The sequence below is a fragment of the Nipponia nippon genome, unplaced genomic scaffold (assembly GCF_047370975.1).
Source record: "Nipponia nippon isolate SJK-2023a ecotype South Korea unplaced genomic scaffold, ASM4737097v1 scaffold_14, whole genome shotgun sequence".
In the NCBI taxonomy this organism is placed as follows: domain Eukaryota; kingdom Metazoa; phylum Chordata; class Aves; order Pelecaniformes; family Threskiornithidae; genus Nipponia; species Nipponia nippon.
The window spans coordinates 1182000-1247001 of NW_028262330.1; the positions used below are offsets into that span (position 1 = coordinate 1182000).

At 56.4% G+C, this 65002-nt stretch overlaps 2 protein-coding genes, 2 long non-coding RNA genes and 1 other non-coding gene across 17 annotated transcripts; 3 read left to right on the top strand and 2 right to left on the bottom strand.

Moving 5' to 3' along the window:
- The first annotated feature begins 3381 nt into the window (after positions 1–3381).
- On the top strand, positions 3382–18726 carry ST6GALNAC1 (ST6 N-acetylgalactosaminide alpha-2,6-sialyltransferase 1). 9 transcript variants are annotated; one of them, XM_087750913.1, is made up of 10 exons: positions 3382–3483; positions 4360–5582; positions 8685–9321; positions 13426–13594; positions 13789–13960; positions 14358–14496; positions 14881–14984; positions 15566–15655; positions 16985–17084; positions 17511–18726. In XM_087750913.1, exons 2-10 carry the CDS (start codon positions 5452–5454, stop codon positions 17679–17681), a joined length of 1713 nt encoding a protein of 570 aa, XP_087607039.1. In that variant the 5' UTR covers positions 3382–3483; positions 4360–5451; the 3' UTR covers positions 17682–18726. The 9 variants fall into 9 exon arrangements, 8 of the variants coding, with proteins under 8 accessions (XP_087607039.1, XP_009474908.2, XP_087607042.1 ...); XM_009476633.2 differs by having other exon boundaries at positions 5547–5582; XM_087750916.1 differs by having other exon boundaries at positions 17491–17603.
- Positions 18727–21216: 2490 nt separating this feature from the next.
- Positions 21217–23964, top strand: LOC148056383 (uncharacterized). Its single transcript, XR_015703247.1, has 3 exons — positions 21217–21342; positions 21930–22079; positions 22869–23964. It is a non-coding gene; the product is annotated as an uncharacterized LOC148056383 (long non-coding RNA).
- A 2495-nt stretch (positions 23965–26459) lies between these two features.
- Positions 26460–37192, top strand: ST6GALNAC2 (ST6 N-acetylgalactosaminide alpha-2,6-sialyltransferase 2). 4 transcript variants are annotated; one of them, XM_009476594.2, is made up of 10 exons: positions 26460–26841; positions 32180–32272; positions 32395–32452; positions 33088–33262; positions 34041–34206; positions 34291–34429; positions 34594–34697; positions 34856–34939; positions 35546–35645; positions 35858–37192. In XM_009476594.2, exons 1-10 carry the CDS (start codon positions 26717–26719, stop codon positions 36023–36025), a joined length of 1212 nt encoding a protein of 403 aa, XP_009474869.1. In that variant the 5' UTR covers positions 26460–26716; the 3' UTR covers positions 36026–37192. The 4 variants fall into 4 exon arrangements, 2 of the variants coding, with proteins under 2 accessions (XP_009474869.1, XP_087606995.1); XR_015703239.1 differs by lacking the exon at positions 26460–26841 and adding an exon at positions 29320–30012 and having other exon boundaries at positions 35305–35645; positions 35858–35906; XM_087750869.1 differs by lacking the exon at positions 26460–26841 and adding an exon at positions 29326–30012.
- A 636-nt stretch (positions 37193–37828) lies between these two features.
- LOC148056384 (uncharacterized) lies at positions 37829–41489 on the bottom strand. 2 transcript variants are annotated; one of them, XR_015703241.1, is made up of 7 exons: positions 41405–41489; positions 40662–40750; positions 39535–39624; positions 38730–38800; positions 38307–38451; positions 38053–38144; positions 37829–37847 (listed from the first exon to the last, which is right to left on the bottom strand). It is a non-coding gene; the product is annotated as an uncharacterized LOC148056384 (long non-coding RNA). The 2 variants fall into 2 exon arrangements; XR_015703242.1 differs by lacking the exon at positions 37829–37847 and having other exon boundaries at positions 40600–40750.
- On the bottom strand, positions 40816–40890 carry LOC148056385 (small nucleolar RNA R38). The gene has a single exon (XR_015703371.1). It is a non-coding gene; the product is annotated as a small nucleolar RNA R38 (small nucleolar RNA).
- Positions 41490–65002: the final 23513 nt, after the last annotated feature.

A 65002-nucleotide genomic window follows, 5' to 3' on the forward strand; every position in this document is an offset into this window, starting at 1 on the left:
GCTAGCCATCAGTTTAAGAAATGACCTCCTCACCTGTCTGCAGTACTGCCCTGCTCCTCGGGGGAGCTGCTCTCGGAGGGATTCTTAGTCAAGGAATGGAATATTTTCTTCCTTTCCATCAAATAGATTTTTAAAGGGGAAAAAAACCCCTCAATCCCTATCCGCCCTGACGTGGTGTCAGTTTGGTCTCTGTCTGTCAGCTCTCGGGGATGTGCTGGGCTTCCTGCTGGGATGGCGCAGGCAAAAGGCTGCTGAGGGAGGCACGGGGATAAAGGAGCCCTGGTTCTTCCCAGCCTGCGTAACTCCAGCTGACGTTTCCAGCTGTTGTTGCTGGGAGTGTATTTTTCTGTTTTTTGTTGTTTTGTTGTTTTTGTTTTTTTTAAATTCTCTCAAATGTAGTGGCTCATCAGTCTTCTCAGCTTTGCATATCTGAGAAAGGAATGTCGGGACCAGAGCCATTTCAGTGTTGCAGCTTAAGCGGGATAGGGTGAATGGTGAAGAGCTCAAAGCAGTGTGACGGAAGACTTGGTCTGCTTCACTCAATACGGAGAGGTTAACACCTACGGCTGCGGCCACAGGGAGCAGGCTCCATAGCTGAGCAGTCATTGTGCTTGCAGCAAGAACTAAAACAAGTTGCAGAGGCTGTAATGTGGCCCAATTCAGAGCATTTATACCCCATCTCCCAGTGATTGCCCCAGGCGAGGACTTTCCCTGGTGCGTGGGAGCTGGCTGGAGAAGCCAGCTATGTTCCCATTCCCGTGTGGGGTGTGGGAGAGGGGGAAATACTCCAGCTTGGACCCGTATCATCTGCTGTTACAACATAGATTCAAGGCAGTTTCTGTACTGGGGCATTAGCTGGGGGGGGCTGGATACCAAGCAGACAAAACAGCACTAATAAAAACCGAACCAGTTTTCCATTCTCTGCAGCTCTGCCGTGTGGACGCTGAGGAGGCGCTCGCTAGCGTTCCACCGTGGAAGCCGCCATCTCTTCCTCTCCCAGGGCATTTCAGCCCGTGGAGAACGCGGACCAGGTGGCTCACTAAGCTGTTCCCACCTCCTGGCACAGTTTGCTGAGGCTTTGCTCTGTGACAAAACGGTGGGTATTCTTGCAAGTGCAGCAGTAGAGGAGTTGGAACAGCAACAGCATTGCTTGCTGTTGTCTCTGGGTGTTTGTCTGGTGTTTTTGAGAGAAGGTTTGACGCAGAGGAGAAGGGACTTGCTGGAAAATGGTCACCGAGTGTGGAATTAAGGCAGGCTTGGGAGTTGTTGGGCTATCAGTTTTGTTTGGTGAAAGCAAGACAAATAGCTGTGCAGAGTTTGCTCTTGTAATTTCTTTCCGTCCTGGATTCCCAGCCTGAAAGCACGTGCTTCTGGAGATGACTGCTGAGCTGGGAGGGAGAACAAGAACCGACCTTTTCCAAGCCCAGCCTTTGCTAGCTTAGCCCTTGCTGGCCCACAGGCAGGACCACGGAGCAGTCACATGCTGCAGGCAATGTCATTCTTTTTCTCTCCAAGTTATAGCACTCGGTCCTTATATCGTCAGGTAATACTGTGAACAGGTCCAAACGTTCCCGCCTTCATTAGCAGGTCCTTATTCCACAGACTTCCAGTCAAGTACTGGTTTTGGTATGTTGTGGATGTCACTAAAAGACAAGTTTGTCCTGCAGTGAAGCTCGATGAGTTTGTCGAACAGCTCTGTCCTTACAGCACGTCTGGTGATGCCCTGTTCCCTAGCCCAGAGCCATGGGAAAGTGGAAAGCACACAGGGCACAGGCAAGTAAGCAAGACTTGCTACACGACCATCTGGAGAACGTGCATGCAGATAAATGGTTGGCATAGCTCAGACTCCAGCTGATGCCCACAACACACACAGCTTAAGATCTAATGGAGATAAAGTTTGTTTATAAAAGAAAACGGAAAGGCAATCTGCCTTTTATCTGTCCAGGATGTACGGATGTAGTTAAGTGGATGTGGAATTAAATGGACTGTTAGAGATGGAAAAGGGCTGACAGATCACCGGCTTCACTTGATGGTCCCAGGTGGAGTTTGTTTAAAAAAAATAAAGGTCTTGTTTTCACAGCACTAAAGAATAGAAGAACTTCTGGTGTGGGCATTGATGTTGGTAGCTGTACACACCGAACACGGAGCAGCGGTGCTGGGCTTGGAGTCTGCACCATGAGAGAAGCAGCATCGCCTGGGATTGCCGGTAGGACTGCCAGAAATGTGCAAAACCTCGGAAAAGGAGGCTGGCGCCTGGCCTGTGGCCCTTGAGAGGCTGCCAGCCCCTGCGTTAGGTGCAGTCTTTGCTTGTTACCTCCCTGTCTGCGGGCTGGGAACCCTGTGTATCCCAGGAATTGTGCTTCTTGCAGAGCTTTACAAGGGAGCCGCTCTGCTCTTGGCCTCCGTTTTCAGCAGGCCATCCCTGAGGAGTTACAGTGCATCCCCGTTTCCCAGTCTGACCTCGTGTTCGCGCTAGCCAGCCTGGCTGCTGAGCTCCCACGGGCTGGTTTCAGCAGTGGGGGTGGAGGATGGTGAAATAATACTCCAAGGAAGTGAAAGGCGGTACTCTGATAGGTTTTTTAGGTTTTCTTTTCTTACACCAAGGTGCAAAGCTGTGTGTTTTGCATAGCAAGCCTGCTTTTGGCCAATGTGCTTGCCAGAGATCTGGATATTCCCCCAAGCGCAGTCTTTCCTGAACACAGAGTACTACAGACATGTTCTCCGCAATTGCCAGCACAGTTCCTTAAAAGCAAAGCAAGCTGTCTTTTTCTGGTTGTAGGAATCTTGCTGTCCCTTGTGGCTCTTGGTTTTGCAGTCATGTTACATGGGGGAGGTTGAAGGAAAATATTTGCTGCCTCCAGAATTTCCCTTTGGGACCCTATTACCAAAAAACCGTAGTCGCACACAAGCAGCTTCTTCCAAGCAGTATGCCTGAAGGTGCGTAGGGCTTGAAAGAGGAAGGCTGAACTGCAGGCATTGCGATGCGTGCTGCGTGTCAGTGCTTCAGGACTGGCAGCTGTTCCCGTAGGAGTGTCCTGTTGGAGATCTCCTGGGCAGGGAGTTGCTGCTTGCCTGCTGCACAGCCGGGCCTGTAGCCCACCTCCCCAGAACTGCCCGGAGCTAATGAGGACTGCCCAGGAACATGGCAGTACCTTGGCTGATCCCTTTCCCAGTGCCTGTAATTGTTCAACAGATCTCCTTTGATCCGAGGCTCGGTTTCTGCGGTAGTGAAATGTTTTGCCGTAGGTGGAGGCAGAGTTGTACCCTGGACTAGCCACCTCCCTCAGGTTTCTTCAAGGGCTTTTCAAAGCTGTGTTATTTTTTCATTTTTCTCTCCTAGGTCCTCTGATAACCAATGTCTTGCACTTAAATCCAGAGAGAGCAACTTGTTGGGAAGTACGGACAATAAAGAAATGCAGCTGCTGCTGAGCCTGGGCCCGGGAATCCTTGCAGCGTTCCGCTGGGATGCGTGGAGGGTACGAGGTAGGTGTCAAACCTGTTGACTGGCTTTCCGGTAACTTAGAGCAAACATCTTCAGTTCCCTGTGTGTTCAGTAACAGTGTGAGTACTAGCTTCTGAGATTTGTGGTATTGTCAACAAAAGCTTTTTTATATCTGACCTTAATTTTTGATAAGAGCTGTGCAAAAGTAGCCTATGTCGTAAGAAGCAATGTGGCCATTTCCCCTTGAACTGTCTGCGTTAATATTTAACAGCTCCCCGTGAGATAAAATAGCTCTTTGCTGCAGCTTGTAAAACTACATCTCTGGTATGGGTAAGTGTTTCTTTGGCTGCGGTGTTCATCTCTGCTCATCTTTCCCTCTGCTGGTGGGGAGATGTGTTCTGGACTGCCGAAGATTGATCTCCAGGCGGACCGCTGATTTTCACGAAGCGGAGAGGACGAGATACGTATTGTGGAACTCGGGATGGGGAGAGAGGTTCTCAGGTGCCACCTGTCCATGGGAAGCAACATATCCCGGGTCTGAATATGCTCGTGGCTCAAATCAGGTGTAGCGCAAACGCCTAGGGTTGCAGCAGGAGCTGCCGTGCCCTTGGAGCGTCTCATGTGCACGTGGCATTAGTGAGGCTTTGTTTTAACTGACGCCGTTGATGAGCAAAGCCTGGTTGTACGGTACAAACCCGAATGACCAGGGTCCCACTAAGGGCAGCAGTGTAGAAGGCAGTTGTCTGTCTGTCCATGATGGCGTGATTCACAGATACGGGAAACTTGAAATATGTTTTGGTGTTATGTGGAATAAAAATTCAGATATATTAGATGCTCCCTTGAAAACAACTGAATTTCAAGGTGCTGTACTGTGGGGGTCACCAGGGTGATCTAGTTCTTTTAAATTCTGCAACCAGCCACAGGCTCAAGTCCCTCCATGTCCTCTTTCGTGGTGAAGTGGCATGGCTATCCTCCCCTGGCCACTCGGCGATCCCTGTGAAGTGACGGGCAGGAGTTCAGAAGCCAAAAGTGAAAGAGCAGTCCTAGAGCTGGTGCTGGAGGAGCCTGACTGAGAGCAAAGAGCAGCTGAAGGGTGGGTATCGCTGCGAGCTGTACCGGCAGCCCGGAGCTGGAGCGGCACACGCGTGAGCCAGCCTGGGAACCCGAGCTGCGGGCAGGCCTGTGTAACAAGTTCGTCAGCAGCAGCAGGGTTAGATTGTGATGGAGTTGGCACCTTTCAGACAAGCGAAATGCAGGATTCAAGTTTTTCCAGTTGCCCTGAAGGCAGGTCAGCTTTCTTAGAGAGGGAGGGCACTGTCTGCTTCTTAGCCCTGTCCTCTAATGATTTACCCAAGCACTAATCTGCCTCTAAACACAAACTCCTTTGTTCTGTAGTGGATTTGCAAGGAATCTTACTTTGACTTGTTTCAAAGCAATCACAAGGTAAAATGGATGTGTGTCTAGTCATCAGCTTTTGGGGGCAGGGATTGCTTCTGGACTGGAGCTACAAGCAAGTGCTGCATGAAGAAGGAAATAAAGATTGGGTTATGGTCATGCCTAGAATCTTGCCTGAGCCCTTGAGCAAGTGGTGGTCTGAAAGCTAATTTCTTTGCCTGTAACTTTGGCTGCTTCCATAACTCACACAAATGTTCCCAGTGATGCTTCCACCAGATTAGAGGTGAAGGGTTTCCTTCTTGCACCGCACCAGCCTCATTAAGGAGAATATAGGGAACTTCCCTTGTTTGCAGTAAAAGGCGTTTCTTTCCCCGCTCTGTTGCGGTAAGCTTAGGGTGATAGGCGGGAACAGTGCAAAGCTGCTGTCTTCTCTGAGGAAATTGCATCTGCGTGCAGAGTGTCTGGGAATACTGGGAGAGAGGGTGTACACCTTCCTGCGGGGAAACCCCGAGAGAGGACCAGCCCGCTCCTTCAGCACACCGTGGGAGTGCGCTGCCTGGCCAGCGCCTCTGGGCAGCGGCAGCAGAGCCTCCCTTGCTCCCGGGCATCTCACCATGTGGATTTTCAGGAGAAGGTTTCCTAAAATTCCCAGAGCCCTCGTTTGGCTCATTGTTCTAACAAACTTTTGCATCTTTGTTGCTCATTTCAGCTCCTTGTTTGACTTGTCAAAGGCAAGGATTTTCAGGTAAGAGACCTGCTTCCTTGTGATATGCACTGTCTGGATAGAGTGCTTGTGCTCGCTTTCTGTCTCTGTGCCTTTTTACCCTGAAACTTGCTCTTCTGGTCGGAGTTAGGTGACCACTTTGCTTTAGCAGACCACATTGTGTAGAATCAGAGCACGGTGCTGGAACATCCACAGTCAAAAACTTTCTTCTGCTGGATCGCTAGTTTCCAGAGTTTCCTTGTGTGGCTGTTTAAGAAAGCAGCTTTTGCTTTACTAATGCTACCTGTTTTCATACTTTGGCACTACATAGTGTTTGCTTTTCCTGGTGGCTCCGTTCATTCAGCCCTAGTCCAGACTGCATTGCTGGACATTGAATTTGGTGGGATACCTTCGAATTTGTAGCGAGTTCAACATCCAATTCCTAATACAGATATGCTGCATACTGGGAGACCAATGTCATGCAGACATGATCAATATATATATTATTTTTTATAAAACTGGTCAAGTAAATCCTACCAGAATGGGTGTGGAGAGAATTGCAGTGCAGACTGCAGCGAAGTGTCCCCCGCAGGTTGGCGGGGAGCACTGTTCCTTGCCTGAGCACAGCAGATACCCGAGCCCTTATAGCTACGCGCGCGGCTCGCTCGCGTGTTGGCGCCCGTGCCGTCTATAGGAAGCGCCGCTCCCCGGCCTCCCACCAGCCCTCCCGTGGTCCCAGCTCTCCCGGTGAGCCGTCTGGCGTGCCTCGGTGGGGCCAGCGTTCGGCGGGACCTCGCGGGGCCGATGCCGGCGGGGCAGGCGGGACGGGTGAGGCTGGGAATGCCTCCATCTCTTCTGGAGGTTGCATGAGTTCAGCTCGGCCCCAGGGACTTGGGACTACGGCTCGAGGACAGCTGTCGGTTCGTAGAGGACAGAATCCACGCAAGGGAGGTGGGGAGAAGGAAAAGGTGTGCAGAAGTGAAGTGAGTTGTCCTTGACCGCGGAGCTGGGACAAGAACTGGCCCTCCATGCCCAGTTGCCTGAAGCCGTTTCATTCTGCCATAGTTTCAGATAATGGAAATGTCCATATTTTTGCAACTTAAGTAAAACACAACTAGGCACGAGCAGTAGGTGGTTATCTGTCTGTCAGTTCTATTTCCGTACCTTTACATGCAACGTAAAACAGACAAAGCAGCGTTTTCGTGGCTTTACCCTCTGTTTGTCCTAGGGTTTTGTAAATGGAGAGGAAAATGACAGTAAATATCATTGAGATTCTGTAGTTGTTTGCCAGCTGGCCTCTAGAGCCTGAAATCCGATGAGCTGCTTTGACCAGTTGTCTGGATTTAAAATGCTGGTGAGGAGAGCAGGGTCCGGTGTAGGCACGAGCGCCTGGCCATGAGGGTCTGGCTGCCGGGAGCGAGGTTTGGCTGTGAAGGGCCCTCGCTGTTACATTTTGGTCTCTGTGTATTTGGCACAGTATTTGAAATTAAAGTGTGAGAGAGCTGGGGTGGAATCTGTGCCCTGCAAGACAGCAAGTATGGGAAGTCTGGGTTGGGGGGTGGTTTGTCATACTGTCCTGTTTCATCTGTTCTCTGCCCTTTAATTTCAAAATTCTAAACAGTATCTTAAAAATCCAACGGAAAATCATCCAGGGTTTTAAGATCTGTCTGAGCTACCTTACCAAATTTCTTTTTTACTTAGAGCGTATATATAAAATCTTTCCTCTTACTAGGCAGTAAACAGTAACACAAGTTCGTACAGGAAGCGCTATGGTAGGAAGCGACTGCTGCGTACTTGGTTGAACCTGGGTAACGATTATGAGGGGAGGCAGAGCTGATAGGCCATTTACCGCAGCCTCTTTTTCTTAGAAATAGCATTGGAAAGGTTCAAGTATTTATCTGATACAAAATGGTTTTTAAAAGCCTCCTTAGTTGATAATTTCCTATCGCTTTAATGAATGCTATACCACTCCGAAGCTTTGGCAGCAATTGAACTGTTATGTACAGCCTGCTATCTGCAGAGGTGCTTTTTTTCCCATTTATCACCTTGGAAGCAATCCACAGCTCTCCAAAACAAATGCATCGTTCAAAGGGCAAATGTGAGTGTGAAATCAGATGGCCACAACTATGCTGGTTTATCCTGACAAGCTTTGCTGTACATAAAAGCTCAGCTGCAGAAATTTTTCACCTTCCTTGTTTCTGTTCCACCCTCCAGCTGTGTGCAGGTAAGAATGAATGTTTGGGACAAAACCCCACCACTTCTGCCTTGATTTTTTTGCTGGGTTTCAGCCCAGTCTTGTCGCAGGTGGCTCTTGTGCTGCTGGCAGCTGTATCCCCCTGTGATATCCTTGTACCTGCCTGTGCCTCTGCATCAGGCAACGGGGCAGCTGCTATATTAGAGGCGATTGCTGAAAATGCAGAGATATTACATTTTTAAGCTTCAGAGTGTATTTTAATAGCTTCAAAGTGCCTGTCTTAAGACGTGTACCTGGCGAGTGCTGGGTGATGCCATTGCATTAGCTGGCTACGGGGGGGAGGAGAGGAAGAAGTGCCCTGTGGCCCCAAACGCTCAAGAAGTGATGTGTGGTAAAGCGAGTTTCACTTCTTATTAGACTTCCGTTACTGAATTCTGGAAGATCTTCATGCTCTGTCGCTGAAGCACTTGGCTCTGCTGGCAAAGAAGAGAGCCAGATGGCTGCCTTCATGGTGTGTGCCATGTCCTGAACTCAGGATCTCCAAGAGAGTCCTGCAGCACTCTGGGGACGTTGCCAGGGGTCCTGCCCAGCGCAGGGCAAAGCTGTTCTGCGCTGGCTTCCAGTTACTGCCAGTGTGGATGAGCCAGGTGCTGCAGAGGAGTGTGTAGCCTCTGGGATTTGCTTGGTGGGGAGACGAGCGGTATTCAGGCTGCTGTGGGAAGTTGAATAATGCTTTGGTGGCAAAGTTGAAATTGAATTCGCACAGCATCCTGCAGGAACTCGGTGGCAGTTGCCAAGGCAAGTCCTCTGAGTGTGGTGGTCGTATGCAGTGCTTGCTCTGAAGCACAGAGAGGGGCTCAGAGACAAGAGCACTAGAAATGGGCTGGAAGGCGTTCGGTGTTAAGTGGAAAGTGTGGTGATGTGTCTGCTTTTCCTCTGATTGCATTCAGGCAATTGAGCATTTTCCAACCTGCCCCAGATATGGTACAAGTGGACACCCAAGAGCAACAGCGTTTAAACTATTCTGGTAATGGGAATTCAAGGAGCTTTTTAAAGGTGACTTTGGGGAGAGACATCACAAGGCTTGAACAAGATGTGGTTGAGAGGACACCAAGATGGGAAGGAAAGGAAGAGCAGAACAAAATGAGGAAACCAGTTGCTAGGGTGGAGGAAGCCAAGGAGAACATGAATGTGAAACCATCCCCTGGGTTGGAGGGAATCAAGAAGACAACAGTGAAAACAGCCCCTCGGGTGCAGGGAAACAAGGAGAAAACAACAGCAAGACCAGCCCCGGGGGTGGAAGAAGCCAAGGAAAAGACAATAGTGAAACCACTTCCCAGGGTGGGGGGAGCCAAGGAGAAGGCAACAGTGAAACCATCCTCTGGGGTGAAGGAAGCTCATGAGAACAGCATATCCAAAGACCAAGCAAAACCAAAAGAGCCTCCTGCATCAGTGACAACGGTAAGACCTATTCCTCAGGCTGCTGCAGTGACAGAAAAGAAGAAACTGAGGGCTGCTGACTTCAAGTCTGAGCCACAGTGGGATTTTGAGGACCAGTACCTGCTGGACAACTCATCTCCACCATCGGTAGGTGTGATGGCTGTGTGTGTTTGCCAGGAATGATGCCTCCCTGTTGACCTCCTTGTCTGCTGTTCCCTGGCCATGTGTGCCCTTTGCAGTCGAGGATGATCTCTAAGCTGGCAGGTCAACTCACTGGTATATGCAGATGCTGCTGGGACCCAGAGAGGGAGACCTATATGTACAACTCGGTCAGGCTGGCCAGTCTTCCACCATGCTCCGGTATGGGACCATACTGCAATTGCATGCATTTCCATGGGTTCCTTTGAAAGTCAGCTCGAGCAGCCCTTTCTGGAGCTCAGGTGCATCAGAAGCTGGGGAAAATCTCTCTCCTTCTAGATGTGTTACAAGGTGGTCCCATTCTTAGATGCCTTGATGTATTGCATAGGGGACTTAGGCGCACAAGGCAGCGTATATGTTCCCTGTGACGTGGCACCCTAAGGTAAGTTGGGTCACACCTAGTCTTGTGACGCCTGCGGGCAGGCGTTAGGTGTCTGGCACTAAAAGGCAGTTTTCATACAGGCGTCCCAGTTCTCACCCAATCTCTTGAGAAACTGAACATCTGCGTTCCTGTGTAGGCTCAGGTTTACAATCCCTAGATTTACCTTTGTCTTTGTTTTATGCAGCCCAGCTAAAGAAAACAAGCAGTGTCACGGTGAGGGAACAAGAGTAGGAATGCCTCCGTGAGCCTGTTCACCCAAGCACGTGGGTGCCAAAGCAAGTCAAACGCTTTGGCAGCAGCGATGCTTGTGGTGGTGAGGAGGGTCTCAATGCACAGGAACAGAGGCTTTGTTAGATGCTTGTATTAAAGTCAAAGTAAGGTGAAAGAAAAAGGGTTAGATGAAGATTGATAAGCATGTGCCCATCTGCTTTGGAGACAGTAGGGTGGGGACCGTTCCCATATTTAAGGTTTTCTGTCAACATTGATAACAATTCAACTATGTGTATATGTGCCTCATTGGAGAAATGATGGTTAAAAATTACCTATTTTTACTGTTCCTGTGGTTTATTATCAACAAGAGGAGAGTCTTTCCCAGATGTCACCAATTCACCTTTTCCACCCTGTATGCAGACAGCTGTAGAGCAAGCAGATTCTTTACCCATTCAGAGCTCCACGACTCGGATGGTCCCAGCGTGGTGGGCTGCTACGTAGGGTTTTCTTACTATGCATTGAACCATCATCACAGCAGAGCAAATAATTCATAACAAATCTGGCATTCAACAAGTCTTGCTTTGTTCCTCTTTGTTAAATAGGAACAACGATAGGCCTGGTCAGCACAGGGAAAGTATTTCGGTAGAGGTGAAGATGAGAATCTCAAACGATACAGTTGTACCTGTCAGGGCAGTAGCACTTGCACAGCTACAGCATCAAAGTTTTCTTACAGATCCTGTTTGTTGGGAGTGTTGTTCTGTAGGGTAGTTCTCGTGATCGCCTCTGCCTGTGTAGGTCATATTACTGATGTGATCTTCCAAAGCTGTAAGTCTGGTGCCCACCATCAGGTTGTCTTAAAAGCCATGGAATTGAAAGCCTGTCTTTTTCTTTTCTGTTTTGCGCTGAACTCTTGTTCTGACCATATTTTTGACCTTTCCTTTGTAGCTATAAGGGTTTGGAACTAATTTAAAGTGAAATTTGAGCATCTCGTAATTACTTGGGTCCCGGAACAGGGCCTTTAGGAAAAGCATAAACTACAGCAAAGTTCTCAGAAGCAGATGGGGCAGGTTGTGGTGCACAATACTGTCTCTGTCCCCCATCTTGTGCTGGTAGCTTTTTGTAAAGCTTACCCAGAGCAGTTTTCCCTGCCCCCCCTGTTGCTGGAAGGCTCGGACAGGCAGGTAACCCTCTCTAGAGTGAGGAGGGTCCTTACACCCGGGTGTAAGTGGCCTTTACACCCGGCTCTCGTGCTCAGGGAGGAGGGAGGGTGTAGGCAGGTGAGCAGAGGATGGGAGCGCCTGTTCTAGCTTGGTGGTCTTAGATGAGCCATTTGCCTATTTGAAGTCTCAGTGCCGCAGTCTTCCACCATTGCCATGTGTCATTTTGGTGGCATTAGAGGGAATGTAGATGTTGCTCCAGGGCACTGGCAGGGCTGCAGGCACCATGTCGCTCTGCTCAGACCTCTCCTGGTGGAGCAGGGGCTACTCTTGAAAAATTTAATCCCATTCCCCAAGCCCAGGGTGCCCAGGATGCCCTGGGAGACACGCAGAGGGCAGAGGTAGATGAACTGGGACGACAGAAAATCCTAGCATGAGTTTTATTGTTTTGATGTTTTATTTTTGAGTTCTCTCCCTTGTGGTATTTTGATGTTGTTCCCCATTGCCCCTTTTGGCAGTGCGAGCCATTCTTTTGCTGACGGGATGTGCTCTTCAGTGTGGCATTGAGCTGCCTGAGAGGAGCAGCTGGCCCCAGAGATACCTCTGTTATCCCAAGATCTGTGACTATTAAATGTGGACCTTGGCTGTTAAACGCTTGAGCTCCTGCACTGGCCCAGCCTCAGTGAGTCACAGCAGAAGGGCCTGGCACATGATCTGTGGTGCAGGATGTGCATCCTTCTTCCTGGCCTCCATGGTCTCGAGGCACCCAGAATACAAATGGGAGTGGGCCAAATACATGGCTAAGACAACACATGTCACGTGAGACAGTACCTCCCCCCTCAGTGGGGTTAGGTCACCAGGATCCTGCTCGTTGACTGCCAGATGCTCCCGTCTTCTCATCTGATGAGCTGCAGACCACGTGCAGCCATCTCGGAAGTGCAGAGCAGGAGCTGGCAGAGAAATGTGAGACAGCAGTTCACAGCAGGAAGCTGGGAATGTCCTCCACTGTCGGGCTGCAGAGCATCTGGGTGTGCAGAGCAGCTGAGACAGTGGGGAAAACCCTTCCTCAGTACGGAAAAGAGGAGAAAATGCACGCAGAAGGGTCTTTAGTGAAGATGTGGATCCAGACATCACATGTTGGGTCTCGCTCCCAAACCTGATCTCTAATTCTGCAGAGGGGAGTGACTAGAAGCACTCCCACCTCCTTCATTTCCTACAAGATCAGACTTTTCTCTAGTTCCTCGGGTGTTGATCCAGTCTCGCTGTGGAGGCACAAGAAGTACCAAGCCTTGGGCTGTACAAAGTACAGCTTGAGCAGGAAGGGAGTGTCCCTGTCTCTGGACATGAAATGGGCTGCAAGTGAAATGATGCCAACGTGAAACCCTCCGCAATGGTGGTCTTGTTGCACTCCTGTTGTGACAGGCAGAATGAGGGCTGTCTCCTCCGCCTGTGACCGGATTGTCACCCTCACCCGCAGCAGAGAGCCCGGCTCAGCTGTGGAGCCCACAGCTTTGGCAGTGCAGTCTGGTCATTGCTGGGGATTTGAGCTGGGCACGCAGGTCTGCTTGGTCTCCTGTTTTGTCTTGCAGTAGGTATCGCAGTAGGTATTTGGGGAAGGTGTCTAAGAAAGCAGAGCCCAAATTGACTCAGCGGCAAAATCCAGCGCAGCGGAGTTGTTTGCTCTCCATCTGCACACACAGCCTAACTCTTGCCAGCTGCAATGAGACCCCTTTTGTTAGCGAGGATAAGCTGGCTTGGATTCCCTTCCCAGCCACACGCTTCTCTGTTACTCATTTATGACATTGAACAAGTTGTTTGCATGCTTTTTCTTACCTTTAAAGGGAGCAATAATGGTGATCTGATCTCACGTGCTCCTCGCTGTGTTTGCTCATGTGCACTCCGAGGCCAGGACCTTGTGAGGTGCGTTGCCAACAGGGATTTGTAGCCTTGTTTGGCATGTTTAGGTTAGTCCTATTAAAGATATCAATTTGATCAGGTAATGAGGCCTAAAGCCAGTAAAACACATGAGCATCGCAGGCCTGTTGCTCTGAAGAGGAACGTCTGAGACCTGGAGTCGCTCTGGCTTCCTTGTTGGTGACTTTCCACCGGCGAGTTACTGATGTAGTGCTGAAATTATGCCTCATTTTCACCGTGATGGGGACACTGAGGGGAACAGATGATGTACCGCTGGAGTTCCTGTGCTTCTTTCCGATACTCACACACAGGCACACAAGCACTGGCACTCAGTCAGGTTTATCAGCTCCCTGCTAATCAGTCCTTATTGTTTTCTTTTTGTTTTTCAAGACCTGCTCTGAATCAGTGAGGGCCAAAGCTGCCAAGTCTGACTGGCTGCGAGATCTTTTCCTGCCCAACATCATGCTCTTCACAGACAAGAGATACTTCAATGACAGTGAGTGGGACCGCCTGGAGCATTTTGCACCTCCGTTTGGCTTCATGGAGCTGAATTATTCACGTGAGTCCCTCGGGGCATGTCAGGATGGGACCATCAAACTCCCAGCGAGAACCTTATGCCAAGTAGCTGGAGGTTTGCAGCATCTCCCTGTCAAAGGCATCAGGCTAGGTGGATCTCGTGGTGGGAACTGGTGGTTTCACTGTGTCCATCCCAAAGGCTCTTGCTGCTAACTCTCCACCGTGTTTGCTTCACAGTGGTGGCGGAGGTCATGTCCCTGCTGCCCCCAAATCCCCACCAGCAGCTGCTCCTGGCCAACAGCAACAGCAGCATGCCGAAATGCATCAGCTGCGCTGTCGTGGGGAATGGAGGAATATTGAATAACTCTGGGATGGGCCAGGAGATTGACTCCCATGACTACGTCTTCCGGTAAGGCAGGCTTTCTTCTTAGATACACAGCTAGCTTATTCCGGCTAGATAACTACATATAACATACAACTAGATAATTACGGCTGGATAACTTCACCTCTTCTAGTATCGCACTGACTCCCAAGTGCCAAAATGACTGATGGCAGGAGGAGATGAAAAACCAAAAAGGAACTGGAAAGTTCCTAAACACACAGGAAGCGCCTGGGTTCACAGATGAGCCACGAAGAGCCGTCTCCAAAGCAGGGGCTCTCCTGCAAATCAAGAGGTGTAGCTCAAAGTGGACCTAATCCTCCCTTCCTCCAGACTAGCGCTGTCTTTTCCTGTTTATAAACATGGATGCGAGGGTTTTCAGTGGTCACCTGCTAACTCTGCTCCTCTGTTTGCTTTCCTTGGCCAGGGTGAGCGGGGCTGTTATCAAAGGTTACGAAAAAGATGTGGGAACAAAAACCTCCTTTTATGGATTCACAGCCTACTCCCTGGTGTCCTCTCTCCAGATCCTGGGACGCAGAGGCTTCAGCCACATCCCACAGGGGAGAGTAAGTCAGGTCCATGCCGCGTGCGTGCACAGCTTTGATGGGACGCTGTGAGTCTGCAGCCTTCGGTTCTGATCTTGCCGCGCATGAGGAGCAAGGGGCTGAGCTAACGCTTTAGCACTACCCTTAGCGAGGGAACCTGCATTGGCTTGGCTCGGAGTGAGCATCTGCAGCGGCACGCTGCGTCAGTCCTACCCCAGCCTTTTGGCATGTGGAAGTAGCTGCGCGTCAGATGTTATCTCCGTTCTGCTTCTGTGGGATAGTTAAAAGCCGCGCACCAAAGATGTGTGTCTGAGAAACTCAGTGAGCTTAGGTGCTTGCTTGTTTTTTGTTTTTAAAGGATGCGGCTCTCTTGTGCTGTTCATTAATCCTCACTTGTTTTCTTAGCATGTCAGATACCTTCACTTCCTGGAGGGAGCCAGAGACTACGAGTGGCTGAAGGCTCTTCTGCTCAACAGCGACATCAGGAAAGGATTCTTGAACGGCTACGGGTAAAACAAACTGCCCCACCGCTACACCCTTCAGTCCGGAGCTCTGTTGTGCCCTTTTCCTCTCCACAGTGCTCAGCCCCGCTGAGGTGCAGGCCAGGGCGAAGCCAGGTTAAAGCCTCCCTCCCCTGGCAGATTTGTCTGGAGAAATATCTTATTTCCTCCACGGCTCTGAGCACTGCTGTATCCACTACACCTCCTTCCCAGAAGGAGCTGATTTCAATGATGGGTGGCCAGAGCCTGAAGGAAGCTTTGTGGTCCTCTGGGATGGACACATGCTGTTGACTGGTCTGGAGTCTGTACGTGGTGGCCGACTCACGGATGAAGGCCTGATTTCACCAATTCTTGTCTATACACACACATGCTTTTGATATTCCTGTCTCCTGTTATTGCCTCTCCTCCCTGATCTCTTCCTTTGCAATGCACACAGGTTATGGAGGCTTTGTCACAATCTGGGAAATGTTGCAGAATAACTTGACAGTATTTGTGGTTCTTCTCTTATCACCAAGCGCATCGGGGCTGGTGCTTTCCAGCTGTGATGAAATATAGGAGCTCGTCCTGAGCCTCCCCATTCCTGTCCTTAGGCAGAGGCCCCGGGAGAGATTCGATAAAGATTTCACGATGGACAAATACCTGGTGATTCACCCTGATTTCCTCAGATACATGAAAAACAGGTGAGCTGGGGGCTGTGTGCTGTAACGGGCTTATTTCTTCTGGCCAGCACCATCTCTGTCTGTCTCTGGGCTCTCTCCTCCCAGCTCACCCCCTTGTAACTGCAGTTTAGCCGCGCCAGCAGATTGGGGGTCCGCACCAGCAGATTGGGGGTCCGCACCAGCAGACTGGGGGTAAGCTTCATCAGTATGCAGCCAGTTAAAATTCTCTGTGGTGCTGCAGTGGGATGTTAGTGGTGGGTAGACGTCCCGCATCTGTGAGCTGGAGAGGCAACAGCCGTGGGACAGTTTGGCTTTCTGCATCCAAAAGAGGTCCTGGGCAAGTGGCAACTTTAGGTGTGGAAGGAGTGTTGCTAAAGTGCCAGGATAGTTGATCTAGTTCAGGACCAACCTTTCATGTTCCCCATTGCTTAGCACCTTGGAGGAAGGCTCTGTAACAGCCCTTCTCTCCCGAGATCCCTTCTTGACTCGGGAGGTTGTTTGTGCCCTCAAACACGAAAGTAGGCACTTCTTCAGTATCCCGTTTGCCTGGCCTGGCTGCTGCTCTTTGCATCTCTAATCCTTTTCACCAGCCCGCTGGACACTGTCACTGTAAGATCTGCCAGTCGTGGGCCACACGTGCCCAAGAGGTGTAGGAAGAAGAGCTCCTGTTGTGCCCTGCTTTGGCTGCGTTTACCCTTCAGTCTCCTTGAGAGCGGAGTTATGCCTTCTCTCAGAGAAGGCAAATGCAGTGCCAGATGGCTTGCACCTCCCTGCTCGTTCTGCCGTCTCCCCTCTGGCTCGCGTCCTTTCCAAGGCCAAGAGGGCTCGAATGCTATTTTTTCCCGGTGTGGACTGCTACCTTCCTACCGGCTGCTGGCACAAAACACTGCAGCTCCTAGCGGGTTCTGTGACCCTCCTCTGCATCTTTCCTATGTCTCATTTCACTCCTAAATGTGGGTGGGGAGCAGGATATACCAGGGAGCTTCAAAGCCACTTCTGCACTGCAAGGCAAAGGACAGATTTCAGAGTGGGCTTTAACATACTAGATCCTTTAATCCACCTCCCCTTTATCCCCACAGCCTCAAGACCTACCACTTCCATAAAGCTGGGGCAGAGCTGGGCTTAGGTCGCGGTGCAGGCGATGGAGCATTCTGGGCCGGCCTTGCGCTTTGCTGAGCGCAGAGTGGTACCCGCACGTGGGCGTACTCACGGCTTGTCTGAAATGTCTCGTATGGCCACCAACTGCTGCGAGGAGGGAAGATGCCACGCAGGCCGCAGGGGGACAAGGTGTGCCCAACTTGAACCTCCACACCCAGCAACTGCTCTGTGCTTTCTTCTCTCCTGCTGCAGGTTTTTAAAATCTAAAAGTCTGGAAAAGCCCTACTGGCGGCTGTACAGACCCACAACGGGGGCCTTCCTGCTGCTGACTGCCCTCCATCTCTGTGACCGGGTAAGGGCACGATGGTTCTTGCAGACAGCACTGTCTGGAATGGGGATAGGATAACAGGGCAGAGCAGGGGTGGCTCCAACCCTGCCTACCATCTGCCTTGAGGGCGCATGGCTTCTTGCCCGCTCTGGAGGAGCGGACTGAAGATGAGAGAAACAGCCCCAAAATAGCTCACATAGAGGCTGTGAAGCTGCTGTGGCCTGAGAGCCAGCCTGCCTCCCAGGGAGGCAGCGAGAGGACAGCAGGCTCTCTGGAGCCAGTGTTCATAGTCTGGTCCTTCTGGACCCCCGTGCAGGGGTCACCTGGAGGGGCCCTGACTGGCATTCCTGTCCTGTGCTCCCTCCTCCCCCTTTGGGAACTGTCCCCTGTATTTCACTTAGCTCCCTCCATCCTTGGTACCTCTCCCCAGTGAGACCCCATCTTTCCCAGGTGAGTGCCTATGGCTACATCACGGAGGGTCACCAGAAGTACTCGGATCACTACTATGACAAGGACTGGAAACGTCTGATTTTCTACATTAACCACGACTTCAACCTGGAGAAGGAGGTGTGGAAAAAGCTTCACGATGAGAATATCATGAAGCTTTACCAGGGATCCTGATTGTGTGGCAAGGGCCATTGCCTGGGAAATCTCACCAACACCTCACTGGGAACGGAAGAGGACCACCGGAGCCAAGGTTAGCTCTGGACTTCCAGGCACATTTCATCCCCACGGAGATATTTCCCTCCTTCAGCACCTCTATTCTCTCACAATGTTTCTACGAATGTGCAAATGCTACAGACCAGGAGAACACCAACAAGAAAATGCTGCACGCCAACAAAGAAGTCCCATCTGGCTATGCTGCAAGACTGCTGCTGCTGGTTGTAGGCACTGGTATTGGCAGAGAAGAATCCAGGATGGATCTGGGTAGCATATGGTCCAGTGTCCTGCATCTTCATCCAGGTTTTCTCTCTTTGCAAGGAAATGCTCCTCAGGCTGGGGCTACTTTTGTTCTGGGTGGATCCTCTCCATTAGTGGTGCCCATCTTGCAGCGGGGTGTATAGTCTAAGCAAGCTCCCTCAGCAGCCAGTGAATGGAGGTGGACATGCGGATCCTGTCTCAGGTTGACTTAATTCCTGGAGGTGCTGCTCTCACTCTGCTCCCTGCAGATAAAAAGGATGGACAGGACACTCCCAGGTGTCTAATTTGAGAGAGGATGAGTCTCACTTCTGCTTCCCAGCGTGGCCCCATCATGACACCTCTGAAGGAGCACCACCATCAGCTCAAGGGCAGGTAAATGCTCTCCATGGTGCAGCAGGCGTGCCAGACTTGGTGCCTCTTGCTCTGGGGCTTCCCTGGCTGCAGGACATGTGAATGTTGTGTCGCGGTCCTGGTGTGCCAAGTCCTTGCTTAGCTGGGCTTTGGCACGCTCGGCTCCCAGCTGTGCCAGGAGCGCTGTGTTTGCCCTCTCGCCAGGGGAGGTAGGAGCTCTCCAGGTCCAGGGATGGACGCTGTCCATCCTTGCTGCTGGCTGGAGGGCCTGTCCCCCATCGCACTGAGAGGAGCCTGGTGGCAGCCAGCAAGCCTGCAGCGTGTTGACCTTCTGAAAGGGGTTTTGCAAACAAAATAAATGGCACTACTTTGGCCAAGCTGATTTTTCATTGCAGCCCTGCGTGTTGTGGTTGTTTAGTGTGTGTCCAAAGCAGTTGCTTAAAGGCTGAGATAGTGGATGATGAAGCCAGGAAAGGGCAGGACTGAGTGTTAATGAGAATACCTCCATCTGCAGGTGCGCCCCACCTTGTGTGGGCATACCTGAGCATCCCCCACTTGTTCACCTTGCTATTGCAGGGCAGGGATCAGAGCTGGCCAAACCCCTTCCTGAGGAAGTGGGGGAACACCTGGCGAGGTTGTCCTTGTCCCAGCAACTGCTCTCCAGGTGTATCAGGTGCTGGAGACACATGCATGAAGGGCTGGATGTTTCCCCCATCACACCATGCAGACAAAAAGCCACTTCCAGTGTCCAGGCAGGTCCAGTGCATCTCCCCGGGCTCATCAGGCTCTGGACTGGGGCCCAGCTGCACACTGACTGGTCCCAGTGGACCTGCTCTGGCTGCGAGTGGTTTTCCTTTTGTGCAGCGTTGGTGCTGGGAGCAGCAGCGTCTCCAGGGACCCCCGGGCTCCGAGGGAGGCATTTCAGCGCAGATTGTCAGCAGGGTTTGTCAGGCCTGATTTCCTTTGTCCCTTTTTCCCTTGTGCTGCAGAGCGGCCAAGCAGTTTCTCATGTCTCAGTAAGCTTGTTTGCAAAGGACAACTCCCCACGTTGATAATCTAAATGAAGGAGAGGGTGTAGCCTGTGTTGGCTGCTCCGTCCACACAAGCCCCGCAGCATCTGTGGGAGCAGGGAGTTACCCGAAATGCGCTGTGCCTCTGTTGGGAATGGTGTATGGAGCCCCGTGTGAACACCAGACCCACGGGGAGCCACGGGCTTTGGAGCAGACCAGAAATCCTCCCTGCACAGCAAATGGCCTCCCCATGAAGGGGGAGCCCAATGGAGGCTGGTCACCCTCCAGAGCCGACCAAGGACAAACTCCCACAGCACCCAGGAGCTCTGGACCCTGCTGGTGTCTCAGCCCCTCGCGGTGGCCGTGCACGGCTGGTGTCCCCTGTCCCCGGGCCCTGCAGGCTCTCCCGGCCCAGCGCTCGCCTGGCTGGGCTCTTGGCGGGCAGGGAGGCAGCTTTGCTCCTTGCCTGTGCGTCGGGCCCTGCCGAATTGCTGCGGGTTGCTTAGTGACCGGCTCCGCACGGGTATTCTTCCTGCCTGAATAGGGCTTTTCTCCTCCTGAGAAGTTGGAAGAAGTTTCTCTTAGACCCTTCCCTTCCCCCTCCCTCCTCTTTTGTTTCCCTCTCCTCTGGGAAGCAGGATGGGACCGAGTCCTGCTGAGCGAGGGGACCGCGGTGGGCGAGGAGGCTCTGGGGATGGGCTGGTGGCCTCCAGCCTGTGCTTTCCCCTGGTGCCCAGCTCCTCTTTGCAGCTGAGGCTTCCCAGAGTCAAGGGAAGGAAACTTCCCAGGAGGCTTTCTCCACCAGCAGAGCCTGTTCCCTCCTGGCTCTCCTCTCGGCACAGCTGCCATAGTTTGGTGTTATCAGGGATAATCTTGGCTGGAGAAGGCCCTTTGCTGTGGTCTGGAGATTCCCAGCAAGCTCTCAGCCACATCCTCTCTGGCCCCAGAAAAGCAGCTCTGACCTGACAGCCCCCTTTGCCTCCTCACTTTGCTTCTGGCCCCCCGCACCGAGGTGTCCCATCCCACCGTGGGCTGGCCGAGGCGCAGCGCATGTGGGGACACCTCGCGCGGAGCACAAGTCCAGCTGCGTCTCGCCAGAGCCACCTCACCTTGCGGCATCAGGTCCGGAGTGGCCATGGGAAGCGGAGGGGGTTTGGAGGTGGCATTTGCCAGCCAGCTTCTAGCCTGCCACAAACTGGTGTAGCAAAACCTGTGGAGGGCAGCTACAGCCAGAGCAGCCTTGGCAAGAGCCAGGGTTCAGGGCTTGGGTGGGTTCCCCACCTGGGTGTGTGTCCCAGGGTGAAAGCGGCAACGCGGGGCTGTGCCGGAGCAGCCCCAGCCTTCCCAGAGTAGCCGAACCATCGGTGCCATGGTGCCCCCCCAAATGTCCCCATTCAGGTCCTCGCGGCTGGCAGGCCAGCAGGATTGTCCCAGTGCCGCCAGGTGGCAGCTCCTGTCCAGGGACCTGTCAGCACGGTGCCGTGTCTGGCACATCCAGGTTGGGCACAGGCCGTGTCCGTGCCAGCACAGCCCCGCAGCTGCCCACGCTGCGTCAGGCTATCGTCCCCCAGTGTCCTTTGCTTTGTAACGCCCGCCTGCCCGTAGGGTTTATGGCCCGGGAGCTCCTTGGGGTATGTAGGGACATGCATAGAAGAGGTTTGGTACCTGTGAGTGCCACTCTTGCAGCTGCAAAGCACGTGCAAAGGTGCAGCCACGGCTTGTGCAACGTGGTACAGCGCTGAAGACAGCAGCGGAGGGGCTGACGGCAGGATCGGGTCTGGCATCCTGAGAGACGCCTCAGACGCAGCAATTCCTCCTCGTGCGCGGACGCGATACCCGGTGCCAGCAACCAGCAACGTCTTTCCCCGCTGCCAGCCAGGAGCTCCAGGGTCTGCTGGATTTAAACAGAGATGTCTGATTTGGGGAAGGAATACACAACTGTGCTTTAGCGTGTCTGGAAGCTGCTGTAGTGTCAGCCCTGCTTTTTTGTGAAGCTGTCGGTGAGTACCACGAGCCGTTAGTACAGATGTGCCCAGCTCCTCCCTGGATTCCCCAGAAGTCAACAGCCTCTAGATATTCCCTGCTGGGCTGCGGGAGACCGATCCACTCGTCACCCAGGAGCTCTCACAGCATCACCTTCCTGGCAGGGCTTCGAATCTTTTGTTTGGTTTCCATCTCTTACCTTTTTGCAGTGTGACTGCTCGCCTGCCTAGAAGCAGGGACCGTGTCCTGCTGCATGGTTGCAGGCACGTAGCCCCTCGACTGGGGCTGGAGCCAAAGCAGGAGGAAGCGGACGGGGACTTGCTGGGCCGGGGAGAGGCCTCAGGGACGAGCGAGCAGTGCAGAGCCCATCTCTGTCCCCGCTCCTGGTCAGCCCAACCCTGCCTTTCAGGCTCCGGAGAGCAGGGTAGGGCTGACCAGGAGCGGGGGCGAGGTGGGCTCTGCACCCTGTCCTGGGGCTTGGGGAGCCTGCTAGTGCTGGCCCCCAGCCAGGGGAGAGAGCCACTGCGTGTGCCATACGCGGCTCCAAGGCAGCCTCGTGCTGTGGTGGCACACCCAGGCTGACTCCTGTCTCTCTCCTTCCCAGGCAAGAAACCAGGCACAGAGCAGCCGGAGCTGGACGCCAGCGCCCAGGTCCCCAGCACGGAGCGGGTGCTCCCTCCAGATGCCTTGCTCTCGAGCAGCCGTGGCTGACTGGGCGCTGCGGGAGTGCAACAGAGGCGAGGGCCGGCTCCAGGTCAGCACAAAACCCCCTTTGCTGGTGATTTACCAGGCGCTTTTTATGTTCCCTAATTGCAGAGAGGTTTGGGGCAGGCCGTTGGTGCACAGGGGTGGGGGGTTCACCCTCACCTCTGCGGCGTGGACTTTCTCCCTTTGTTGGGGATGTGGCAGCAGGGAAATCCAGTTGGACCAGAAAAACTATTGATAATAGGGGAGGAGGGAGAACAAGATAAAGGAACAGCCCATGGCTTTGTTGTGCAAAAAGCACCGGCAGAGCTCCCAGCACCTCCCCTGCAGCCAGCCCTCCTCTCCAGGCGCTGGGGCAGGGCCCTGCAGGCAAACAGCTCCCGGGGGTGCAGCAGCCCCTGCTTCCCACGCCGAGGGGCTCTGGTAGCGCGGGCTCCTCTGCCAGGCTGAGCAGCAGGACCCTGAGTGCTGCCGGGCTTTCCCAGCTTGGCCTGAGTCAGCCCTCAGGGTGGTAAATCTGGAAAGACACTTGCTGAGGGCTGGGGACATCCCAGGGCTCCCTCCATCCCTCCCACGGCAGCCACGCAGCGCCGGGCGGGACCACGCAGGTGGACAAGGGGCTGACGCTCACCCGCGCTCAGTGGCGGTGTCCCCTCTCCCCAGCCGTGTGCTTCGGGGCTGTGAGGGTCCCGTGTTTCAGCAGACCTCGGGGACTGTTTATGCTGCTGAGAACAGGGCAGGATCAGTCCACATCCGCTCTGCCTGGTCCAGAGCTGGCAAGAAAGGGGAAGGCAGCGGTTTGTGTTGTCGCCCTAATTCCTCAAAGGTGTTTTCACAGGTTGCCTCATGCCCGGCGGAGAGGGGATGGCCTTCAGACTGTGTTATCTTGGCCCCAGGTCAGTGGCCCAGGGCTGACTAATGGCTCTGCTGTGCGCAGGCGTCTCTGCGATAAGAGCCGGGCTGGGCCCCCGCAGGGCCGAGGGGAGCGAGCCAGCGTAAGCCACCGCTGCCACTGCGTGTGAGGTCCGGACCTGCCGCCCCAGCCCGTGGCTTCTCCCTGCAACCTTCCTGCTTTTGCGGGGAGCAGGAGGGGGACTAAAGGCTGTGTTTGCCCGACGGGCTGCATCCTGCCAGATTTGCCACAAAGGCGGGGCACATCAGCTCAGTTTCACCGCACAGCTGCATCCCCGAGCCCCTTTCCCTACCCGCGGCGTGGGATTGTGCACAAGGCGCAAGGGCAGAGCCCAGCGCTCAGAGCCGCGGTTGCCATGGGGTGATGCTGAGCGCAGCCCTGAGCATCTCCAGCCCCGCAGCTGAGTGCTGCCACCGCGCTGCCGCCACGGGGGTGCCGGGGTCCCCGTGTCCGAGCATCCTCCGTGCGGCCACTTCCCCACTCGCCTCCTGACTTTGGTTGCAGTAACACCTAAAAATCTGAGCAAAGACTGTCAGGGAGCATCCCCAGTGCCGCCCCGGCAGCGTTAGCGCGGGCAGGCGCTTTGCCTGGCCCCGTTTCCGCGGGGGACCTGGCGAGCGGAGGTTTGGCCGAGGCGTGCTCTCGCCGCTCTCCCCGCCCCGGCGGGAAGGGGCTGTGCGTCAGCCTCCCAAGGCATCTGCTGACGGATTTTTTGTTGTGCGATGGCCTTGCCTCCGCAGGCAGCCATATGGCCCCACATTCTCCGGCGGGGCTGACACAGCAACGCGTTCCTAGGTCCAGACACTGAATTTCAGGGACATTTTCTATGAGCAGATTTTTGGCACTTCCTTCAGTGCACCTCTGACCTGCGCTGAACAAATTGGGATACAGAAATCCTCCAGGAGATTTTTGGAGATCTCTTTCTCCCAGCTGGACAGTTCATCGTGGCAAAGACCACAACTTTCCTCCACCAACCCCTGGCCAACAGCCAGCTGGTGCAAAATACGTTTATTTTCCTCTCGCTCTCTCCAGCCATGTGCATGGCTTGGGTTTTGTTTCCAAGAAGTAATCACTGGAATAAAAAGCCCAGGCTAAAAATGATACTTGCTGCTTTTCATTGTAATTTCTTTTGTGTTCTTTTCCTAATCTTTATTTGGCAACTATCATCCTAAAAGGTTTTCACACTTATTTATCTTCCAAATTAAGCACTGCTTAATTTTGGGGTATGGGCCAAAATGCATTGTAGCACAAAACAAGTGGAGCAGATGAAGAACTGTGCGTCTCATTTTCACCCCGTTGAAAAAAAACCCAACAGTAGAAAACCACATATCATGGGAACGGAGAGATGAGAGCGATGTGAGGGAACCAACCACCCTTCTGGGCAAATGCACCGAAGCCGCCGCTCCACCAGCGTTTGCGTAATTGGGCCATAAATGTCTCTGAATGGCAAAGTCCTGACTTTCCCCAGGCTGCTCGATCCGGACCATTGGTCAACCACCTCCAGGGCCAAGCCATGTCCCTCGTGACTTACTAGGACAGTTGGTAATAATTAGCTATGGCTACCGAAGGGCCAGAGTCAAGAGCACGTGAGCCGAGGCGCTGGGTCGCAGGGAACGAATCCGTGGGGTCAGAGGGAACGAGGGCAATCCCCGAGTCGCACGGGGGGACAGGCTCCAGGCTGGGGCACCTCTGAGCAGGACCCCAGACTCTGGTCCCCCCTCTGCCAGCCCTGAGTCTTCTAGGCGACGCCGGTAGCCCTGGGGGCTGGGAGCAGGCTTTGCCGATGGAGGCAAAAAGCATCAAATTCTTCCCTCGGCGCACCCGCGTTTCTCTGAGCTGCCCTTTGCTACTGGCGAACACGTTAGCTCCCCCTTCTTGCCCGCCCTTTCGTAGTGTTAGCTCCAGCTGAGCGTTAGACCTGATTTCATCCCTGCGTGTCCGAGCGGGGACGGTCTGTCCTGTCCTTCCTGCTTCTTGCCTGCTCCCTCCTTCCCCGAGACGCCCCGTGCCCAGCCCAGCCTGCCCGCCGCGGCTCCCCGGCCCCCGCGCAGCAGCCGCGCTTCTCCCCTCTAAGCTTTCTTGAAAATCAGCCCGGCCACCATCCCCTCATGGTGACCCAGGTCCAATGTCCGCTCTGCTGGTGGGATGAGGCCAGCGCTGCCGCCGCTGCCAGCCGTGGGTCGCAGACCTGCTCCCGTGTTCGTACCAGGACATCGCCACCAATGCAGCCTGGGCGCTTCGTGGCTGCCGGCACGGTGCCATCCCCGCGCGGCCAAAATTCCCAGGGGACCAGGGCTGGCAACTGGGAGACTCACAGTAATGCAAGCAAATGGAGACCGAAGCAAAGTCTCATGAAATGATTTTTGCATTTATCTTCCTTTGAACGAGCGGCAGCACTGGAAACGCGGCTGGGAGGCAGGAGTGGGGGGGGTTGGATTTGGGGGGATGGATGCACCGGCCCGGGGTGCGCGAGTGGGACTCGGGAGCAGGGATGGGCTTTGGCCCCGCATTTCTGGGTCTGAATAACGACAGTGGGTGTTTGGGGAGCAGCTGAGGTGGGTGACAGCCTGGGGCGAGGTGCGGTGGGTGCCCGGGGAGCCGCGAGCGCCGGGGCGAGGGCTCGGGTGGAGCAGGGCTCGCCATGCTGCCGCTCCCCAAGTCTGGTGGCTTCCTACAAATCCGACCCCACAAAAGCACTGCGGATCAGCTGAAAACCTTGTTTTCCTTGCCGAGTCCCTTCCCCCGCTGTAACAAACATTTTGGTATGCATATCCCTCAGTTCGCAGGGCTGTTTTCTTTGTTTAGATGAGTTTAACTAAAGTAATATCGAAATACTCTTTCAAAAAAGAAACTGAAGCGCTTCCCTCTGAAAATGGCAAAATGCTTCATTCGGATTCCCCCAAACTCCCCCAAACCCATTTTTTCTTTCCCCCAGCCCAAACTTATTTGTCGAACTCGGCACAAAGCCCTGAACGGTTTTGTTTGCTGCAGAACCACGTTGCGGGGAAGCGATGGCTTCAGCCAGAAAGCGGGCGGGGGCGCGGCGGCAGCACCCCACCGCTGCCCCCCTTCTCCCCTTTTGCACCAGATTGTCTCCCGTGGCCGTGGGTTTGCCTGCCCGCAGCGCGGTGCGGGTGTACGGCGCGGTGCGGGTATGTGTCGCGGTGCTGCCATCCAGCACCCCAGGGCCGGGGCCCGGCGTTACACAGGAGCCTGGAGTTTCGGATAAACTCATCCTGAACAGCGGACGCCTCCAGCCACGCTCGGTGGTGGCTGCGCCGTGGGGCTGCCGGCTGTTGGCGTGGGCTGTGTGTGCTGCCGGTTGTGAAGCAGCCGGTGGTGAAAGCACATGTTTCAGCCGAACAAGAAAGTTACAGAAAGGGGGAACCTCCATGCTTTGTGAGCTGTAGGTGGGTGGCATGAAAAGGAGGCAAAAAAAGAGCGCATTTCCCTGCTGGTCTGAGTAAATGTTTAATCCCCAGCTCGGAGAAAAAGCAGCTCAAAAGTGCTTTTTTTCTCAGCAAGCCTGAACCAGTCAGCCTGGTGCCTCCTCCCTCCGGCTCACACCCTCCCTCCCACCGCTCCGGAGGAATATCCCAGCCTGCTCCAAGGTGCAGCTGGGCACCCGGGGCAGAGGGAGCCAGGCCGGAGCGGTGTCCGCACCCACCAGCCGGGAGTTTGCCGGGCGCCTCGCAGGCGGGCGCCTGGTGCAGGCAGCGCTGGCTCCCACGCTCTCGCGTGCCCGCGCTGCTCCAGCGGCTGAAGTGCCCGGGATGGGGTCCCCGCACTGGAAACGGCTCTGCCTTTTACTCCTGGCAGGCTTAACATCCTTCCTGCTCCTCTACGGTCACTACTACACCTCGGTGGAGTCGCCCACCAGCCAGAGGATCATAGCCAGGTAAGGGGGACGGGGAGCGGGGTGGGAGGCAGGGATGTGCAAATCCAGCGGGGGTACCACGCACTGGGATGGGGGGGGGAACGGGGGTGCGGGCCCCTCAGTGCAGGTTAGCCCAGCTGTGCCCCAGCTGTTGGCCGGTTTCAGGAATGTGCTCGCAGCGGGCTCGGCCCCCCCGAGGCGTCCCGGGCACCGGGTCCTGCCCACGGCCGCCAGCCGAGCCCAGGGGTGCCCAGAGCAAGACCCCGGGGCCGTGGGGGGCTGCAGGGGTCCCCGCATGGGTTCAGCACATCACAGTGCAAAGAAACTGTTGCTGGGTCCAGGGACAGCTGAGGGTGCTCAGCCCCCAGCAGGATCAAACCCCCTTCAGCAGCCAGCCAGACCCTCTGCGAGCCCCGCGTGTCCCCGCTGGGCTGATTCAGGATCGGAGCTGGCTGATTGTGCTGGGGGGAGGTTTGGCCCCCGCGGAGCTGTACTGGTCCCCCCAGTGCAGGGGCAGGGGCTCGGGTCCCCAGGGCTGCTCCCCTGCTGCTTGCAAACTCCCAGAGGCTGCAGCATTTCCCAAACTCCAGCGATTTGCATCTTCCCCTTTGCAGTCACGTCTGCCTTCCCTGCATCCTCCGCCCTCCCCAAGCCCCTTCCTGAGTGTCTCCCAGGCAGGCGAGGGTGCTGGGGACCCCCAGGGAGCCCCGGGGAGCACGGCTGAGCTGGCAAGGTGGTAGGGAGCCCGCACAGTGCTTGGCCTGCAGGACCAGCCGCCCTCCTCTCCTGCGAGGATCAGGAGAGTGCTACGGGTGTCCCTCGCCTCCACGCTGGGTGCTCTCGGGTGCCGTTGGTGCGACAGAGCCCAGGTGCCTGTGTGCTGCCCGGGAGCGGAGGATGCTGTGGGGACCGGAGCCGGTCCCGCACGGGGTGAGCTGAGTGCAGCCAGGTTTGCACTGGGAGTTGCTGGGGATGCGGCTGGCTGGGCTGCCCGGACACTCTCACCTCCCCAGCTGGGAGCTGGGGGCCCTCCTTGCCCCCTCCTGTCCTGCCCAGGGCAGAGATCCCATCTCCTGCTGGGCTTGCGGAGCAGAAGTATCCCCAGCAGCCTGGGCAGCGGTGCCGGTGGCAGCAGCGTTGGCCCACGCTGCACAGTGCTCGGGGCAGGTCGCGGCTGGGGTGCGGAGCAGTTCCCTGCAAAGAGCTTGATGTCTGTGAGAGGGGAAACTGAGGCCCACGAGGGCAGCAGGACGTGCCCAAGGACCGTGCTGGAGCGGGGAATGGAAACCAGCCATGCCCTGGCACAGGGTCCGTGGCCCATCCCGGGAGCAGGGTGTGGAGGAGACCGATGGGATGGGAGCCAGGAGGGGGTTCCCCCCAGCACGTAGCAGGCCGCAGGTAACTCAGCCGCTGCCTAACCCTGCCTGGACCTGCCCGAACCCCGCGTCCCCCCGCTGCAGAGCCAGCCTGGGCCCCTGCCCTGTGACCAGTGGGACCGAGGGCCGGCTCGTCCAGCCCCAGAGAGGAGCCCAGGGCAAGGTAACGGGGAGCTGACCTGTGCTCCAAAGCTCTCTTGGGCTTTTCCTCTTGGCTTTAATCCAACCACTAAAGCTAGACCTAATCCAGAGCGAGTCCTGTCCTCTCCCATTCCCTGTGTTCACAAACACGCCGCCCCGTGATCGCTGCTTGTCCAGCCTGAACTGCGCACCCGGAGGAATCGGCGCTGCCCTGCCGATGGTGGGGGCAGCGTCCGGAGGTGAAACCGGGACGGCCGGTGTTTGGCACGGCTGACGTGCCATTGCAGAGCGCACGCTTCCCGCTCTGCCTGCCGCCGGGGCAGAAGGGGAGAGTCAGGGTGCTCACGCCTCGGTGCAGGCAGCCACGTTTCGGCGGGGAGGTTTGTGTGAGCACCGTCTCCATGCAGACTTACGGGTGGATGAAGGGGGTCGGGAGGAAGCTGACCCCCCCGTTGATGCTGGCTGCTGCCAGCACCAAATCACCCGAGGGCCAGATACCCACGGCAATGCCAAGTGCCCCTCCAGTTCAGCACAAAGCTGGTGGCAGCGCTGAGGCCCCTATGGAGATGGGTGAAATGCCCCCATCCCCACAGAGCCGGCCACCCTGCGGTCAGCGGGGCTGCAGGGAGCCGAATCCTGGAGCCCCCGGGTTCGGCTGGGCACAGCCCCGTCCCGCTCCCTGACCGGCCATCTCTGAAACCCCGCGGGCGAGCTGCCGGCACTGCTTGTGGCTTTATTATTAGGGCAGACGGGATGAGCGCGGAGCTCTGCCCAGCCTCGCTGCTCCACTCTGGCTCCACGCCGGGGGAAGATGCTTTCTGGAGCTCGGCCCTTTGTGGTGGGATGGAGCAAACGCTTTCCGAGAGCGTGTTTGTGTTGCTGCTTCGGCTCCCTCAAACAGCTCTGCAGGGCCCTGAGAGTGTTTGCTGAAGATAAGGCCGGAGTGTGTGCTCACAAGACTCATACACGGTGTTATCTTCTGGCAACGGGGGTGGCCACGCACCAGAGACGTCATATTTGTGAATGCTACAACACTGAGAGTGCGTACCCAGGCTTGGCTGGCTCCGCTGCCATAGCCAGTGCCCGGGCAGCCACGGGCCACTCCTTCCCCGGAGCCCCATTGTGCATCAGCCGGTCCTGGGGAGGGTTGTCATCTTCTGAGTCAACCAAGCATCACGAGGTGCTTCGCCACATCCTGGCGGGTGACGTCAAAGCGTTTGGCTCCCCAACGCGCTGCTGAGCTGCCATCTGGCAGGGGGGCCTGGCCGCCCCACGCCCTCCCCGGCAGGGTTTGGGCAGCGGCCGCAGCCAGGACGGCTGCCACGATGCTGGGGAGATGGCTCCAGCGCCCACAGCTGGGGTGTGAGTGCAGGGAGGTGCTGGCACGGGGACTGGATTTATCAGGTCGGCACAAGTCTTGGAAGAAGCGATGAGCAAGTGCCATGCACCGTGTCTGGCCACGGGTGGAGGTGGCTCCCAGCTCCCATCAGACGTCAGCAGGAGCCAACCTGCGGGGCCGCCTGCGCCCACCTCCCACCAGCCAGCCCGAGCCCAGCGGGCCTGAGCCCCCTGCGCTGCGCTGGGCGCTCCCCCAGCGTCCCTGGCAGTTCAGAAAGCAGCACAGCACCCGCCCGCTGCCAGCGCCTGGGTCCGTGCCTCGTCCTGCAGGCACGGGGTGAGCCAGGGAAGGGGAAGGGAAGGATCTGTACCGAGAAACAAGAGTGGGAGAGCTCGGAGGGCTGGGGAGGGGCTGGATGGGCAGAGATGTGCAGCTGGGGCTCGCCAGCCTGACGGGGAAGGGCTGGGGAGGCAGCGGGGCTGGGAGAGGCTGTCTGCGTGGGGCTCCTGGGCAGCAGGAGCCTGGGCACAGCGTGAAGGTAATGGCTTTTGGCCTTTGGTGGTGGGTTGCGTCTCTGCGGCCAGAAAAAGGGCGGGTGGCCAAACCTGGGGGCTTTGGGTGCAGGGGGGTGCACTGCTCCGGGGAGCTCAGTGCTTTGCGGGAGCTGGTTCTGGCTCTGGGTTTGGAGCAGGGAGGTTTCTTCAGTCCCTGGTCCGCTGTTCAGGTGCTGGTGGCGTCGATAAGCTCCTGCTCGTGAGGTGCACGGGCTGGGGTCTCCTGCGTCGCGAGGTGGAGGAAGCCAGCGGGGCCGGGGCTCCGCAAGCCGAGGGAACAGGCAAGCTTGGTCAGGCTGGGTTTATTTAGGTGCTCGCAGTGATAACAGCAGAAAGGCCCTGCAGAAAGCTGCAGCTCCGGCATCTCCCTGGCAGGGCTCAGTCCCATCTTGGTGGAGCCTCCCCGGGATTTGCCCTCCCTCCTCTCCGCCATCCCGGGGTGAGCCTCAGGGATGAGCTGGTGGCTGTGAGGGGAGGTGGGGCAGCGCCGTGCCCGGCTCTGGGGCCAGCACCCCTGTGCGGTGCGCGGCAGGACGGCTCTCTGCGGGTGTTTGGAGGGCAGGCCGTGGCCGTGGCACAGGGCTAAGCCACGGACCTTGCCCCCAGGCTGGACCGTGTGTGCGTTTTGAACGGTGGGGGCTCTGCAGGGCAGCAGCCCTTGCTGGGAAGCTGCCTTTTTATGGGACACCGAGGCAAGATGTGCTGGCTTGATTTAAAAAGCCGCCCCGCTCCACTGGCAGCGCTCAGCCTCCCGTGCAGCGGGGACGCCTTCGCCCTCGGCATCCCCTGCCCGGAGCTGGCGGTGCTGGGACAGAGCAAGGAGGGAGCTGGGACGAAAGCCCGCGTGGCCCTGGCTCCCCATCCATGCCTAGGGAGATGCTCCAGCCCCCGGTGCCAGCACCCAGGCAAGGCGCTGGTCTGTCCCCCCATGTCATGCCGTACCCCTGGGGTGGCACGGAGCAGGGTCTGGGTGGCAAACGGGTCTGGATCCGCTCCTGGGCAGGGCTGTCGGCACTGCTGGTGTTGACAAGGGCTGTGGCAGGGATGGAAACCCAATGCCTGCTGTGCCGGGCAGCGTCGCGCCGGCGGGGGCTGGGGGGGAGGCAGAGCTCCGCTCCCCACCTGCCTCTACCTGTCCCCGGGCTCCCAAGCAGAGATCCCGTAACAAGGGGGCCCTTGTCCCCTCCACAATACCCCCCTTCTGGCCTGAGCACCTGCCGGCTGGGCTGGAGGCGGCGCCGGGGGGCTCTGAAGGGCCCTTCTGTGCGGGGATGAATGGGAGCCTGTTCCCCTCCGGTGGGCTCCCACCTCCTGCTCGCCAGGCTGCGACCCTGCCCGGCCCCCAGCCCCACACCCCCCCGGGAGGCCGGGTCTGCTCTGCCTGGCCCCCGGGGCTCAGGGCACCCCCAGATGCTCGGGGTGGGAAGCCCTCTGCCTCCGTCCCCCAGCGCTACGTGAAGGATCAGGGCATGCCCCAGCTGGCCCCGTGGCAGAGGGGGCCCTGTACACCCCAAGAGCCTCCTGATCCCGATTGCCAACTGCTTCTCCAGCGTAGCAACTAAATGTGTCCTGCTGGCCTGCCCAGCTTGTCCCAGCCCCGTCCTCAGGCTCGGGAAGGGTGGATGGTGGGAAGAGCCGGGGAGGTCTCGCAGGGTCCTCCCAAGGCTGCAGGCTGGGCTGGGTGCGGTTTTTGGTACGTGGGGGTCCTGGAGCTGGGACCCACCAGGAGATGGTGGCTGCTTTCTGCATAAAGCCAGTGTTTTGCAAATCCCTGGTACTCCGTTTGCAGAAACGCGCGCAGACGGGGGTGGGTGGGCGCAGGCAGTGGTGAAGGGGAGCCAAGCGCAGGTGACGTGGCGCTGCCCCGTGGCTCTCGCGGGTGGGGGGTGTCAGGTGCAGTGGTTCAGTGTCACCTCCCCGGCTGAGCCCCCGCTGGCTTCTTCTCCCAGCCTGCTGCAGCCGGAGCCGCTGGTCCTGGCTCCACCGGGGACATCGCGCCGAGCCGGCAGCCACAGATGGGCCCTTGAAGGCACCTTAGAGAGGTAAGGGGGGAAGGTGTGCGCAGCGGCCCTGGCATGAACTGGGAGCCCCCTGCCCGCTCTGGGGAATCCCCAGTGCCCCAGTGATGGATTTCGAACTCTGCTGTGTGTTTCCCCCTTTCCAGTGGGAAGTCCTTCAAGCTTTCTGCCGAGCTGGAGGAGCCCAAGCCCAGCAGAAAGCAGGTAATCATCCGCACAGTACGGTTAGTGTCCCCCGTGCCACTCCTTGCTGGGTTTTGTTGGTTGAAGGCCTGTGTGGGGAAGCCGAGGAGGAGCAGCATCGTCTGGAAGGGTTTTGTGTGTGTGTGCGGAGGAGCAGCCTCCTCCGTCCATGCCCGTGGGTCTCCCCAGGCCTCCCTGCCGCGCCTGCAGCACCTCCTCGAGCAGTTTCCCGATGCGGAGGCTGGAGCCACCGTCACCCGCTCCCTCCAACCCTGTGACGCCCGGGCCACCAGCCCGGGGACTCGTGAGGATGGACCCAGGCTCTGGGAGAGACTGGTCCTGGGCACTGGGGCTGTTCTCATATAGCAAAGGCCTTTAGCAGAGTGCCCACACGAGAAGGTGCTGAATCTTTTGCGGGGCTCATGGTGACTCTGTGAGCCCTGGTCCTCCCGGCCCCGGTGAGCTGGGCACCAAAGGACGTTTTGCGTCAGGAAACCGAGGCAGTGCCCTGCCTGGGCGACCCAGCAGAACGGGATGGACAAGGAGCATTTCTGTCCCTGGGTTTGTCCTCTCCTCCGTTCCTGCTGAGGGGTGGAGGTGTCGGAGGGAAGGCAGACCCAGGCTGGAGACTGAACCAAGGTCCTCCTCCCTGCCAGCCGAGCACGTGCCTCCGCTCGGTGATGGCCAGAGCAAAGGCAGACCCCAAGTTTGGGGAGATCTTCCGCTTCGACACCCCTGTGCTGATGTGGGACCAGCACTTCACCCCGGAGACCTGGGACAGGCTGAAGACACGACACGTCCCCTACGGCTGGCAAGGCTTGTCCCACGCAGGTACGGACCCAGCCGGGATGGGGGTGGCAGCAGATGGGGCAAGGGGGCGACGGGAGGGCGAGGGGCCCGGGGAGCCCAGCAGAAGGGACTGAAGACTTGGGGCAGGCAGAGGAGCCCTGCAGAGGAGCCAGGGACCTTGACCTCTTCCCACTCCGCCTCCCAGGGCGCCGGGCGGAGGGGATGGCTTTGCAAATGCCGCTTGCTGCATCTTGTGACATTTTCCCCGAATAAAAGCTCCAGTGTGTGCATAATTATTAACTGGGGACAGAGGAGCTCGGACAACCCGCTCCATTGTTGTGGATGGAGATTGTTTCCCTTCCTACCCCAAACCCACTCTTTGCTCTCCCCGGCAGCCGCTGGCTTCAGTTCCTGGGCTGGGAAGTGCTGGGGATGGTGGGGGCGAACTGGTGGCAGCTGCAAGGAGGCATTGTCAGGAGGGGACATGGCCAGCGCAGGCAGCAGCACCCGCAGGGCTGGGGCTGGAGGTGTCCAGATGCGTCCCCGTGCCTTGCACGGCCTCAGGCGGCCGCTGTTTGGAGCGGGCTTAAGTGGGAGGGGGCCGCTGCCAAAGGTGGGAGAGGAGGGTCCGACTGGTGACCCCCCATCCCACTTGTAGACCCCTCTCCCACCTGAGGATGGTGCGAGCTTTCTTGTGTGCTGCTCCTGGATGTGATCTCGCACAAGCTTGCCTGTGCGTGGTGTTGCACACTTCAGTGCTCACGCGGGCTGACACACCCCCCTTTTCCCCACTGACTGGCCGCATCCTGCTCCGTTCCAGTGGTGGGCAGCACCCTCCAGCTCCTCAACGCCTCAGCCAACAGGCGCCTCTTCGACAGGGACGCCTTCCCCAGGGGCTGCATCCGCTGCGCCGTGGTGGGCAACGGTGGCATCCTCAACGGCTCGCGGCAGGGCAAGGCGATCGACGCGCATGACCTGGTCTTCAGGTGGGGACGGGTCCCGAGCAGGATGGGGCCGTGGGTGCTGGGGAGTGGCTGGCCCTGGACACGTGTCCTGCCCTTCTCCTGCAGGCTCAATGGTGCCGTGATCAAAGGCTTCGAGGAGGACGTCGGGACCAAGATCTCCTTCTATGGCTTCACGGTGAACACCATGAAGAACTCCCTCATCGCCTACGAGGAGTACGGCTTCACCCAGATACCCCAGGCCAAGGTGAGAACCCAAGGGCTTGTTGGGGAGGTGACCCCGAATTGTCGTCTGAGGCTGGGCTTGCCCCCAAACCTTCTCTCCATCTCAGGAGCCCTCAGCCCTCGCCCCGCAGGCGCGGGCAGTGCCCCAAAGCCCCCCCACGTGCCACGTCTGTGTCCCCGCTGCAGGACCTGAGGTACATCTTCATCCCCTCGGACATCCGTGACTACGTGATGCTGAAGTCGGCCATCCAGGGCAGCCCGGTCCCCGAGGGCTCAGACAAGGGGGACAAGTGAGTAGCCCCCCAAGACCCCCCCAGCACCTTCGGTGACACCGGAGGGAGCGTGACTTGCCTGCCCTCACCCCACGTCTGTCCCTGCTGGGATAAACCCCAAGCAGCCCCAAGACTCCCGTGATGCAAATTCTGCCCTTCTCCTCGCCCCGCTGCAGGCCACAGAAGTATTTTGGCCCGGAGGCATCTGCAGAGAAGTTCAAGCTGCTGCATCCTGATTTCTTGCAGTACCTGACAGCGAGGTGAGGATGATGAGGGCTGTGGCTGCTGCCCGGCTCTGCTCCGGGCTGGGCTCACCCTGCCTCCCACCACTGCTCTCTCCTGTACAGACTGGTGGCTGCCCAGCAGCAAAGCGCAGTCCCAGTCCTCTCCAGGCACTGGAACCACCTCTGTCCTGCCCTCTGCAGATAAAGCAGAGAGATTTGTCCCCTGCCATTCCCATTCCCTGCAGCGCAGCTCACGTCCCCTCCTGGCAGGGAGACTCCCACAGCCTCACTGTGCTCACCTTGCCTCCCATTCCCCCAGATAAATTCAATTTTGACCTAGTCTAGCAGGAGCGGAGTTAGCACCCAAAGGGACTGTCTTTTCCTACCTTGCATGAAAGCAGGCGCCTGGGTTGAGGTGATTTCAAACAGCAGGGAGGTGCCTTTCTGAGCTGAACCTTAGTAGCAGCCATCAGAGAATCCACACAAGCACTGCGTTTCCCTCGGTGCTCCTGCCTTACCAGGCACCAGCGTCACCGAGCACACGGTGGGGCTGGACAGGCGCTGGGTGCTGCTGGGTCTGGTGCTGGGGGCCACGGTGCCGTGCTGGCGCTGAGCCCCCCGACCCGCCGCGTCCGCCGGCAGGTTCCTGCGGTCGGAGCTCCTGAACACGCAGTATGGCTCGCTCTACATGCCCAGCACCGGCGCCCTCATGCTCCTCACCGCGCTCCACACCTGCGACCAGGTAAGCGGCCACGGGGCCACCTTCCCCCGGGGACCCCCCTTTGGCTGCTGGGGGCTTGTGACTAGCTGCTGTAGGGCTCCCGGTGGGACCAGCGTGTCCCGGTGGCTGTCCTACGTGTGCCCTGTCCCCGCAGGGCTGGTGGCGCATGGAGCACCTTAGGCTGAGCCCTAACCCCCATCCTTCGTCTGTCTGTCCCACCTCCCTCCCCGCAGGTCAGTGCCTACGGGTTCATCACCGCCAACTACGAGCAGTTCTCAGACCACTACTACGAGCTGGAGAAGAAACCGCTGGTGTTTTATGCCAACCACGACATGATGCTGGAGGCGGCGCTGTGGAGGAGGCTGCACCGAGCAGGGATCATGACCCTCTACCAGCGGTGAGGCCGGTGGTGGCCCACAGGGGCAAGTCCAAGGACTCCTGTGGCTCTTCTCCTCCTTCCCGAAGGCCACCTTCCCCCTCCCGAGGGCTCGCCCCAGCTGGCTGGCCGGCCGGCCCAAGGCACAGACCCTCCGCACCGCAGCCGGCGGCGGTGGTGGTCAGGGGCAAGCTGAAGCTGGTGTAGGGAAATGTTGCGTTTCCTCGGGGATCTCTGGCAACTTGTGGTGCAACCTGATTGAATGTGGCCTCCGGGGCACCAAGAAGCACCATGGCACGTGGCTGCAACCTCCCAGCCCCACGAACACGGGCGGGAAGCACAGGAGGGGCAGGGTGATGCTGGACGAGGGTGCTGGAGATGTGTACGCGTGGCAGCCTCCGGCTGGAAGCCGCCCTTCACCTTGCTGTCGCGCCCAGGCTCAAATGCTCGTCACCGTGGTGGGACCACAACGGGCACGATGAATCCTTGGACTGGAGGGACTGGAGACTAGCTCATCCTGCTAACGGGAATGTGGTGTGTCCCTCCTGGCCTGCAGAAGGCCCGAACTCCAGCCGGCTCTGAGCTGACGCGTGCCGCTTTCCAGAAGGATCTGTTTGGCTCCATAATCAGCGGGAAAGCCGGCAGCGTGGCTGCCCTCTCCTCTGACAGACGCCGTGCGCTGTCGGTTTCTCCTTCTCTGGGTCATGGTGTTTTCAAAGAAGGGTGGGTCTTAAAAGCCAGCAGCTGAGAGTGGGGTTACTGCAGCTCAGCTGGGGCAGCCGAAACGTGGCTGGCCTCTGAGCATCCCGGCGACGAGAGCCGGCGCGCAGCCCTCGTGCCTGCGGCCGTGGGTTTGTCGGGTTTCCCTTGCACAGGGACCACGTGGTGCCCCCCGAGTGCTCCGAGACGGCAGCCCTGCGCCAGCTGGGGTCGGGAGCCCGCCAGCTCCTTGGGTGAGCCCAAGTGATCGTCACTCTTAAGTTTTTTCCTCGCCCAAAAAAACCCGAGGGAGGTGAAGTCTTGAGGCCTTCAGCCCTGCCGCAGCCGCCGGCGCTGCTGAGGAAGACCCCCTTGGGGAGGCTGCTCCGGGCCGGGGCCGGGGCCGGGGGGTTGACAGGGCACTGCCGCGGGAGCGGTGTAATCTGAGACACCTTCCCACTTTGTGTAATTACATAAATGTTGAATGATTTTCCTTTGTGCTTGTTTCTGTTGTTTTGGTGAATGGGGTGGGGGCGAGACCCCCACCTCCCGCAGCAGAGGGGCTGCAGCACGCAGCAGAGCGAGCCTTTGACCGGGGACAGCCCGAGGCGGGGATGGGAGCGGGGTTAAACCACGGAGACCTGGGCTGCGGGGAGGCCTGGCGCCCCGCACAGCCCTGCCGGGTCTCGGGGAGCAGCTCTGAGCGCAGCCCTCTCCCGCTGGGGATGCGTCAGCTGGGGAGGAACGATTTACGGCAGAGATGGCAAGAGAGAGCCTGGCCGCGAGCCAGGGAGCCTCAAAACCCCCTCAAGCTCACAGCAGGCGGCTTCCAGCCAGCTCAAATGAGCATTACGGAAGATGAGGCTGTAAGCCTGTTTCAGATGTAATCTCTAGCCTGGAGCCCATCTTGTGTTCCCAGGTCTCGAATTAACCTTTGTTCGCGTCAGAGCCACCTTACAATGGTACCAAGGCAGCCCGTTGGGCCTGGTCTTTATTCACAAGCACTCAGCAAAACCTCTTTCACGACAAGAACGAGCCTGATCCTCCCATCACCTGACCAAGACAGCACCAAAACCCCCTCGCACCAGCTCCGGCCAAACCTCAGCACAGCCCACGCAGGTGACTCTGAACATGGCAATCGGCAGCGCCTTGACACATACAGCAAAAAGAACAGGTTTTAAAAACCAGTGCTGTCACGGCACAGCATCCCGCCGGGAATCCCATCCGCTCGTGGGCAGAGCCATGGGTGCACGTCAGGAACTACCACCCCCCCCCCTTTCCCATCTGGAAAAAGCGAGGCTTTCTAGCCACGGGTGCAGCCTAGCCCTGGAGCTGAGCACACTCAAAACTCACTTCAACTCCCAAGATTTTCCATAACTTATTTTATTTTGGAACAGAAGACAGCAGGGAACCCTGTCTTCCTCCAGCCAGCTGTAGATCAGGTCCTAGTGGAAAAAAAGACAGCGTCAGAGCAAAGCAACCGTCAGCTGAAAGCTCCTGACTTGCACTATTTAATCGAAAGCGCAGGTCTCGGGAGACAAAAACTTGTTCCCCCCAAGCCAATGGCACAAGTACCCAAATCCTCTTTGGCTTTACTGGCAACTTACCCGTGGTGCAGCTGCAGCAACCGCTGAGCAGCAGGGAGGAGCCTGCAGTTACGCGCAGGTGGCCATTTTACACCTTCCGAACGACGGAGCAGTGGCCGTTTGCAAGAGCCGCTCCAGAGCAATCTTCCTTCTGTTGCTTCTAGAGCTGGGAGACGGCACAAAGCAACGCTGTAACTGCTTTCCTAAAAAAGTTTGTTCTGAAACAATTCCTGCCCCTCTCTATTCTCAAAGCACTGAGCAGCTTTTGCTTTTCCTACTTATCATCAGGCTGCCTCTTTGCTTTTTTCCCCGGACTCCTTGGAAGCCAAAAGCACCACGTGCTCTTCCCAGTGACTGGTCCTACTTGGAACACGGCTGTATTGACAGAGCAACCAGTACGACTGCTGGTTTGTAGCACCATTCCCTCCCCTTCTGCATACCAACCTTGCTTTCTTCAGGAAGTCCACTGTCGTCAAGTTTGCCGTTTCAGCCTGTCAGTGAATGTTAATGATCTTCTGCAAACAAATACAAATTCTGTTAAATAAAGCGTGAAATTATTTAGAAGAATGCAGCTGTCAGCTACCTGGAGACAAAGTGCTGTTACAGCGTGTGTATTCAGTGACTGTACATCACACGAGATAAAAATGCATTTCTTATCTGCCCTTCAACCTGCCGCTGTGCCTCACTGGGTAAGCAACTTAAAAGCTCTTCACAGATCCAAAGCGTGCTACGACAACAGCAGGCAGGGCTTGCAGGGCCTGTACTGAGCCTTGCCGCACCTGGGCTCCGGAGAGCTGCGCGCATGGGACCGCGCTCCTGCTGCGGTCACACATCGCAAGGGCAGGGGGAAGGGGACAGGCGCTGCTCTCGCCTTACTGATGCCACTCGTGTCATCCGAGTCTTGCACGGGGCAGGAGACCGGCCCAGGGGAAATACATAAGCCTCAGTGGACAGTTGTTTCTCCCTCACGGCTGAGTTGTCAGACAGGGATAACAGCACATCACAGGCTCAGTTTCTCTCCTGCCCTTGGCTACATAAACTCCTCAAGTTCTACAGAATTACAAACGGCAAAGACACCCAGATGCCGTCATGCCGATGACCAGTGTTCTTCCTGATGACCAGTATTTTTCCTGGTAAGCATTCAAAGGCTAGGTATTCTGCCCAGCAGATGAGTCAGGCTGCCTACAGATCTGACCTAGAATTAAGACACTGAAAATGAGCAGCATGCGATGCTAAAGCAGTCTCTTACCAGCCTGAAGCCCAACTTGGCAGCTGCCCTCTTGCCAAAGCTGTCTTTGGGAGACGGTACAACCCCAGGATTCTGCAGGACGATTTCCTCCTAAACACAAGTTGCATTGAACACCGTTAGCAACCATACTTCAAACAGTCTGTCCGCTCATTCTTCTCCACCCCTTCTGACAAAAAACAGCACTGGGTCACAGAGCAAGAATTAGAGAGGAAGTTTTCCATTCAGGGAGAAGCAATTTTTGTCCCACGAACTTAGCACAGGAAAAAAGAGACAAAGGAGTATCTCTGCCAGTGAGCTGTCTCATTCAGAGACAAGAAACTTTGGGAGGTGGATGCTATTTAAATCCTTGCTTAGAAAAAAAAAATCCACCAGCTCTGAGACTTCGGTGGTTGAGACCCTTTGTAGCTGTTTGAAGGAGACATCCTCCTCGCCACCATACAGAACCATCTTAATGCAACTCCCTCCTTCCACGTAAGAATAATCCACCCATCTTGAATGTAAACTGTCTACGGATTTATCTGGAGAAATGCATTTAAGCAGACATAAGGCAGACACATCCCTTCTAGGGAAGGATTCTTCAGGGCGAGTCCGTTCTGGGATGCCCCTTTGGTGTACACGAGCGGCACCTCCCCACCCCCAGCAACCTGACGCGAGTTTGAAACTGTCCCAGTGCACCCCCAGGAAGGCGCACCCACCAATTCCTCTTTCACTAGCTCTCTTTCCATGACAAATAGTTATGAGATGAGCTGTGTCAAGTGTCTCTGTAACGGGCTGTCATCCAATCCCTCCTACTTCTAATCCCTTCTACTCTTGCTCATCTCTGACCACGCTGACAAGCAGGTGCTCCACTGGGCACCCACAACAGCAGAATTCCCATTCACTCTGTGCTGCCTTTCAACTTGGGCTCCACGGCAGCAAAGGGCTGCACACTCCGGTGGCAGCTGCAACAAAGCTACAGCTTGATTGGCTTAATTATATCAATCAAGCCACTGGGCTTTTATATCTCCTCCCAGTAGGCCCAGGGACACAGGAGGATATCATTGGATACAACAGAATGAAGCTTACTTCCACAGCCCAGCAACAAGAGAAAGCTAGACCGTGACAGGACAGGCGCTGATGTTGCTCACCATCGTGCAGGGTTGCTGCCAGCCCAGTGAAGGAACCCGCCTCCCAGGCAGGTGAGTGTTTTCACTGTTGCTCGATGCCGTGCTGTGCTCTGAAACAAAGGGGACAGAGTTAGTTCGTGTAACAAACCATTCTTTTACCGTTGCATCTTTAATGCTGAGCCTCAGAGTCACGCTTCCACAGAGGAAAGATTAATTTCGGACAGGGATAACTTTATCATCACTAGCTCAGCCTCTGGCGCAGCCGAGCCCGGACCAGGCAGGGCCACCCCCGCACCTGGAGGGGCCGGCCCCTTCCCCTGCCCGCTCGCCGAGCCTGCCGGGTGGTGCCGGCTCGGCCCGCGACCCTCGCTGCTTGCGGGGTGCTCGAAGGCCAGCCCCGGTGCTGCGCCGACGGCGACGCTCAGGGCGAGCTACGCCAGCTGCTGCGTTAAATGCCGTCCCACAGGTGCTGGGGGCAAGAACCAGCACAAGCGCAGTCACGGCCTGCGAACCGAGCACCCCCCGCAGGGAGCGGGCCGGAGGAGCCGCGGGGCCCGGCGCAGCGCGGCCTTGCCTCCCTCCATCCGCCATGGCGCTGGGGGGGCACCATTACGTCCCCACAGGCAGACATCGAGGCCTCGCCGCACCCCTACGGACAGCCGCGGCGGCGCGCAAGAGTGCCGCGCTCCCCCTCCCTCTGCCCCCGCGCCCCTCGGGGCCGCCGTGCCCGCGGATGGCTGCCGATGGCGGCGCGCCCCACTCACCCCCCGCGGCCCAGCCGCCATGGCGGCCCGCAGCGACGGCGCAGAGGGAGGAGGGCGGGCCGCGCGCGGGGGCTGACGGGAGGTGTAGTCCCGCCCGGCGGGGGCGCGGGGGCTGACGGGAGGTGTAGTCCCGCCCGGCGGGGGCGCGGGGGCTGACGGGAGGTGTAGTCCCGTCCGTCCCGCAGCGGCGGGCCGTGGCCTCCATCGCGGCCCCGCTACGGCCCGGGCACCCCCGAGGGAGGCCCCGTGCCCTGGGGCGGCTCCCGGGGCGCGCAGTGGGCCCGGGGCGCGGTGGTGGGTGTCGGGGGGACAGGGCTCCTCCGGGAGGAGCTGCGAGCGGGGCCGGCGCCGCTCGCCCCGCGCCGAGCGCAGGGGGGCAGAGCCGCGAGGCCCGGCTCCCCCCGAGGCTGCTCCTGCCTCGCCGGGGCCCAGCAGCCGCGGGGGTGGCGGGGGCCGGGCGGGCTCCTCGGGCCGGCGCTGGGCCTGGGCTCCCGGCGCCGAGGTTCTGCGCCGTCGCCCGCTTGCCAACGCGTCGATGCGCTCCTCGTGTGCGAGGGAGACGCGCGTGGTTGTACCTAGCGCGCGAAAGGCTTCAAAGGGCTGAACAAGCATTAGCTCATGTAAGAATGGGCCCACTTCAAAAAGACTAATTAGCAGGAGGTTGGGGATTAGTCGGAGATTAGTTAGTAAATGTATGCGCCGTGCTTTGAATGTGTGATGCTTCCAGTGTGCACTGTGGTTGTCCTTCGCTGTTAAAAACTGCCATGAAATCTCTAGGATCCTGTGTAGCTTATGAATGATAATAAAGCGTAAACAGAACCGGGGGAGGAAAAATAAGAATAGCTAATATCCACTTTCTTGCCCCGAAGCTTTATCCACCCTTGTGGTGAACAGCTCCAGTGACTGGAAATGGAAAGCAGACAAACCTGAGTCTGAGAGCAGGGAAGTCTGAGTGCAGATGAAAGCCCTGTATTTAACCAGTGTTTAACCCGCATTTAACCAGTGTTACCCCTGCAATGTCTGAGAAGTGGGGGTTCGCAGTCCCTCGGGGTGTTTGAACGGAAGATGTGCTCGTGGAAAGCTGCCCAGTTCCCCATGGCGATAGCGAGCGTCCTGCGTTGGCGTTGTATGGCACGACCAGCTCGTCGGTCGTCTGCCCCGGCCGCCTGTGCTGCCCAGTCTGTGAAAACAACGCCTCCTGTTATCCTGAAGAGCGGAGTCCCGTGAGCTGGAGAGAGGTGCTGCCAAGGAGCTCGGTGTCTCTGCTCCTGGATTCCCCCCGACGGCAGGGACGTGGCTCCGTGCTGCTGCCCACTGTGGCCAGCCCTGCGCTGCTGGAGGCCCCTCTCCGGGCAAGGCAGTCAAGTTCCCAGGGAAAGGCAGCCTGACTCCGTGTTTATTTTCAGTGCCTGGATCTTCCTGGCCTTGTTCCTATTTTAGAACCTGATAGGGTTTTTTCCAGAGCATAGATTTAACCCGACTCGTGAGTGCTTTGCTCTCCAGAATGGCCCATGTTGTTTCTTAAAAGCCTCTCTTAAAAAGTCAATAGACTGCAAGAGGCTGGGTTTTTTTTGTTTTTTTTTACAGTGGTGCAAGAAGGCAGTAAAGAGATGCCAATGTGCTGTTAAAAATAAGCCGCTTCCAACATAAGCAGCTGACCGTGAGGTCTTCCCCGGCCCTCCGTGCCCTGCGCTAGCTGCAGAGCGCCTGGCAGGCTGCCCTGGCAGGCTGGGCAGGAGCTGGGTGAAGCAGCCTGCGGCGTCCCGTGCTCCAAGATGAGGCTGTGAGAGGGTTTCAGCGCCTTCCCGCCCCGCAGGAGCCTGTCGCACAGGTGTTTGGCCCGGTGGGATGATGCCACAGAACGGCAGTAACTAATGCAGCCTTCATTGCAGTGGCCTTTGCTCCGTGAAGACGTGGCTGGCAATCTGCCTGATTACTTTTAGCTTTCCGAATAAGCAAATACATAAAAACCCACAACTAGAATTAGCCCTTTAAGTCCCCAAGGGACAGAAGGGTTTTTAAAACAACTAAAATTCCCCTTTGTGCAGAGTTCGGATCCTGGAAGGAAAGATGTGGACTCGGATGTGCTGAGGGCTTTGCCACCATTTTAATTTTGGGGTGGAGGCTGCTCAGACCATAGAGCGACTGTCTGCTTGTGCCTGTAAATGGATGAGCTCTGCAAGGCACCGCGTAATGAACTGACTCAACAGTTAAAAGCTCAGGAGAATAGCGTGAGCTAAGCGCGCCGTAGCTCGGCTGTAATTACTCATGGTAGCGGTGCACAATAATGTTTCCAGGCGTGTTTCAGAGGCAGAACAAAGACTGCGGGTGAAGGGAGGTGGTCGTCGCTTCACTCGTGCCCACGCTCGCCGAAATCCCTGCAACTTCGGCTCCGGTTTCCCGAGCTTTTCCCTTTAGAGGGCGTCCCTGTCCCACGCATCTGCGGCGTGCGGGGCACGGCAGAGCCGCCCGGGGCTTGGCAGAACGGGTGGCTCCTCTGGAGAGCCCGGGAGCCTTCCCAGGGATGCGGAGGGGCTCACGGTCTGGGTTGAACACGTTCTCCTTCCTCGGGCAGGTGCGCTGCTGCTCCCAAAGGCAATTTGGACATAATTTTGATAGATTTCCTGTGGCCAATCTCCATCGGTTACAGTATTTTCTTGCTCCAGTCTTCAAAAGGACTTCTGTTTGTGTTGAGCAAGTAAGGAAAGCTATTAAAAGCGCATGGAGATCTACGTGTGAACGTTTTGGGGCTGCTCTCAGCTTCCCAACAAAGGGTCTGGAGGGGATTCCTTCCTCCAGCAAATCATGTGCTCCATTAAGCCCCCACCTTTCTGCTTTCTCAAGGTGCTTCAGTATCTGTCCTGCAAAGCCACAGCGTTACCCTCCACAGAGGCCTGACTCTGCTGTAGGGTGCTTGGTTAGCCCTAGAGCAGATAACAGGAGAATGGGCAGAATCTGTGACAGAGAAGGGAAACAGAAATCAATGACAGAACCTCTCCAACTTCAGCTGGGCTTTGATCCCACGCTTAAATCGAAGGACAAGGTCTCCTCCCAGTTTCCCACCCATTTCCCCTCCTGGCTGCCTGTACGTCCCTCCAGGGAGACGCTCTCCATGCCTACTGACAGCAATTTGATTTCCTCTTGATTCCTCCCTCTGCCTGTCCCGGTCCCACCCTGCAGACAGGGCTCCACAAAGCCTGGAGAAACAAAGCATCCGTTCGTTCAGAGATGCCCTGCTGTGGTTATCATCTTTGACATATGGCCGGGGGAAGCAACCAGGGTATCTGAACACATCAAAAAGCGAGTCCCCCATTGCTAACTGCGTCTGGCAGCTCCCAGCCCCCTGCGTGGCCTGAGCGTACGAGGCACGAGGAGACGCCGAGGTGCAGGGGGTGGCTGGATTGATGCTCGTCTCCGTTATGTATGCTGTGTGCACAGCAGTGCACAAAGAACGGTCCCCTGGGGTATGGCTGGAGATTGCTTGCTGATATTTCAAGTGCCAGACTTCTAAGAGAAAAGATCTGTAGTGTTAAAAACAGCCTGCCATGAGGTCCCAAATCCTGGTGTCTGCTGCTTCAGATCAGTTCCAAGAAATACCAGAAAGGCTCTTTGGTGCTCAGCAGCAGACAAGCAATGTCTTCCCACACTGGGCAAGGCACGCTGCAAACAAAACGTCCTTCCCTTCTCCCAGCAGCAAAGCTCTTAAGCCTCCATCTAATGTTAAATACACGCTTAAACCCGATCCTCCTCAGCATGTCCTGTGTGCTTACGTAGAATTTTAGCAGGCTCAAAAATGCGCTGCTGTAACTGGGCCCTGTCTAAAGGCTGAACCTTGTACACTGAATAACAAGGTGTTTATCTTTACGGAATACCTGTGCAATGAGGGGATGGCCTTCCTGGGAGCATGGTGGAGTCTGGAGGCAGAGCTACGGTATGGATTCCTGCAGGTGGAGAACAGAAAAGGTTCCCTTTTCTCCTCCTGATGGTGCTGAACAGCAGAAGAAATGGCAACTTCAGCCACTGACTGGATCACTTCAGGTCTGATGTCCCAGCTAGGCAAAGTGGCCATCTTGTCAAAGCTAGCCAGATTGCATTCACAGCTTCGTTCCTTGGAGGAGCCGATCAGAACAGAGAGCACACAACAAATTGTTCCGATTGCAGTGCATGCGTGGATAAATCCTGGGACCAGACATATGCACTTGTTGAACAATAGCAGTAGGAATCCAGCTTCTTCATGGATTAATATGTTTAATTAAAATATATATCCTCAGAGCATACCCAGAGATGGAAGATGTGTACAGCTACGCAAATGCACTCGAAGATGGTAGGAAAACCCTAACTCTCTAAGGCTAGTGAAGCCAGGAGTAAGATTTCCATCACAGAAGGTCTTTAAGGCCAAGCTAGATAAAAAATTACCAGAAACTGAGAGTTGACCTTGCTTTGGGCAAAGAGATGGATCCTCTCTATTTTCTGTGTCAGCCTGAGAGATTAAAGGCAGGGGAAGCAGAAAGGGAGTGAGTTGGTATAAAAATATCTAGGCAATATTAATGAGGAACTTCTCAGGTCCTCTTTTATCACAAACACTATTTCTGTTTGCCTGGATTAATTGGCCAACCAGCCGTCGATTCAGTCAACCCAATCTGCGCCGTCATATAAGCACTATTTCATCTATCGAGCTTAGATACAAGAAATATGCTAGGCACGCAGGAGCAAACAAGCCTGGTCTTGCAAGTAATTAGCATAAGCTGCACTGAGGTCAAGTGGTTGTGCCAGAGCACAATGCAAATTGCCAACACTTCTTCCTCCTGAAGGCTGAAAATGGAGAATCGCAAATGCCACGTCTCTGGCTCACCTCTTGCTTCCCATTGTTTGTACCGAAAGAAAGAGATAGTTCTTTTGAGGTACTTTGAAGAATAGCATCTTTACTTTCCTTGCTTAGTGGGAAAGAACGTGTTGAAATGATGAAAGGTCACGTTATTTCAGGTCCTGTTAGGTCACTTTTCTTGCCCCTATGCAGGGGAAGCAGGCCGAATGCCTAATTTGACCAAGTTCAAAGGGGCAGACTGAGGCCTCACTAGATTACTGAGGGCAGTTGGTTAAAGGCCTGCAGTCATTCCTCCTGCGCTCTGTAAGATCTTCTGAGGGCCTCCTGGTCACATCTCCTTGAGGGAGCCCTGCTGCAGGGCATCAGACCAAGGGCCATCCAGACCAGGGTCGTTTTTCTAAGAGATGTCCAAAATGGATGCCTAGGGAAGTGGCAGAGCGGGGTGATGACACGTGGTACATCTCCCAGTACCCGTTCAGCCACCGACCGTTTGAGGGGTGTGAACTTTGAGAGCCAAATGTCAGTTCAGTGCCTCCACTGATGGATTTTCTCTGGAACAGAGATTTCGTGACTTTCTTTTCCGTGAACTTGCCCACTCCGGCTGTGAACCTGTAACAGCCGGTCCCTCCGGCGGGGAGGCCTTGCACAGGTCAGCCCGTGCTGCGAGAAGGACCAGCTTCCTTTCATTTGTTCTGTGCCTGGCTCCTGTTAATTTTGTTTGATGGCCCCAAGTTCTTGTACTATGAATGGTCCTTCCTACCCACCCTGCCTGTGCGGGTAGAACTTATGGATCTACTTATCCTTCCCTTCTCTTCAGGCTCTCAAGTCTGAATTCTTCAGAACAGATCAAAAAGCGAGGGTAGCGTTGTTTTAAACCACTAGTTTCCTACAGAATGTGATCTATCCACTTGCAGATGGCTTTTACGGTCTCTCAAGCCTCCCGTGGATTAGCCCACAGTTGACTGTATAAACATTTTCTCTACCCCACATCCTGCTTCCACAGCGTGTCTCGTGCTGGCTTCCCTGTCCTTCCACTCAGCCCAAACATCCTGCAAAAAGCCTCCAGCTCTCCTTGACAGCCTTCCTCGCTCCTTTTCCCCCCAACCTCCCCAGCCTCTGCCAGGGTGCAAAAATACTCAATCAGCCCAACACAACCCCCAAATTTTTGGAGACCTGCCCACGAGGGAGACAATCACATGCCTTTCTGATTTAACTACCAACACATGTCCTGCTGCTTCTGCTGTTGCATAAAGGTCGGTCTGCCTCCAGCCATCTCCCCCCCTGCACATTTCAAGCGCTCTCAGCCATCATCTCGAGCAGCCTTGCTGCTGGAGGAGGTGGGCGGGAGAGCACGCGCCGCAGGAGATGGCTGATCTTCCGTAGCACTTGTGCTCAGGGATGGGAGAACTCGGCCGCGGTGGCATCCTCCTCCACCTCTCCTCGCCGTGTCGGGGGAGAAAGCCCCACCGCAGCTGCCCAGGACGTACGTGTGCACCAGCGCTGGCGTGCGAGTGCCACGGCTTGGGGAGTGCTGCTGGGGGGTTAGAGGGGGGCTGCGTGCTGGGAGCTGGATGTACACCTCTTTATTTGGCAAACCAGGGGCTGCACTTGCCGGCACTCCTCCTGCAGGGACGGAGCCTGCGGAGAGGGAGCTGCTGCATGCCTCTGGTCCCTGGCAGCTGGTGGGGGCACGGCTGAGGCGTGGGGGCCGCGGGGGTTCCTCCTGCCAGCCCGGCTGCGGGGCGGGCAGACCGGGGCTGGGGTAACCAGGCCGCATGGGTGGTAACGTCTCCAACTGCAGCACCTGATTGAGCAGAAGTTGTGTGTGAAGTGCTGCTGACTTGGAGCAGCTGGCAAAAAAGCGAAAACAATCTCCCCCCCAATCGTTATTTAAACAGTATAAAGATCTCTGTAAACGTTTAAAACAACAGCACGGTTGGGAGGGGAAGGAGGAAAGACAAACAAGTTTGCTGTTTCAGCTTCGCAGAAACAGATCTTAATTTTTGGCAGGGTTTTATTCATCCAGAGGATCCAGCTGCCAACACGCTTTGGGAGGCTCCAAATTCATAATCGCTTCCCTAACATCTTCCTCCAAGAGGCTGCAGTTTGGCACAGGCACCACCTTTGATGTCTGCGTTTGGCCAGCACCTTGTGCCGTAGGATCCCAGTTCGTGTCCAGGGCATCTGTGCTAGGAGTCAGTGGCTGTGAGTGCTCCTGACCATGTTTTTCTTTCCCAGACCTAAGGTTCATGGTGGTCAAAGCTCGGCAGGAGCCAGGGAGCTCAAAGGAGCACGGTGCTGCGGCTGGCTGGCTGCTGGGGCCCCGTGCCTGCACGTGAGCAGGGCAGGAGTCGGGAGCCTCTCTTTCCTCCGAGCGCCCCTCGGGATGGGGGCTCCCAGCTCCTGGCCCACCGCCCCTCCTTTCTCATCTGCCTCCGCGGCGCTGCTGGCACCTGGTGCATTACCGCAGCAGAAACCCTGTGTAATTCCTGTTTAAATACACAGCTGGCAACATGACTTTTACTAATTCAGCTTTTTACTGTTGAAGAGCTGGAGCTGTATCCTGGTTTGGCTCCAGGCTGAGAGGGACTTGATCTGAAGCCCTGGGTATCGCAGGCTGCTGGGGATCAGTGGCTGCTCTCCAGCCTCCATGCAGATCCGATGCTTTGGGTCCCAGATCCCGAGCCCCGGAGCATCTGCCCTGGAGCAGGACCATCATCTGCGTGGGGTCTCAGGGAAGGGAGGCATCCTTCTCAGCATGGGGGAGACTTTGGACGGGGAAAAGGAGGGTGCGTCCCTGAGGAGGACATATGAGGACAAGGTCCCTGGGGAGCAGGGTCCTCTGCTCCCCACCAGCCTGCCTGAGGTCTCAGCTGCTCGCCAGCCCCCAGTCAGGGCTCGTTTCTGCCCAGTCCCACCTGCTCTGCTCCTGCCCAACCAGGGGAAGGGCTTGTGCTCCCGCCCGGGCTTGTGTTTGCCCCAGTCCCCCTCCGGCCCAAACCCACTCAGCCCCACGCCAAGCTGGGGGGTATATAGATCACTTCAGCACCCATAGCTGGGCAGCTGCTCCCTGCTGTGAGATGGCTCTGCTGTTAGTTGCTCTGGCTGGTGTGTGCAACCTGTATTGCTATAGAAATGTGCTCTGAGCTGCTGTATTTGCTCTACAGCCTCTAGAATTATGTTCCTGCTTCAGCTGCTCAGTCTGACAGCGGTGCTGAGCTGTTATTTGAAGATGCTGTTTCCAGAGAGGCTTGAGTGCTGTTGGGTGGTTTAAGAAGCTGACCTTGCTGCTGCTGACCTGTGTGCGGCCGTGCCTCTGTGCAGAGACGGGAGGGAAGGGGTGTGCAGGGGCTCCTTGTGCAGCCAGCCCCAGCCTGCTGTTGCTGCTTCTGTTGCTGGAGTGACCTGATCCCAAGCAGAAAGACTGAGCTCGGCTGGGCTGGCTTAGCTCCTGAGCAGGGCTGCTTCTGTTGCCTGGGGCTTCATGCAGTTTGGTGGGCAAAACCCTGATGTGAGGGACTGTCCTGCCTCCCCCAAGCCCTGTTCCAGTTAAATCGGTAACTGCCCACAGACAGCACCTGGGAAAGCTGTTGCTGGAGTGTCCTTTGCTTTCCTGACTTCAGCCAGCTCCTGTGCAGGACCGCACTGAGATAAAAGAGACTGACACAGCGTGAAACCTTCCTCCTCTTCAGCAGATGGTGTTTGCGACAGTGGACTTTGCTTGTGTTGTTATAACAGAACGGCTTGGTCTAGCCGAGAAGCGGAAGGAGAAGCTGCAGTCTAGTTTTGCTGAGACTGGCTTGCCGTGTAAACCTGGCCTGAAAGCCTGGATCACAAATGAACTCTTGCTTTTCCAAGGATCAATCTTTTCTGCCATCTTCAACTTCCAAGCTAAAGTGCTGCCGTGACTTGCCCGCAGTCCATAGCTCCAGCCACTCCGCAGCGTTCACGGCAATCTCCCAGGACTCTCCGTGACCGAGGATGTGATGTGTGATGCAATGTGACCTTCATGGTACCTTCACAGAAAACCTAAATGCATCTTAACTGGGGTTAACCTGGTGTCACTGCCTTAGGCTTTAGCAGGTCAGTGCTACATCTGTCCTAGCTGCGAACTCTGCATGCTTCATGCCTAAAAATCTTCACGGATGGAAAAACAGTGCCCCTGCTTGAGTGAAGCACTGAGGCGGTGTAAGTCATGGGCTGGTACTGCTACAGGCTGAGCCTATTCCAGCAAATCCTGCTGAAATGATGCACTGAGACGGCGTAACCGAACCTCCGTCAGACCCGTTGCTGTCAGACTGAGGCTGCCGAGCACTGACTGCAATGGGTACTTTCAAGATAAACCTCGGTCTCAATCAAGGTGAACAAGAAAAAGCATATTGCCTTGATATTGTCTGCAGGCTGCCTCCTGCGTCATGACTGAGGGTAGAGCCTGGTTACCAGCAAAAACCAGGCGTCAGCTGGCATAAGCCCTTCAAGAAACCGGGTTACCAATATTTCTGACCTTATTCCATCTATTGCGTTCAAGATGTGAGCAAACACAGAGCAAGTGTTGTTCCTTCAGCTGGAAGGGCCAAGAAACCACGTGCTCTGAGGCTGCTTGTGTGTCTCAGCTGCTCCCAGGCCTCCGGAAAGTCTTTCCTAATTCTCTTCTGGCTATCTCTGACCGCCTCCCCATTCCCGAGGAACGCTGCTGCTCCCGCAGCATTGCTGGAGCTCTTCCTGGCTGCATCAGCTACCTGAGCTGCTCTGCTCCTTACTCCTCCCAGGAACCGGAGACTCTGTATGTTAGTCTTCAGCCTCCGTTGAAAAACCTGCTGAGCCACGGCAATCTGAGAAGAAACCCATGGGCATGGCAGGGAGACTGGTGCAGGCTTTGTCCCACGCTTGGTTAACACCTGGGAGAGATATTAACCTTCACAGGGAAAGGGGTTGTGTAGCTGTCAGCTCTGCTCTTCAAGCCTGCAGTGACCCCGTGAACATCGGCACCTCCACCTGAAACCTGAGAGCCAGCTCAGCCCACGCAGCCCCCGTCTGCGTCGCTCCTTGCCAGCCTGGCTCTGATAGCACCGGGCTTTCTCACAGCTCCTGGGGACAAACCTCACTTTGCTCTGACAAGCCTCAAAAGCTCTTTCGCAGCAAGCCATGTGTGAACGGCATGTCCCCTGTCGGCACCAGCTACCCGCCCCTATCCTGCCAGGTTACCATAGGCACAACAGGCCTGGACAAGGCGGAGGACGCTGGGGACCGTTGGACTTGGATGCTGGGGGGTGCAGCCAGAGCCCACTCTTTCCCACAGCACTCTGTCTTCAGCTAAAGAAGAGATCTCTCTCTAGCTCCTCTTTCACTCAACCTTTCAAAGTGGAACCGTATGGATGCTATCATGATGCTCGTTAGTCTCTGAGCCCCCTCGTGCTGCAAGAATCCCTGGAGGGGCCAGGCTGGAGTGGGATGGGGTTTGCTGCAGCTGAGCTCTGGTGATTTTTCCCCTGGGGTTTCAAGAAGTTTCGTTCCACCCATGAGAAGTGCCAGGCATCAGGGGAAGATGTGTTTCTTGGCAGCTGTTCCAGTTTTGCTCTAGAAAACAGATGCTGTGCTAGGAATGCACCGTGACTAAAATTCCTCTGGGCTGCTCAGGTCAAACAGCAAATAGCAGCAACAGGGGAAACGGCGGGCAGGAGAGCAGCGCTGCTCAGCAGAGAGCAAACAGGGGGCAGAGCCCTTTCCTTTCCCTTTCTTCCTCCCCTGAGCCAAAAAGCAGGAGCCGAGCAGTTTGAGGAAGCGGGGGTTAGCGGGCTGCCTGCCTCCGGCAGCCACGCAGCGCAGGCACGCATGCCGGCTCTGCCCGTCGCTGAGCTGGGGAGCTCTGGCACTGTCAGCCTCGCTGCTTTTGCGGTGGTGCCCGATCTCCTTGGAGAACAGACCACGCGCTCTCCATTTGTTTTGCAGAGGGCTCAGGGAAGCTTTCAGGATCAGAGGTTTAAACAAGGAGTGTGATGAGCGGTGACAGTTTGGGAAAAACACAAGCAGCAAAAGGTTTTGATACTGTCAGAGAACATGACAGGCAAGTTCACAGCCCCTGCAGGCCTTTGGCTTCTTGTTTTCTTTTGCCAAATGGGAAAAGCAATGCTGCGCGGTGACAGAGTCGCAGGCGGTGATCCTGTGGCAGGCGGGGCAGCACTAGAGATGTGGAGAGCAAAGCGAGAGCCTCGGCAGGGCTGGGGGGAGATGGCCCGCAGGGGCTGGGGAAGCTGGGCACCTCTTTTTTTGGGAGGATGCTGCGAGGCATCTGGAAACGCAGCTTCTCCAGCATGCTCAGCTCCGTCCGCTGCACCCTGGCCATTGCTCTCAGGGCATCTGCTCCTGCTGCTCAGGGGCTGCCAGGGCTGCAAGGACTCCGGGCTGGAGAGTGGGGGTGCGAGGTGCAGGCAGCCCAAGCTCTGCCTCCGGGGGTGCGAGGTGCAGGCAGCCCAAGCTCTGCCTCCCTGCCCTTCGCGGCCGAAGGTGCTGGGGCTGAGGGTCGGGCCGTGCCTGCCCAGCGAGCCCTGGGTGGGCGGTGAGCGCAGCCTGGACGCGGCTCTGATGCTCCAGCCCCTCGACGCCGCTGCAAAATGGGTCGCCCCATCAAAACAGACCTTGCCTTGTTCCCAGACTAAAATAAGGGGTTGTGTGGTAAAAAAACTGCAGCTGGTCTCTCTAATCTCCCACCAGTGTCTGCATTAACTATCAAGACAGTGACTTCCTTGATGCTGGGCAATTTTTTCCTGTGCACGCAGCCAGCTAATCAATTAAGTTTCTCAGCAGCTTCCTCCAGCATTCAGGCTTGGAGGGTGGAAGGAATTTGTTATTCTAGGCACTGTTGGAGAGGCATGAACTGTACTAAAAGCAAATTGGTTGCGCTTTCCAAGCACTGACACTCTTCACTCACAGCTTGGCTTTCTGGTCCTCCTCCCTGCTCTCCTGAGCGGCTCTGGGTGCAGCCCTGCTCCATCCCGCTCAGACAGAGCTGGCCTGAGGTGCGTCTGCTCGGCACGACCCTGCACCCTGCTGTGGTGGGGCTGGGTGCTGGGGGTGCTCCGCGGCCCCGGCAGAGGCAGCGATGTTTGCCTTGGGGTAGAGTCTTCGCACAGCCGGTCAGTTTGACTGTATGAGGGATTAATGCTGCTGGGTTGCCTCTCGCCTGCTTTCCCAGCTGTAACTGGTACAAGCTGGTGAGGCTGCGTGTCACGCTGCAGTCACGTGGAGACGCTGGGGCAGGTTGGTTTGTCCCTTAGCTTAGCCCTCTGCTAAGTAAATACTCTCTCTTGATGCTTTTTTCCAGGCACTTGCTTTTTTACCTTTTCCCATCTCGTTTTCCTCCTCCTTTGTTGCTGTTCCTTGCCCTGCCCAGGTGTGGTCCTCCTCATACGGGAGGGAGACGCTATGTGGTGTATTCCCATCCGTCCCAGTAACCTTGGGCTTTGTGGAGCTGAGCACTGGGCTGAGAAACAGAAGTGGAAGGATCCGGCAGGGTGGGTGGAGGCACCAAGAAATACAGGGTATTTGGGATGATCTCAGGAAAATTTATGGATGTTTGAGAGGAACTGCATCTCCTGCCAGCTCAGCTACACCCTGGCTCTCTGCTGGTGGGAATGGGGATGGTTTTTATGTGTGTTTAGCAATGCAATGGCTTAAGCGTGAGAGCAGCAGGGCTGCCGGAGTCAGGAGGGCTGCAGCGGTTTGCTAGGAGCGCAGCCAGTTGTGTGAAACTCCTCGCTCCCCACGCTTTGGCCTGTCGGGATACACGCACGCATCCTCCCAGGCCAAGGAAAACTTGGCCAAGCAGAGCTGCTGCTGCGCTGTTGGCCGGGCGGCCGGCGGGTAGGGATGGCACAGTGTGAATCCAGCCTGGCCTGGAGGTGGACAAGGTCTTCTCCGTGAGGTGCTGCTGGCAGCCTCGCTGATGCCTGCTCAAAGGCTTCCCCGCGGGCTTGGTGCCCCAGCCTGTCATCCCGCTTGGAGATCTCGGCAGAGAGGGTAAGGAGGAACTGGGTGGAGAAAATCGCCCGTGCTTTCAGAGGGTTATCTTTGTCAGCAAGAGGATTTCAGCCACCTCTAGTCCTGTTCTCTACAGCAAGCTAACCTGGTGCTGATGGCATTCCTTCTGTAGGATAAAGCCCACAGATGTTCTGCTCGGGAAGTAATTTGGTGAACCAGGAAAGAGAACCCAGGATGCCTGCTACCAGTCTTCTTTCCAAGCCGTTACACAATACTACTCTGGGATTAACAAACTAAAAACATCTGGGAATAATCAAAGCTATTTAGGCTCTGGGAAAGCATGGCTGGAGAAAGTTTGGAGGAAGCAACTTGAAAGCTCAGCATTGTTAAAAACAGTCTGGAAGCCCTGGAAATTAGAACTAGGGTAACATCTACAAAGAGTGAGGAAGTATCAAGAGAAGGATCTAATATCCTCTGAGGAACAGAGAGGAGCCAGAACGAATTGTAATGCTCGAGCCTCTACTAAGCTACAGGGCATTAAAATTGCTTTGGAACAAACATCTGCCTTTCCTGTGGCTTCCACTGGCAAGGGAGCAGAGGGAAGGACCAGGGGGCTCTCTTAAAACCAGCCTGGGGAGTGGAAGTACAATTTAGTGATAGATCATCGCAATCCTCCCAAGGCCCGGTGATGCCGATGCAGAGCCTGCAGCGAGCGGTACCTGCCAGGGCTGGCGCTGGGAGGACGCGGGGCGCACAGCGGAGGTGCGGGACCAACTGTGTCCCTGGCAGGGTGCCACCAGCCAGAGCACAGCGGCGGCAGGGAGGAACGTCGCCCGCAGGCTTTGCTTTCCAAGCGGCAGGATGCGTGCTTGGGCTGGCCGACGGCATTGCCACGGGAAGGGGAACGGGGGGGGATCGTGGTTCCCGAGGCACCTTCCCCAGGGAGCCTGGCGGTGCCTTGCTGCCTCCTGCCACGGGAGCGTGCCCAGGCCTCCCCTCCGATGGCAGCTCGAATGACCGTGGGGCCCTCCTCGGAGCCTGCTGGATAACCGGCAGCTGGAAGACAGTGTCCGTGGGGTGTCCGGCTGGCAGCGGCGACCGGGGCGCTCCGCGTGCTTGCTGAGCTACCCACAGCACTGACCCCGCTCCTTTCGCGGGAGCCCGTGGGGCTGCTTCCCTGGAGTGACGCGGAGAAGGGCCGCGGAGCCGGCTCCCATCAATGGAAATCCCCTCTTTTAGCATCCCTGGGGAGGCAAGTCTGTTGCTGGGAAATCTCACTTCTGCTGATTTATAGGAGCTTTAATCTTGAAGGGCCTCTCTCAGTGCTTTCCATTCCCTCTTCTACCACTTTTCATCTTCTCCTACTTCTGCCCGCGGCTGGGGCTGGGGTGCAAGCCCCCAGCATCTCCAAGAGAGGGAAAAGCAGCCTGGGAGTGAGGAGGATGGGCACGCTGGAGGAAGGGCAAGAGGAAAACCAGCCACCGCAGGAGCCCTGGAAATGGTTAAAGATTTGGGGAGTCCAGATCTGCCGCATCTTCCGTGACAATCTGGCCTCCCCAGCATCCTCGTAAATGAGAAACCGCATAAGCCTCACACTCTATTATTGCTACGGAGCATTAGAGTCTCTCATTTAGGATAAACATTCTCATCTCCAGCAGAGCATGAATAACATTCAATGAGATAGTTAAAATGTTTCAGGCCAATTATAGCCCTGGTGTAACTTCGGCAGAGTTACACCAGGGATTAATTTGATCCGGAGAGCTCTGCCTCCTGTTCTGAACTGGGATTCCAGCGTGGGTAATTACATCCTGCCTCTCTGCACTTCCTCTGGAGTTTTAATTGGGTTGAATGGACCAAATCCGCAGCAAGTGTAAATCAATGTAATTGAGCTCTCTCTGGAGAGGAACCCTGCTGATTTACACCCTCAAATCTGGGCCAGCCTTCTCCCTTTCCTCCCTCTGCCAGGCTCCGGCTGCCTGGGGGCTGGAGCCTGCCCAGCGAAGGGCAGCGTGGGCTGAGGCTGGTGCAAGGCAACTGCCCCGACCCGGCACCAGCCTCCCTGCGAAGGACTCGGCTTCTGCTCTGTTCTTCAGAAAGTCACCATGTTTCCCAGCTGAGGGCCAAGAAAGCTCTGCCCTGCCGCTCTGCTGTGTTCGGGCAGGTCAGGTCTGCTCTGGGGTGCAGGCAACCCGGCGTGGGTGCACGGCAGCCTGCACCCTGCTGTGCTATCTGCCGGTAGCCCCGCCACCCCGACGGCGTGCCGGGGGCGGCCCTCACCTCCCAGCCTGGATCCCGGACCGGGCTCCTTGCACCGTGAGACAGGCAGCTGGACTGTCTCCCTCTTCCACTTCCCAGCCCTCTCAGTAAATCAGCGTTAATGAGGGACATTTGACCCTCTCTTTCCCTGAACAGCCTTAAGAAGCATTTTTGTTCCATGAGATAGTAAAGGAACTTGAAGCAATTTCCTCCCGCTGCTTCTATTGTAGTTTTTTGGTTGGGGTTTGGTTTTTTTTTGGGGGGAAAAGCAAAGTTATAAGGCACAAGCAGCCTTTAGGATGCCTCAGAAGCAGGAACAGAGGAGAGACAGGAGTGTCTGATAGGGAGGGGGTGGACTGGACAGGCCAGTCGAGCTGGGGTGACCCCAGCCCTGGGCCACTCGGTCCATCAGAGCGACCACGTGTGCAACCGAGACAGGAGGGTCAGAGCTGGGAAAGCGCACTCGCTGGCTGTAATTAGGAATTTAATTGTGAGGCGTTATCTCACCGAGTTGGAGCCTATACAGAGCCATACGTCCTCCATAGCCAACTGTATACAGGGGCGACGGTGGAGGGAGGAGTGCTGGGAACAGCCTCCCTCACAGATTTCCAGGCCTTTCTGCTGCTGTGTGGTCCCTTTCCCTTCTCCCAGGGAAAGGATGAATCCAGACAGTCAGATAAACCCCGGGGAGCTGGGCCCGGCGAGGCCCCGCAGCTTCGCACGCTCCTCCCGGCTGCGTGGGGCTGCTGGTCCCACACCGCCTCCGCCACTCGCTGTTTCATTTCTCGTTTGTTTTTTCACAGAGTGTATTTTAGTGGGGACAGAGATGGAAAGAAGAAGAGCAGAGATGTCTCAATCCTTCCTTCCTCCTCAAACAAACGGTGTCTCCTCAGCAGGACCGCAATGGTGGGACCATGTCCTTCAGCCTCCTTGCCCCGGGGAGACCATCAGCATCCCATCCCTCGGAGAACCGCCGGTGACACCCTGCCTGGCCCGTGAGGGCTGTCACTACCAATTCTGCATTTCTCGTAAAGCAGAGGGTGGTTTTGGCTGGCAGAGAGGACGCAGTTAACGAGGTTAAGCGAATTCCCCCTCCCACCCACCAAGGGCCTTCCGGGACCATCACAAACCTCAGCGCGGACAGCAAACACCTCGGCGTGGCCAGCAACCCTCGCGCAGCCGCTCGCTACAGGCAGACTCGCCCGCTCCTGGCTCAGCTGCTGGCTGCGGCTGATTGAGTAAATAAAGAACATTTCTCATGAAATGAACCTCTTGGAGGTCCCCAGGCGGAGAGCTGGCCTTTCCACGGCTGAGGAAACCTTTATCCCCCAAGTCTACAACACCCCCGTGCAGTTGATTTAGCAAGCGATGTTTGCACACCCAGGTTTGCAGTGCAGCGACTCTGTTCCCGGCAGCACCGTGACATTTGCAGGCGCCATTTCCAGCTGGCCCCACGTTGTCCTTTCTGGGACGTTTTCTGTGCTAGTCCAGATGGGGAGAAAGGTCAGAGTTACTGATGGTAAGGTCCAGACTGAAATCTGGATTTTCCCTAAGCCCAGGATGACTGTGCCTGGGCTAACTGTGCAAACTGGGGCTCCAGTCGGTGACCCTCGGTGGGTTACGCTGGGCTCTGCTCCTGGCCTTCGGGGCTATCATAGCTCCAGCATATGCACATCTTTCTTGGGGTCCTCTCCAACCTGTTTCTGACCCTGCCTGAATGCAGACCCTCCTCGTTGCTCATCGCTGCCCACCCAGAGCTGAACAGCCTCAGCCCTGACGCCTCCTCTGCAGCTAAGCTCCTGACCTTTATTTTCCCTTAAATCAATACATAAAAGCCACGCTACAGCAATACCAGCGTGTCAGGGGAGTCCAGGTGATTTATATCATCCGAGGAGCTGATTCTGCTTTTGAAGCTTCAATCCCCATAAGCTTTTGTCTTTCCAGCCCCCAATCTCTTCTGCACTGCCTTCAGCACATGTACATTGTATTCATCCCCTGGCCCCCGCTGCCTGGCATTATTGACTCTCCGTCTTGCTTTTAATCTGCTATAAAATGAAGGCAGCTCCAGGTAGAACAGCAGTTTTATTCTTCCTGGTCATAATATTTCCTTTACCAAAAAGAAGAAAAAAAAATATGTTTAAAGTGAGTTGAGGCAGTAAAGGCTTAATTAAAAAGCTTCAGGGGAAAGAAGTCTATTAGGAAAACTCTGCAGGCATTTGTGGAATTCTCACTGAGGAGAACCAAGCTGCTGGGAGCTCTGGTCCGTGTGCCTGGCCCTCCCTCGGCGGTGGGGAGGCGACCCTGGAGCCCCGGGATGGGAGAAGGTGCTGCTGGCGGCCGGGAGCATCGCGGGCAGGAGCCGCAGCCCCGGCGCCTTCCCCGCCGCCGCGGCTCAGCCGCTCTCCTCCCCCGTGGCTGTGTCCTGCTCCTGGCCGCCAGAAAGGAGCAGACAGCCTGGTCTGGGTGCAAAGCGGGTGTATTTGGCACTGAAGATTCGTGCCAGCCGTGAGGAGGCCGGCGCAACCGTGCCCACAGAAAGGATTCTGCTCTGTAACTACTTCAGGCACCAAAAAAGCAAAGACCTGTCTCCTTTTGCCTCACGTGTATTGGCAAAAGCTTTGGGAACTGCTTTCTCGATTAGGTTGAAGCTGATGTTTGCAGCTCCACCGGTCCCAGTGACTGATCAATACACACCGATAGGCTTTTCCCATCAGAGCATTTATTTTTCCAACAGGACACGGAGTTCTCAAACAAATGAAGGCTTGCACAAGAAATCGTCTGCCTCAGTTTGGCAGCAAAGAGGAAACAGGAATATTTTTCTTTATTCTAAAACCAAATTTTTGTGGCTAAGTAGAGCCAAAAATATATCTCCCCCCCACTTCTCCCAGACACGAGACATCTCTGAATGCCGAAAGCAACTCTTCCCCGCCGCAAATGGACCAAATAAACCCAGCACGAGACCGGTGCTTAGCAGAAACAGATGCACCTCTAATGCTGTCATCTACGGCAAGCTGCGCCTGCAAACTGGTCTTTTATTAACGTATTTGTATAGATGGGAAAGCTGCAGGGGGTGTGCGCACCCCACCGCCGGGAGCAGGACGCCTGATTGCCCCGTGCCCGCGGGCTGCGTTATGGCTTGCAGAGGGCATCGCCGTGGGGCTGCTGGCCACCCCCAGGGCTCAGCCTTAGAGACAGGCGAATTTCTTTTCTGCACCAGCATCTAACCCTGGTGCCCCCCGAGCTGGCGTGGTGTGGGTCCATCAGCGTGCGGGTCGGTGTCGCGGGTTGTTTTGCCGGGGGTTTCAGCATGTGCCGAGGCCGGGATGTGCTTGGTGCTGGCTGCGGGGCACAGCGGGGCTGCAGGAGGAGAAGGAGTCATGGTTAATCGTTTGCTGAGAGCTGGGACAGACAAGGTTATGAGCTTTGGGGGATCTGCCGAAGGGAAGGCAGAGCAGGGCGAGTCCCTGAGCTGCCCGCGGGCATTCAGCAGCGCCTTGTAGGCTAGGGGGGATTCGGAAAGACAGCCCTGGCCTCAGTTCCCCCCCGAACCCCACACGTGTGCCCCAGCCCAGGCCAGCGTCCCCTCACCCTCGACACCCAAGGTTGCCTCCCGGGGCCAAGACAGCAGTGTGAGCTGCCCTACCTTTGCCGGGAGCCGCAGATGGACAGCCTGGGGCCGGCCCTCACTCCCTGGGGTCGCTGCGCAGGGGACAAAGCCACATCAGTCCCAAATCCCCACGTCACGTGCACGCCATCCCCACCCCGGCTGGACCACCACCAGCTCTGCTGCCTTCTCTGTCCCTACGAGATGCTCCTGGCATCCAGGCGGGAAGCTGCAGAGGCAGGGTTGGATGTGCCCTTACCTGGGAACTGAGCTGCTATTGAAAGCAATGGAAAAATGGGCTTTTCCCTTCCAGTCTGGCCATTTCAGGCTCTGATTTCCTTTCCCCGGAGTGAGCCACTTTTCTAGGGCCTTCACAGCCTCACCAGTAGACAAAAAAAGACCTATAAATCCTGGGTGAAACATGAAGAAACCATCATTAAAGTGCTCGCGGGGTCTGTGAGCAGGGCAGAAAGGCAAAGACCAGGCTTTTCACCCCAAGCTAGTATTTTCTTTCCACAATTCCCCCAAAGCGGCATCTATCCCAGATAACTGCTACATCCCACCTGGCTTTTACTCCGAAGCGGCGTTACGTGGCGCGAGGGTCGGAGGCAGCCTCTCTCCTGGTCTCTTCCTCTCCCTCGGGGTGCCTGGGGACGGAGGAGACGGGGTGAGCTGTGGGCAGCGGTGCCGATTGCAGCCCCCAGGCAGCCTGCAGGCAAATTGCTCTGAAACCTGGCCCTCGGTGGGAGCAGAGCCTCTCACTAACTTGGCATTTTGAATGAAAGGTGTTGACTTGCTGCAAGAAAGGGCGGCTTTGCATCAAGGAGCTGAGCCCTTGGGAAGAGCAAACCCCTCCTTTTCCCCCGTCCCCTGGCTCTGCAAAGCAGTGTGCAGAGGGCAGGGGTGAACGTCCCTCGCGGGGGGACCAAGTGCCTCCGCTCAAGTCCCACGAGGCATTGCTGCAGCACACTTTTGCCTGGAATATGCTGATTTTAGCCAACAATTCTTTCTCTCCTTTTTGCCAGAAAATAAATAAATCATGCAAGTCCTCCATCAGCCGCTCTCTCCAACTGGCCCTTTATCACGGCCCATCCTTCCCCTGGCCTTGGGAACTGGGTCAGCGAGCAACACCCAGCAGCGGTGGCTTCCCACCAAAATTCATAGAAAGCAGCTATGGCCCTTGGGTGCTTTTGGACGGCCCAGCTTTGCCTTTTCGGCACCCATCTCAGCCAGCCCGGTGCGGGGTGGCCGGAGGAGCCGGTGATGCCCAAGCACAACCCTCAGAGGGACCCGGCGCTCTGCCAGCAGCACTTCCCCGCATCCCTCTGCCCTGCCAGTGCTCGTGGCTTTGCACCTTCGCTACCTGCTAGGGACTGGATGTCTCTGAACCTCTATCCCCGGCCAAACTTGGCCGAAATAAGCCAGCAGGCTCGGAAGCCAGCTGGGGGAGCAGCCACACGCATGTGTGCACGTATGTACACACGCAGCACGATCGCATGGCGCTTATTGCCTGTGGAAACCAGGCAAAAGAGGGAGCAGCTTCATCCTGTGATCCTCGCCCTTGCTCTGCCTGCAGTATTATTCCCTGCCTGGTTACATCTGATGGTAAAAGGGAATTTGTGCTCGATGGGTTGGGGACCAGGTCTTGGGACAGAGCTCGTCTCATCCTAGGGAATGTGGCTGAAACAAGTCCGGGAACCTCCTTAAGCTGCCGAAGGAGCCCCGCCGAGGCCAGAGAGGTGGGTAAAACCCGTCCCCACCCCCGGGTACCCAGCTGGCTCTTCCACTTCGGAAGCACAGCTCCTTTTCAGTGCTAGAATTTGGGGTCACTTTCAATAACTCGCTCAAAAATCAGAAGAAAAAGCTGGAGACGCTCTCTGAGTCACTGGCATGTTGTTACCAAGGACACTAAGGTTCCTGATTTTGAAGAAGAGATTAATTACATTCTACAAATAGACATTTTATCTGCATTGAAGAGCAGCAAGAGCTAGTTCTTTTAGCGTAGCTCATTATGGATCAGCAGGTAGTATTGTGACAGATGTAGGAATCCAGTCATATTGTCACTTGGGTTTAATCATCAGAAAGCTGTCTTCCCCGGGTCAGCTTCTGGTGAGGATTTGTAATATTTACATAGCACTTGGGGCTGGCTTCTTTATTGCTGGAGTCTGTATTCACTCGTCAGTCTCTCATTATGCATGTGCCAGTATTAATTGCATTTAGAAATGAGATTCTAAAGCAGAAGTGAGAGCTATTTAGACCTCCATTCAGCTTGAAAGACAGCAGCCTTCTGTGTGACAGCTCTCGAGATGTTCTTGTGCTCGGCTTTCTCTCCAGCTGAAAAGCAGGTGTTGGAGAGAGCTGGTGTCGGAGCCACTGTATCAGCACTGCCTTTTGTGCATGCCCAGACATTTATATAACCGACAATATAATGACTCCGCAGAAGTGGCACAGAATTGACCCTTCTGGTACTGGATTCAAACACAGCGAGGTAGAGAGTGGATCTGCTCAGCTGCTATACAGCTACAAGGGGGAAAGTGATGCTAAGCCTTGTCTCCCGTGGGGGGGTGTATTTTCTTGCTGGTGGGTTTGGGGGTTATTTATCGGCTCAGCTGTGCCTGCAGCACTTGGGAGCTGTGTTTGTGGCCTTGCTAATGTATTTAAAGTCGTGCAGAATTTCAGCTGACACTTGTCTGTGCATGCCTGCTGCGCGCTGATTGCTCCAGCCCGGAGATGCGGAGCCGTGTGCCGCCGCTGCCGGCTGCCAGCCGTGCCTGGGCGGTGGAAATGAGGAGGTCACGTCCTGCTTCCCAGAGGAGACTAAGCTGGAAGGTTAAATCCAGATGATGCCAAGCTACCGGCTCTGTTTTCTCCAGCCTGAGGTGCAGAGGGTCTGTTCTTGCCATGCAGCACGGTGTGTGGGGTGAGACAAGGGTGTCCTCATCGGGGGAGAGGTCGACACAGGCACCCAACGCTCCCTCTCTCCATTGCCCTGGCTCCCGGTCCTAGGAAAATAACCCCTCTGGCGGCCGGGGGATTCGCGTCCAGCCTGTTGTCAGGGGGCTGAGAAAGCAGCAGTAAAGGCAACTCCACATTTCCCTTCCCCAAAGCATGTCCTTTGCTTTGCCATAGTTCAGCCCTGCCCCAGCAAGCCCCCGGCCTGATTCCTCTCCAAGAGCTCTCCACGGAGGACGTCTCCCCTCACAGACCTGGCTCTTCCCCACAGGCTCCTTTGGCTGCTCCTGAGCTCCCTTGGGTGCTCACTGCCCTGCGTCCCCCCGTGCTGGACCTGACCGAGGCCAGACCCCGGGCTCCATGGCAGCAGCGTCTCTACCTCCCCAAACCCTCACGGCCCGGGAGCAGGCGGTGAGCAGCTCCCGCCGGGGAGGGGCTGGAGGGAAGAACATGAGAAAGGCAAACAGAGCAGGCATCCGTAACCAGCCCAGGCCCCCGGCCAGGACCGTCTCGTTAGATATCGCATCAAACAAAGAATAAATCACTGCTTCTTGAGGAAACCCAAGCCCTGAAGCCCGAGGAGCCCCCCTTAACCTTCCTGTCCCTCGGCGGGGAGGTTAGTCCAGGTAGCGTTTCAGTTTGCTTTTCACCTCCAGCGAGGGGGGATAGCAGAGCCCACAGCTGGGCTGTTAGGAGGAAAACCTTCAAACTTCTCTTCTTGATATGGTGGCAGCCAGCTCCAGGGGCCAACCCTAACCCCACAGCTGAGCCCCCCAGCCCTGCGAGCATGGGCCAAGGACGACCCGCGCTGTCCCTGGCAGCCCCAAGGCATATAAATAGAAGATGGGACGTGAAGGAGGTCAAGCGAGCAGGGGATTTCACATAATCTGATCTTGCCTGTGCTGTTCATTTGTGTCCTTTGCCCAGGACACACGCTCTGCTTCACGCACAGGGACATCAGAGCCAGAGGGATGCTCCTGCGCTGAGGCAGCTTTATCCCGTGGAACATGGGGGCTCCTGTCTTTTTCCTCACTGGGTGCTGGTTTTCAGGGATGTCTTTAATCCAGGGGTCAGCCAGACCAGCGCACATGTGGCAAATCCTGGGCTTTGTTGCTGTGTGGGGTCCTGCTGCCTGCCCAGCCTGGGCCTGTCCTCTAACTCACCAAAACCCCAGCTGGATCAAAACTGGGTTGGGTCTCTGGTGCCTCGGGTCTGTCGTGTCTGGAGGATGCTGCCTGCCCTCCGCTGTACCCGTCCGAAGCCTCAGTCCTTCTGCCCTTGTCCTGTACCGCTTCTCCCCAGTCCCGGGCCGGCAGCACTTCTTTCTCTTGCTTCTGCTACTTCTCTTTTCCAAAATATGAAAGGATGGAGACAAATTCTCTCCTGGTATAAAGCTGTCAGTGGAACTGCTCTGATTTATGTCAGTGCAGAGCGAGGTGGGTAGATGGGAGTCCAAAATAGAGCAAGTAGAAAACCTCTTAATAGCCACTGGTCTTTAATGGTGAGAGCAATTAATCACCAAAAGAACTCATCTAGCAGCGTACGGCTTGGCTGTCGGCTGGTGTCTTTGTGGCCGGACTGGGAGCCTGTCTGAAAGCTGCGGTGGGGCTTGGAGGAAGCTTCTCCCATCCATCCAGCTGAGGGTCTCCCCCGTGCTCCCCGGGGCCCCGCGCTCTGCCGGGGAGCCTTCGAGCGGAGTCCAGCCTCGAGCTGCTGCTGCCAGCCCAGGCACGCTCCTAACCCCCGCTGCACTGCTGTCTCACCAGCCACACGCTGATGATGATGATGGTGATGATGGCAGTCAGGTGCCATGTCTGACCAGGGTGCAGGACCCCGGTTTAGACGTGGTGGAAGTGGTGCTGATCCTGCCATGAGTGGAAATAGCCAGGGCAGCCCCAGTGTCCCTCCTAACCCCGTCTTTTTCAGCTCCGTGCTCCATCCTACCTCCTCCTGCAAGGTTTTGTGCTTTCTCACTGCTTGCTCC

Bases quoted from the DNA above. Each gene is read 5' to 3' on its own strand.
- ST6GALNAC1 (XM_087750913.1), top strand. From the start codon at position 5,452: ATGTGGATTTTCAGGAGAAGGTTTCCTAAAATTCCCAGAGCCCTCGTT. The intron at 9,322-13,425 runs GTAGGTGTGATG...TTGTTTTTCAAG, and splicing joins ACAACTCATCTCCACCATCG to ACCTGCTCTGAATCAGTGAG. The intron at 13,961-14,357 runs GTAAGGCAGGCT...TTCCTTGGCCAG, and splicing joins TCCCATGACTACGTCTTCCG to GGTGAGCGGGGCTGTTATCA.
- ST6GALNAC2 (XM_087750869.1), top strand. From the start codon at position 29,780: ATGCACCGTGTCTGGCCACGGGTGGAGGTGGCTCCCAGCTCCCATCAG. The intron at 30,013-32,179 runs GTGAGCCAGGGA...TTCTTCTCCCAG, and splicing joins CCTCGTCCTGCAGGCACGGG to CCTGCTGCAGCCGGAGCCGC. The intron at 34,698-34,855 runs GTGAGTAGCCCC...GCCCCGCTGCAG, and splicing joins GGCTCAGACAAGGGGGACAA to GCCACAGAAGTATTTTGGCC.